The sequence below is a fragment of the Pan troglodytes genome, chromosome 4, assembly GCF_028858775.2.
Source record: "Pan troglodytes isolate AG18354 chromosome 4, NHGRI_mPanTro3-v2.0_pri, whole genome shotgun sequence".
Taxonomy (NCBI): Eukaryota; Metazoa; Chordata; class Mammalia; order Primates; family Hominidae; genus Pan; species Pan troglodytes.
Window position 1 is genome coordinate 36,042,407 of NC_072402.2, and position 72,089 is coordinate 36,114,495.

The window sequence follows — 72,089 nt, forward strand, 5'->3', positions numbered from 1 at the left end:
TCATTCAAGGTCACATTCCTTTCCTGGAACGGCTTGCAGCCAATATCTGGTCTCATCCCAGCTCTGAAGGACCAGCTCAGCTTCAATGCCCCGTATCAGTTTGGTTGAGACCTTGTTGTGACTGTACTGCAGCTTAACTTTTCCATCTTCCCAGTTCTGCTTCCTTCCTTTCCTCCAGTGGGTGATAATTCATGGAGCACCCCATAGTGAACTTCCTGTACACTAATCTCCATCTCAGAGTCTGTTTCCTGGGGGACCCACCCAGCAACACAAATTTAAAAGAAAGCTATTTGCTGGCCTCTCTGCCTACCTTTCTACAGATTGGGACAGAGTGAGGGTAGTGGTGAGTGAGCTTTGACCATGTGGATGAGGAGAATGTCTTAAAGGGTGGGGAGCAACAAGATAGAAAGTACTTGGGTCAAAGTACCTTATTTAGATGGCCTCATGGATCAAACTTTCCACAAACTCTGAACCACTGACCACTGCATACTTCTACCCTGGTAGGTGAGAGAATTATCAACTTTGATCTCATTTGAGCCACTCTATTTTTTTGATCTCTAACTTAGAGCAGCTTAGCATATACTTTGGAGTTGGGGAAAGTGTAGTCTGCTCCAATCAGATAATTTAGGACCTTGTAGACTGCAGTAAGGATTCTGGACTTTGTCTTAAGGGTAATGGGTTTTTGCTGTATCTCTAGGTGTTGTGTATTATGTTTATCCAAGAATGAACTGTAGATCAGAACTGAGTTGCTTTGTCAGTGCAGTGGTCCAATCATGGTTCATTGCAGCCTTCAACTTCTGGGCTCAAGCAATCCTCCTGCTTTAGCCTCTTGAGTAGCTGGGACTACAGGCACATCCAGCTAATTTTTTTAGGGGGTAGGGTGTGGGTAGAGACAGGGTCTCACTATGTTGCCTGGGCTGGTCTTGAACTCCTGGCTTCAAGCAATCCTCTTGCTTCCCCCTCCCAAAGTGCTGGGATTACAGGCTTGAGCCACCAAGTCTGGCTGCTTTAACATAACTTTTTTTTGAAAAGCAATATAGCTAGGACACTTGGCCCCTAAATTTAGTGAGAATGATTCAAAAGAATTTTTTTTGCATTATCCTGAGAAAAATACAAAATTGTAGATGTCAATTAATAAAGGCAGAATAAGAAGTTCATGTATTCTCTTTGGAAACTTGTTTGAATCACTGTTTTTTTGAGTTTTTCTTCATTGGAAGTAGATTTGATTTTTCACTCCAATCTGGCAATCACAAAGAATTTGAGTGGAAAATAGGATTATGCTGAAAATTCCTTGGAGGAAGGAATGCTTAGTGACTCTCACTATACAACCGAAGAGCAGTAATTAGAGCCACAAAGACTCTAAAGGTTAATTCCTTAAAAACTTCCCCATAATATGCATAACCACATTAGTTTCTTGGTTTAGACAGCAAAATAAATTCATATGTTTTCTTGGGTAAAATAGAAGGAACAACACTTTAGCAAAATTCCCTGTCAAATTATTTTCTGAAAAATCAAACAGTAAACAGTTTTCCTATTCTGATTCTCAGTGCATCTCTTGGCAATTTGTTTTTTGGACACACACATATAATTATTCAGCTAGGTGGTCTAGGTTGGAATTTCAGTTATTGCTATCCAAATAAAACACTCCTTTTCCAGAAATCAGCAGACTCTGTACTAACCGTTCTTTCAAAGCCTTGGATGAAGTCTATATTGGGAACCTGAGCCGTGTCATGAGTACTTTCTACTGCCTTTTTCTCTCAAAGCTGCTGGAGCAAACAGAAGCTTCTGTCATAGAGCCTCAGACTGCAAAATAATCCCACGTCTACCAGCTCTCTAGTTCCTCAGCCATTTCCATTGGTGCTTCTCCCATGATATTTTAAAATAAAGGCTACATAAAATACGGCTTTCCTCTTCTTTCTTCAAGATCAGGACAAGTTAGTTTTCTACTAAGATATTAATACATACACTGTACTTATAAATAAGCTTCTTCCCTCAGAACAGGGGTCCTCACCCAGGGATGATTTTGTGACCCCCTCCCCACCAGACATCGGACAATGTCTAGACATTTTTGGTTGTCACAACCAGGGTATGCTACTGGCATCTGGTGGTAGAGACGAGGGGTGCTGTTAAGCATTGAACAGTGTACGAGAGCCCCTCACAACAAAGAATTAACTGCCCCCAAATCAATAGTGCCAATGTTGAGAAACCCTGCCTCAGTGAGATTTGAAATTGTATTGAGGTATTTTCCAAATTAATTGGCTATCATATGTACTTTGGATCTTATTCAGGGGCAGTGTTTGGAAGCAAATTTTGTCCTTTAGATTATAGTTGCCATACTTAACAAATAAAAATGTGGGAAGCCAGTGAGTCGAGATCATGCCACTGCACTCCAGCCTGGGCGACAGAGTGAGACTCCAACTCAAAACAAAATTTAAAAAAAAAAAAAATGTGGGAAGCCCGGTTAAGCTTGAAATTTTTACTTATAAGAAAAAATTACCTGTTATTCATATGAAATTCAAATTTAAGTGGGCATCATCTTATATTTTATCTGGCAACTCTGTCTTAGATGGAGACATTTGCCTTAGTTTCTCACTGGTAGACCCACATTTATATCTTAATTTAAACCACTGATTGTAGCTGGAAACTGCTTACTATTTTTCTATGTTAATATAGTACATAAACAAAGTATCTTTCAGAAAGACAGTATTACTATAAACACAGCCTTAAAGTATCATTAGTTTCTTCTTTGAAAATTATACCAATTTGATTTTCATTGACACCGACAGGATGTGTTAATAAACTTTTTAATGCTTTTATGCTCTGCTAGAAGTTGTCCACATTTATTCCAGACCTGGGCCCAGTTTGTTGTAAGATCTTACCCCAAATACACAAATCAGGGTCTTTCATTCTCTTTTCTTGTAGGAGCATCTACTGCCTTAATTACTCTCAAAACCAACTAATTACTATTTGAGAAGAATCTGAATAATCGATATTCATAAAATCCAACATGCCATCCACATCAGTAGAAGAAAAGTGACAATAACACCCCAAACAATGATATTTCAGAGCACTGTGTGTTATGTGCACGAGCCCAGGGCTAGGGGTCACAAGCCCGGCATTTTGGTTGAGGTTCTGCCACTGGCTTATACCTAGTCTCTCAATGATTCTCTGGGCTACAGTTTTATTCACAATTTCCACCCCCGAGGCAGATGGACCCCAAGAAGTACATCACTTGACAGAGCGCGAGCCTCGAGGTAGAACTTGAGTGAGAAACAGGATCTGAGTAGTAGCCACGTTCTGCAGACAGGACACACATGGTGGACGGTAGTGGGGACGCCTGCTTCTTAGAGGACTGGCCACGAACACCAGCCACCTAGCTTCATGGGGCAGACGAATTCCAGGAGGCACAGTGATGCCCCTGCACAAAGCACCACTGTGCTGGCTTTGGGCAACACAAAGGCTGCCCTTTGAAAGCCCGCAGACCACAGATAGGCATGGCTGGGACAAGTAGGAGCTGACACAAAATATCAGAGTTGGAAAAAATTACTACCATAAAAGTAATTTAGTTCTTTTAACCATGCTATTGTATATGTCTGTGAAATTCATATGAAAAAAATAAACTTAATTACTCCCTGTTAGTATCTAGTCACATTATGGTCAAGTCTGGGTCTGCACGTTTATGGGCTATGGAATTATGAATGAGGATGAACACTCCTAAGCTTTATCCCATTGTTCACTGGGCATCATCGACTCTTCCTTCTCTCTGCTCCTTCTGAGACTTTATCTCCTTGGTCTCATATTCTTGAGTGTAAGCTCCACAGGGGAAGGAATTTTTGTCCACTTTGTTCATTTATGCACCCCAGGCATCTAGAAGAGTGCCTGGCACACAGTTGGTGCTCAATACGTGTTTATTAAATGAATGAACAGCATACCCCTTTATTCTTTTTAAAAATTCCTTTTTATTTGTATAAATATATGGCGTATAAGTGTAATTTTGTTACATGCATAGATTGCATATTGGTGAAGTCAGGGCTTTTAGAGTATCCATCACTCAAATAACACACATTGTACCCATTAAGTAATCCTTCATCATCCACCCTGCCCCCTTTATTCTAAACCAGCTCTTGCAATGGCAGTGAGACTCCGTTTTGGGCCATTCCCTCTTCAGACATTTTAACTCCTGTGGGACTGCCAGCAGGGTGATGTTGAGGTCCAGTGTGGAGAAGTGTCCAATCTGACAGTGAGTGGCAAGACAACCAAAGGGAAGAGGCCTAGTTCCAAAAAGAACTAGAGCAGAGGTGTATTAGTCCATTTCACGCTGCTGATGGGCAATTTACAAAACAAAGAGGTTTAATTGGACTTACAGTTCCACATGGCTGGGGAAGCCTCACAATCATGGCAGAAGGCAAAAAGGAGCAAGTCTCCTCTTACATGGATGGCAGCAGGCAAAGAGAGAATGAAGACACAAAAGCGGAAATCCCTGATAAAACTATCAGATCTTGTGAAACTTATTCACTACCATGAGAACAGTACAGGGGAAAGCACCCCCATGATTCAATTATCTCCCGCCAGGTCCCTCCCACAACATGTGGGAATTATGGGAGTACAATTCAAATGAGATTTGGGTGGGGACACAAAGCCAAACCATATCAAGAGGGAAGCTGACCAACCTGGAGGAAGGAAACCTCCATATTTTATAACTATGAGGGTAAAAGAGTTTCCCAATTCCTTTTCTGGAAATCTTTACTTTTCAGGAAAACTATAACACATGCTTTAGTTTAAAAACAATGCCACAGGCCGGGCATGGTGGTTCACGTTTGTAATCCCAGCACTTTGGGAGGCTGAGGCAAGTGGATCACGAGGTCAAGAGATCGAGACCATCCTGGCCAACATGGTGAAACCCCATGTCTACTAAAGATACAAAAATTAGCTGGGCATGATGGCACACGCCTGTAGTCCCAGCTGCTTGGGAGGCTGAGGCAGGAGAATTGTTTGAACCTGAGAGGCAGAGGTTGCAGTGAGCCGAGATCGTGCCACTGCACTCCAGCCTGGGCGACAGAGTGAGACTCCGTCTCAAAAAAAAAAAAAAAAAAGCCACAAACAAAACATACTGTGTACCGTGTTCCAGGTTATAAACCGTGTTCCAGGTTATAAACATCTCTAACATATGTCATTTCTCCAGAGTCTCACGGTGCTCTGCCAGCCAGGCAGAAGAGGGATCAGGTTCCCCTTTATATAAAACAGGACACCAAGACTCAGGGAAGTTAAGTGAACTGCTCAGGCCAATATATAGCAGAGCCTGGACCCCAGTTCTCTAGAATTCACATCTAGTGCTCATTCCTCCGTGCACACTCTTTTTACAAAGTTTAAGATGCTTTGTTGTTTGGGTACATTAAAATACATTAGAAATGAATTAACTTATTCACAAACTTGTCAGGTCTTGTAAATTAAATTTGAAGTACACTTAATTCAGATAACTGCAAATTTGCTAATTAAATTAACCTTTAACTATGCTTATTTGTATTACACATGGAAATAACAAGCGGCTAAACCTTGAGAAATCCATGATCTATTTCTTTTTGCAAATGTATGAAAAGCTGGAGAATATTAGCGTAAAAGGAAGACATCTACAATGTTTTCTGAATTTTCTGTTTAGTAGCATTAAGGCACTAAAATAAATATTAACAAAAGGAGCTAAGAACAATAAGGAAAACCCACCCTGTCCCAAGACATATCAAGGGCAACTTTTCCGTGTGAACTTTGTTTAATTACTGTCATTTTCTGAGCTCTTATTATTATTCTAAATTTTTGTTTTTGGTTTTGTTTTGGTTTTTTTTGGCTGGGCGTGGTGGTTCATGCCTATAATCCCAAGACTTTGGGAGGCCAAGGAGGGTGGATCACCTGAGGTCAAAAGTTTGAGACCAGCCTGGGTAACATGGCGAAACCCCTTCTCTACTAAAAATACAAAAATTAGCCGGGTGTGGTGGTAGGTGCCTGTAATCCCAGCTATTCAGGAGGCTGAGGCAGGAGAATCACTTGAACCCGGGAGGCGGAGGTTGCAGTGAGCCAAGATCACGCCACTGCACTCCACCCTGGGTGACAGAGCGTGACTCTGTCTCAAAAAATAAAATAAAAATAAAAAATAAATAAATTGTTTTTTATTCTTTCACTTGCCATGTGTAATTGAAAAGTGAAAGTTACACATGGTAAGTGAAACAATAAAAAACAATTTAAAATTTAGAATAATAACAGCTAAATAATACAAAAAGTTGTGGCTTTGCTCTAGTGGATAAACACTTCTCTAACCTTTTATCTGTTTGCTTGCTTCTAGTCTTTCCTGAATTTCTAAATCAAACCCATAGGCCACAGTGGCAGGAGACTATAGCAGATGAGAAGCAACAAGGGGCCACCCTAGTGTCCTGCAAAGGTCTGAGTCTGCGGGACCCAGATCTGCATCTCCAGAATGAACACACAGAGATGTTCCAGGTCACCAACACATGGGAGCACCTACCTGGAAGGCAGAATCCTGACTTCCCTAGGCCAGTCCAATGTGGTGCTGGTCCCACTCACAGATTCTGAACAATATCATTTACACACATTCATCATCCTTCTAACATGGATAATCTAAAATTTTCCCATTTTCTCCATTTTGCGGGAGAAAACCAAAACCCTAAATCAACCCTGAATGACACTTGAAAAACCTGGCTTCCAGTTTCAGCTCAGTCATGGTGGCTGGGGTTCCCTGCGAAAGCTACTGTCAAATGTGGAAACTGAGGAATCTGACTAGGAGATTTTCAGAACCCTTTTGGCTGTAACGCTTAGTTCCCTTTATCTTCACCTCTCTGGCCCTGAATCATGCAGGTCACATTAGCAACATTCCAAGTATGAATGACCCTCCCTACTACTTACTACCAGATCCTCGCTGTGCTCAGCTACACTTTTAATTTTAAAGAAACAGACTTGTAGAAAAATGTTTAAAACTCAGGATACATGAAGAGCTTCTCCAGAACCTCTCAACAAGCGGCTTTTGATGATAAATACCAGATGCTATAGAGGACGATTAACTATGCAGACAACTTGCATGTAAATTATACAGTAACATAAGAAGGGGGTCTTCAGAGATATGGGATTTCATTTTGAATTTAGCGAAGGCATCCGCTTCTGTCCCCAAAGGGGAGTAGTTTAGAGCTGCTTTAGGTTCATTCATACATATATACTCATCGTTTTTGTTCTTTTCTTCTTGAGGGAATTGCAGCTGCTCTTTTTTTCTTTTTTCTACTGGAAGAACTGCTTTATGTTGGCTGGAGCTGTTTTGTGGCTGGGTCGTAGAGATGAGAATACCATGGCAGCTGCTTGAGCCATTTGGTGAGAAACAGGTAGAGAGCTACTCAATCAGGGTAAGAATTGATAAGGCAAACAGCATGATGTGACCTCTAACCTAACCCTTCCAAAAGCTCACCAGGTTCAAAACCATTCCTTCCCTTTTTCTCTCTCTCCCTACTTACTTCTCTTCCTCTCATCCTCTGCCCCTCCGATCTCTTTCTTGCGCCCTCTCATTTCCCTAAATATTGCCCGAATCTCCAATTCACTTTTAAAAGTTTATGAAATGTTTGTAGTATTTAGGCATTTATAAAGGTATAAGGAATAACTCCAGAAACATTAGTTCCTACTACTAAACTAAAGTTTGCAGTATTCAAACTGCAAATTACTGAAGCCTCTCCTATATCCCTCTCTTAATAATATCGATTCCCCTACCCTTTCTCCATCCCAGGAGTTAACCACAATATTCTACTTGCCACCCACTCACCTGTAACAGATCATAACATGGAATTTTAAGAAAACACACTTGTTCTTAGTGAAAAATGTATATTCCCTGTTCTGTTAAGAATCAGGGAATTTAGTTAAAATTTTAAAGAGAAAGACAACATGTTTTTTTTTTTTCAAATGATCTTTCATTAACATAACAGTTCCTCTACCTACCTCCTGCTGTAAGGGGTATGCACTAATTAAGTTTCCCAGCACCATCAGTGCTATTTTGTTCAGAAGTCTTTTTCTGATTCTGTGTAAATTTTAGACTCTTTTATTTTGTTCTTAGGTTTTCCTTTTTTTTTCCCCCTTCTGGAGTTTCCTCAGCTGTCCAGTGTTTCTCTACTATCTCCAATTACAGGACTCACCACAATGCCATTTACTGCTTGGACAATTTCTTCTTGAATATGAAATGCTCTCTCTCCCTGCACTCTGCACCAAGTGATTACAGTTGACTTTCTCTGCACCCTTTCTATTTAAAAGATTTGATGAAAAAGCATGAACATCGTTCACATTAGGATAGAGCATGGGGTCACTGGGAGGGGACTTCCCAGCTTTTCCGAGGCAGCATGACTGTTATACAAGGCAAAGGTCTTTGGTCTCCTGTTTCTTTTTGGGACATGCTAATGGGTTAGGGGCAGGAGAGTCATCCTTAGTGACTGGGTCTCCCCTGACATCCATTGAGGATATGTCAGTCTCCAATGCTAGGGCTAGGAGAAACCTCTGTTTTCATTAGGCCCAGCAGATGTGTCTTGGTAGAGGTGCCCTTGAGATAGTGTGGCCTCAGATTCACATCTTTGTCAGGCAGCTACTGAAGGTAGTGGCTGGATACCAAAGAACAAAACGCCTGTTGTAGGGTACCCACCGGTGTAACCCCAGTATTAGATGCTGGTCAGTTTGTCATTTCACTATTAATGATAGTTAACAAAAGCAGAGTGCATGGTATGGTATAAAATATGGGACTAGAAAATGTCTAATCATTGGACTCAAAGTTCAAATTGAAAATAGAGATACTACACTGGCTTTTTCCAAATAATGCTTTTAATTATCTTCCAAATTAGTATTGTTTTTCTTCTTATAACTTATTTACATCTTTGGTAAATGGTTAATTTGAAGAATGTCTATGAAGTAAATATGGTTTAATGTAAAAATCATGGCTTTGGAGATGAACAGAACTGGGCAAAAATCCTCATGTAATCACTTTTTGAAACAAGATATTTACCCTTGGTGCCTCCAACTCCAAATTCCTTTGTGTGGGTAAATAGGCCTCTGACTGTGCCTGCAGTCTTACTTCTCATCATTATCTACCGCTCACTTTACCCTCCTGAAATGTTGAATTATACATAGTTCTCAGACCACAATATACTATTGCTCTATTCCTTGTTTTTACTTCAGCTGTTTTCTGTCTGGAACACCTCCCCTGGTACACCTCCTCCAGGAGTGCTTTACTGACACTGTTTCATCCCCAAGCCCTCTGCAGATGGGTGAATAATTCCTCTTCTATAACCTCATGACACTTAATTAATCTCCAACAGCACTCACCACACAAGAGTGGACGTTACTGTGTTTATCTCCTCCATGTACGCCATTCAGTAACAAGAGCTACATCTGATTGATCTTGGTATCACTGGTGCCAGCATTTAGTAAACTCAATAAATATTAGTTGGATTGAAAGGGTTATATCTGCAAAACGAGTATAATATTATCCCTTCAGTTATTGTGAGGAAGAATTCAATAAATGCCACTGCTGGTTCTGTTACCCAAACTTCTCCTAAAATATTTCTAAAACACGGCAACAAATATGTAGTATGTGCAAAGAAAAGATATATTGACAGTCACCTCTAGATGTCGTTTTTGTACTCAAAACATTTTCTGGAGAAAAATATGTTCAACTGAGTTGTAATTATATTTGCCAATTTTAAGATATCATCTGGCTTATGAAATCCAAAGAAAGAGATGATGCTCATGGACCAGGTGAGAAGTTTTATTGAGAGTCAACTGGTCTAATTTTTGTAAGCTGTTGGTGATGTCCATAGGTAAAAGTTATCTCGAAGAATAAATCTAAAACTAAGCTGTTTTAAAAACAGGTCCAAATATATAATGAAGACATCTACATATAAAAAAAATCAGAGAAAGAAAATCTTTTCTTTAAAATAGAGACCCTCTGGGAATGTTTTCTTTGGCCTCAGGAAGCTTCTACCACAATTCCCGCCCGTAACCCTTCCTCCCCTCACCAGTGCACACACATACGCTCTCTTGGAAGCCTCTCTCCTGGATATTTACACTGAGTTACTGTTCCACACTGGAAATACACCTCTCTGGACTTGATTTGCTCACTCTCATCTTATCCTTTTGGTTTTCAGCGCTATGATTAACCTTGAATGAAAGTTGAAGGTCACTTAATTATCCATACCAACAAATGGAGAAAAAGGCATATAAATTATGCTTATTCATGACAGCCTTATTGTCCCATCCCTAGGATAGAAATGAGAGCTGGGGAATGGAAGGCTGTGGTGGCAATAACAGAAGGCATGACATATTAGGAAGCCAAAAGATGGAAATGCCTTGTAGTCAAGGGGCAGCAAAAGGAGGAAGACTCCAGTTACTGAGTAGATGTGGGAGAAGAAAATGCAATGGAAAGAGAGGACACAGACACCTGAGGAAACCACCATAAGGAGGGGTAGACTTTGTGGTCAAAAGCAAAGGGTAACTTTGAGACATTTGAAACTGAAGAAGCAATAAAAGTTCTGTTCTTGTAATAGTTGAATATGTTTTGTGTCCATCAACTATAAGCATCTATTATGTGCCAACTAAATGCTGTGGGGGATATAAGAGTTAGTTCCTGCATTTGAAGTAAAAATGAGTATGCAGCTTTATGCAGGTGTAATCAAATGGTGTAAGTACAGTAATGTAAATTAATAATAATTCATAAGTATTTACATACTGAGACATTTTATCAAGAAGTTAATATACCATTCTCCCATATACCTACTCAGTATACTTCTTGGGTTGATTTTAATGTTGTTGCCTCAGCACCTTGATGAATAGGGGAAGCAAGACAGTTCCAAAAGCTATGAACAATACCCAACTGTAAACACCATTTCAAACTCATTGGACCCTTTTCTTTCTTCTTCCTGTCACTTCCATTACTCAAAATGTACGCTAATTTCTTTTAGTTTGCTAAGATGGCATTTAAAGCACTGATGTGAGTAATGACTGACATTTCAAGAGGAAGTTCCATAAATTGAGGTATCAGACCAGATATATCTCATTTTACACAACTGACATGATTGTGGATTGAGAGAAGTTTTATATATGGACTATTTTTAAATGCTAGGAGAGTTTGCTGTTTAAAGCGATTTATGTATAAAGCAAAGAATCCTCCAATAATGAATCTTTCCTCAGGCAAATTTTAAAATGGCGGCATTTCACAAGGCAGGATTTATTTGTTCTTCATTATTGATGGCAGCCTATTAATCTGGAAAAGTAATATAACTCCCTATAAACAATACACATAATGACTTAAGTTCTGAAAATAAGATCATTTTATACACTCATTTTTAAACATTTCAGAAAATGGGATCATATCCATAACTTTTTCAATTACTACCATAAAAAAAGGAGGCATGTGAATTTACTATTTTTGCTCCCTAGTAGACTTGGCTAATCCAATGGAGGAAATATGAATAAATACATCTATTTTTTCCTGTTTGGTGTAAACAAATAAAGCTTGATATAATTATTCCTCACAGGGATAGTATAAGAAATGGATAAGCTATAAACGGTTAATGGGTTTAGAATTATAGTAATTCTTATTATGCCATAGCCCTTAATTTTAGTAATATGGCTGTAAGAACTATTGATCCAGCAAATATATATATATTCAAACAAAGTGTTTTAATATATTGCTTTTTTTTCTTAAAGAAAACTTTGAAATGTTATCTTTAGCCAAACAGAGAATGCTGGATTGTTTGTAGATTATATTAAGGATTCTAGTGATTTCCAAGGTTGACTGAATCCCAGGGGTGTAGTGGGGTTACCCAGTCCTAAGATGATTTCCTGGAGAGCATCTTTACTCCTGGCTGTCCATCCTTATTCATTGTTACTGATTCTAGAGAGCCATGTGGCCACTGAACATAGCTCAGCATCACCTCTGGGAAAACATTTAAATGGCATGGTCTTGCTGATGAAAAGATGTCCGAAATACAAAGTTCCATGAAGGCAGATGGTCCACATTTTTAGCTGCCATCTGGTTGAATGCTCTGGATATTTCATGTGCCCATTTTTTGCATCACATGCCATTACATTACCTTTAATTCTTTTTAAAAACATCTAATTCCAATTAAGTATAGATTCACAGGAAGTTGTAAAATAAATGTACAGGGATGTTTCCCCCCAATTGTAACATCTACTGTAACTATTGTACGATATTAAAACCAGGAAAATGACATTGGTACAAACCACAGAGTTCATTCAGATTTCACCAATTTTGGGTCTGGGTCTACGTCTGTCTTGCTATGTCTCTTTTTCCTTATAAGGTCACCTTTATTAGGCTGTTATCACATTGCTACAAAGGAATACCTGAAACTGGGTAATTTATGAAGAAAAGAGGTTTAATTGACTCACAACTCCACAGGCTCTACAGGAAACATGGCTGAGGGGGTCTCAGAAAACTTACAATCATGGTGGAAGGCGAAGGGAAAGCAGGCACGTCCCACACAGCTGGAGCAGGAGGAAGAGAGAGAAAGGGGAGATGCGACACATGTTCAAACAACCAGGACTCATGAGAACTCATTATTATGAGAATAGCAAGGAGGGAATCCCTCCTTGATCCAATCACCTCCCATCAGGCCCCTCCTCCAACAGTGCGGATTACAATTTGACATGTGATTTGGGCAGGGACACAAATCCAAACCACATCAGTTACCAATCATTGGATCTGCAGTCTATCCTAATCCAGTATGATTGGGTGGTTTTCTTGTTGTAAGTTTTAAGAGTTATTTGTATGTTTTGGACCCAAGTCCTTTAACAGATATGTTTTGCAAATTTTTTTCTCCCAGTCTGTGGCTTCTTGTCATTCTCTTAATAGGAAATGTTGTATTTTTATTATCAATTGCATATATTTCTTTTCTGTTGACACTTCCTCTCTGACCCACTGATTACATAGAAGTATGTTAATTTCCAAGTTTTTGGAGTTTTTACTGTTGTCTTTCTGTTATTGACTTCTAGTTTAATTCCAGCACAGTCAAGTAATATATTCTGCATTATTTCATTAAAAACTTTTGTTGAGGTTTGCTTTATGACTTGTAATAGCCTACTTTGGTGAATGTTATATAGGCTCTTAAAAATAATGTATGTTCTGCTGTCACTGGGTGGAGCATTCCATAAATGTCTATTAGATCCTGTTGTTTAATTCATCTATATCTTTGCTTATTTTTTGTCCAGTAGTTCTATCAATTGTTGAGTGTCGGGTATAACTATAGCTTATATGTTATAGTTAAAATTATGGATTTGTCTATTTCTTCTTTCACCTCTATCAGTTTTTGCTTCATGTATTTTGAAGCACTGTTGTTTGGTGCACACATTTGGGATTAATATGTTGTCTTGTGGACTGATCCATTTATCATTATGTAATGTCCTTCATATATATATATATATATATATATATACACACACACACACACACATACACATACACGCATACTACTTTTTTTTTCCTGATCAATGTTTGCATGGTATAACTTTTCCATCCTTTTAGGTTCCATCTACCAATGTCATGTTTGAAGGAAGTTTCTGATAGACAGCATACATTTAGTTTAGTTTTTTTATGTACTCTGCCAATTTCTGTCTTTTAATTGGTGTATTGAGATCAACTTTACATTTAGAATAAGTCTTGGTATTTTAGGAGTTAAGCCTGCCATTTTGTTACCTGTTTTCTGTTTATTCTCAACTTCTCATCTGTCTGACTACCTCCCCACCTCCAACCTATCACTCCCCTGCTGGCCCCTTGCTTTCTTGCGGGTTACTTGGACTTAAAAACAAAACAAAACAAAAAAAACTATTTTGATTTATTTAGTATTTTTGAGTATATCACTTGTATAGTTCTCTTAGTGGCTACTGTCAGTATTACAATATACATATTTAACATCACAGTCTATTGGTATATTAGGTTTTACCACTTTGAGTGAAGTGTAGAAATAAGGCTTCCATTATTTCCATTATTTACTTCCATTATAAGGTCCTTATTTCCACCTAGGACCCTTTACAAACCTCATTTTTTAAGTATAATTGTCCTATTTCCTCAACATAAATTGAGCACAATGTCAGATTATAATATTCTCATTTTGGTTTCATTTAATTCTTTTTCATACAAAAGACAGCAGGTTTACTATGCTGGAGGAGCAAAATGAATCCCTATCAGTATATATTACTGTCTGATCACCTTCACATAGCTACCAAATACATGAACTTGGCTTTTTATGCTTCTGGGTAACAAAGTACCTTTAGAGGAAGCCACACAACTGTACAAATTTAGCTAGACGTCAGGACGGCTGAGCCCCCATCATGCTGAAGCTTCTTTCATCTTCTTTCAATTCCTGGGGCAACTCCTAGGGTACCATCCCTCTTCTATCATCCTCAGGACCAACTTTTAAGTGGTACTAAAATCCGGATTTCCAAATAAAACTTTTAAGATAATTGGTAAAATACAAATTGATCTTGTTACATTCTGGGGCCAACTTCATTTCCATTTAAAAAAACTGAATGAATATTTAAAGAATATCTGTTTAAAGAGGCACCTAATCATTAGCCTGCCCATGGCTCTCCCTTGATTTATCGCCTTAATACTAATTTACATTTGACCTTTACGACTGTCAGCAATGCTCCTATTTACTTTTTACTAACCCCTGATATAGTCTCTAAATTATTCTGTCTTTTTTGTGTGTGTGTGTGTGTGACAGAGTCACTCTGTTGCCCAGGCTGGAGTGCAGTGGTACGATCTTAGCTCACTGCAACCTCTGCCACCTGGGTTCAAGCGACTGTCTTGCCTCAGCCTCCTGAGTAGCTGGGATTACAGGTGTGCGCCACCACATCCAGCTAATTTTTTTTTTTTTTTTTTTTTTTAGTAGAGATTGTGTTTTACCATGTTGGCCAGGCTGGTCTGGAACTCCTGACCTCAAGTGATCCTCAAGTGGTCTGCCTGCCTTGGCCTCCCAAAGTTCTGGGATTACAGGTGTGAGCCACTGTGCCCAGCTGTCTTTTTAAAGCCCCAGTCTCTTTCTCTCAGGCACTTTTATTTGTTTTCTAATGTAATAGGGAAATTTGAAGGTAACTGATTTATCTACTCAGCATCCCATAGTTCCCCTTGAAACTTCCTCCAGTGTCAGAAAGAGAGCATGTCTCTCATTTTCAATGCCTGCCGGCCCCGCTGCTCAAGCTCCTGATCTCAGCCTCAACTCTTAGGGCAATTCCTAGGATCCCATCCTTCTTCTCTCCAGCATCTTTAGACTTTTACTCATAATAGCCAATTTTGTCCTCATATGTGTGTAGATTCACCATGTCATCTCTTTCAAAAACTTTGAGTCTTTCAGTCCTGTCCCATTTCTCTTCTTCCTTTATCAGTCATATTCCTCATGCTCTTAGACCTGTCCTTATCGTTTATACGCTTTTCTCCAATAATCCCTTGCCACTGGATTTCTAACAACCTCCTCTATCAAAAATGCTCAGCAGAAGGGTGCCAAGTGACCTTCCTCCAATAATATTCAGCAGCATTTTCCACCACACTTTTACTTTATTTAATACAGTTTATGGGTTTATAAAATGCTTCTTCTTATAATGTCCATGTAACAATAGCTGTCTACCTCCCATCCTTGACTATGTAAATCCACTAATATTGTATTTGGACTTTTACTTGTCTTTACTTTCTCAAAACTATAAATTCCCATGCCTTCCAATTCTGGTTCTCAAGTTAGTCAACCAATACTCTCCCTGAGCAGTCTCCAGCTTATAACTAAACCCAGCATTCGTTTACTCATCTTCAGATTCCTTGCCATAGTCAGTCCTGTTTCTATGCCTTCACTTATATAGCACAGCCCACATGCAATGCCTTACTCTGTGCCAATCTAAATGCAACGTACCCACCCTTCGAGATCAGCTATCATCTTCTTTCATTAGGCCTTTGCCAAGCATTGCAGTACATTCAAGCCTTTGTCTAAAACCATATTAGACTTGTCTTCTTGACAAAATGGTACTTCCTAATAGTCTCTAGTTAGTTCAAATATGTGGGCCTTGTTTTATCAACTGTGCCTCTAAAAGCTTGAACATAAGTTTTTGCACAATCACGGCTCACTGCAATCTTCTCCTCCTGGGCTCAAGCCATCCTCCCGCCTCAGCCTCCCAAGTAGCTGAGACTATAGGCACACACCATCATGCCCAGCTATAATTTTTGTGTTTCTGTTGAGACAAGGTTTCATCATGTTGTCCAAGCTTGTCTTGAACCCCTGAGTTCAAGTGATCCTCCTCCCAAAGTGCTAGGATTACAGGCGAACATAAATTTTTATTCCCTGACAGCCTTGCAGTGTGCTAGGCATACAGAAGCTGCTTAATGAATTAGTTTAATGGTGTAATACTAAACAAATATTATTTACATAAATAATAACAATAATATCATGGCATTGATATCTCCACCTTGGGTGAAACTGGGCTTTTTAATGGACTACACAGGAGGCTACATGAGGCAGTATGACACAGTGGTTAAGAGTATAAACTCTGAAGCCAAAACTGCCTGGGTTCAAATCTTGGTTCTACCACCTACTGGCTATATGGGTACTGATATTTTCTTCTATTTTCAAGGAGGGACACAAAGACGTTAGTTAACCTTAGGAAGGTACCTGTGTCATGAAATCATTATGGAGATAAAGCAAGTTATGTTAGATACTTGAAACAACTTCTGGCATGTAGAAATTGCTCCATAAATGTCAGAAATTATTAAATGTTCATTACACATAAAATGATAGCATCTCAGAGATAAAAGAACTTTTGCTTTATAAATGAATGAGCAGAGGTATCAATGTAAAATGATTGGCCCAAGCGCATATGGCTAATCAGAGGCCAAGTCAAGAACTCAGCTCTCCTGATTTCTATTCAGTGTTTGTTCTTTCCCCTCCTTAAGGATTTTATATCTGAACACAAATTACAGAATCTTCAAGTTCAAAGGGATATTTAAGACTTCACAATTTAATTTTCCCATAAGGGACCATATACTGTACCATCACTTGTCACAAACCTTTCATCTTTCCCAACAGCACCATTTCCCAGATTCTTAATCACCCAGACAAAAAGAGCCTAACAAACCTTGCACTGTGGCTCCCAAGTTAAGAAACACACGAAGGATGGGTATGGATGCCAAGGTCAGGTTGCCTGAGTTCAGATGACTATCACCAGATGAAACCATTCTTAATGATCATCTTTTGAAAAATAAGATTTCTTTTTTGGGGAAAACACTGTCTGGGATACTCATTATAAAGCTGTGATTCAGGCCATCCCACACAAACATGGATGTTTTGCAGATAGCATTCTTCCCGGTAGGAATCTGAAGTTATGATTTAGATGAACTCTGAACAATACTCTAAAACAGCCAGGAAAAGGCACAGGAGCCAACTAACCATACCAGGCATAATTTCTGAAGGTTTCAATTTTCTGTGTGGTTCTCTAGAACAGTATTCAGCCTGTTTGTGCAATCAGCTATGTTAGAGTTTTTAAATTCAATCTAACAGATATAGACTCTCAAGAGGAACTGCAGCAATAAAAGATTGCTATTATCTATGCACTAATAAACCTGTGTGTAAGGATTCTTTCATCAGATGCAATGACATGCTATTCTGTCTCAATTCAACACTAAGGGAAGAGATTTAATTTCTCTTCAATGCAAATGAAATCACTGTATGTAGTAGCAGCAGTACGGAAGAAGGCCAAACTGAGTAACTGTGTTATGTGTCCACTAAGAATGTTCATTCACTCCTCTCAGTCCTGCTACAAACAAGGCTCAGGAAATCCACATTCTTTCTGTATGATTGTTTTAAATGCCTGATTGTAGTATATGGACCCTCAGCTTTATGGTTTAGGATTTTCTTTCCCCCTGCCTTGCCTTTGTCAGTCTATGGTTTGACATTTCTAACCCTCAAAACAGGGAGGTTCCATTACAATCTGAAAGTTGAATTACTTTACTTTCTTTATACTGAAGACTCAACAGATAGTCTCCACTGATCACACAGAGGATGCACTGTCCCTCCTTTGTGTTTCTGTAGTATTTTGCTTATATTTCTAACCCTACTCGTGATTATCTGACTGGTTACACCTTGGTATGTGTATATCTCCTTTGTGCACTGTAAACTCCCAAGGACAGAATTCATGTTTTATATATTTCTGTATTGTTCCAGAACCTTATGATGTCTAAGACATAGGAGCTGCTCAATAAATGTTTCGACAGTTTTAATGGTACATATGTTATGCATTTTCCAATTATACAGTTATTATTAATGAATTCTCATTTCTGACATAACTCTTTTTCATTTCTTAGAGCTCTTGGTTTTGAAACATGTAAAAAAGACTTTAGCAGGCTGGCACTGTAATTTGAATGATTATGTAAACAGTAAGGGAGTGCCTAGCAAATATTTGTTGAATAGTAATTTTACGAAAATTTGCAGAGGTTTCTTTTGAGTTTTAGTTAAGAAGATCCGACCATCTCAGTGGGATAGAGGAAAGAACTCAGAGGCATGACTGGGAGGGTGTCCCAGAAAGACTACTGTGCCTTCTAGAAAAAAGACCCAGCACCCAAGTTCTAACTCTGAGACCCAGTCTTAAGTTTGGATCATAGCATTTCCAAGACCAAATTTCCTCTTTAATAGTTTTTCTGAGAATCTGTCAGGTTTAACGTCAAGAAACATTTAGTCTGTGCTCATTAGGCCCACAGACATGACTAGCTACATGATTTGAGGGGCCCAGTCCAAAATAAAAATGCAGAGCCCCTTGTTCAAAACTTAAGAATTTCAAGACAGTGACGGAAGAGCATCAGCCAAATGAGGAGGCTTTTTAAGCACAGAGCCTTGTGTGGCTGCATAGGTCCCAAACCTATGAAGCTAGCCCTCTTCTGTGAAAGGCAAAAGGTCTGTAGCTAGGGAGAGAAGCTACAATTCAAGTATGCACAAGGGGCTACAAGAACCCAGAGCTCCTAACTTTGTAAAAACATCACAGGGAAGGTGAGTTAAGCTCATTTTTGAGGGAGCAGTTGCATAGGGAAGAAAGATATTCCAGATTGAAGGACCAGCACTGAAGGTGGGCACAATTTACCTGACGTTCAGAAACACTGTAACTTTTAAGCAGGGTTGTGCCAGTGAACATGAGGGTGAGAACAGATTGAGGCTGGAAAGGCAGGCAGAGGCCACATACATGGGAGAAGGGGTTGAACAATTACTGAGTGCCTCCTGTGTGCCAAGTTCTTTCTCTACGACATTGTAAATACCACAATCTTGTAAATACTGGGTCATCCCTGTTTTACAAACAGGTTAATTTAGGCATCACACAGATTTAATGTTCAAAGGGTTTGGAACACTCTAGGGATCTAATAAATATTAATATTTGAAGAATTACTGGTGGGTCTGACTTAAGGCACACAACTCTTACCCTTTAAGCCAAGCTGCTCCTAAGAGTTCTTCTTAATCCCTCCAGTCGTTGTTTCTCTCATCTCTCAAGAGCCCCCAAATTACCCTTCCCTCCCTTAGCCACGCCCCCGCGTTTCACGTGCCGGAAATTAGGAGGAAAAGTACTTCCGGGATAGTAAAGGTCGGCCCGCGCAAGATGGCGGCCCCCTTGGAACTCAGTTGCTGGGGAGGCGGCTGGGGGCTCCCATCGGTTCACAGCGAGTCCCTGGTGGTGATGGTGAGGCCGCCTCGCGGACCAGGGCGCAGGAGGAAGGGGCGGGGCCGGAGGCGCGAGGCTGACTTGCCCCAGTTTCCCGCTGCGCTGCGGGGTCCAGGAGGGCCGAGCCGCTGCACGCTGCATTGCCCTGGGCTCCCTCCCACCGACGAGTCCCAACCTGGCCGATACCCCGGCCGAAGGCCGGCGGCGACGTCAAGGCTTCTCCGCTTGGCTCCGAGTTTTGTCCGCCTCACAAAGCTGTCTGGGCGGTGGAGTGAAACCCCGAAGCAAGGGGCGCGCCCTCCCTACTCTGCATCCCCAGGACCTTTTGGGGAGCAAAGTCCTCGAAAGCCGGGTGGCTGGCGCCCGCGTCCCTACTTGAGATCACGGGGAGGGATGCGGCCTCAGTATCAGTCGCCTTCTGCCTTTGGGGGATGGGGCTGTGAAGTAAAGCTGCTCTGCAGCTTTGCATTACGCACTTGGTCTAAAATGTTTGATTGCAAACTCTGTTTCAGGCTTATGCCAAATTTTCTGGTGCACCCTTGAAAGTCAATGTGATAGATAACACCTGGAGAGGTTCAAGAGGTATAGTGTAAACCTTTACACTCCCCTTTCTGCACTCTTTTTTTTCTTCTTCCATTTAAAGCTGTGAGGTATATAGCTATAATATTGAGGATTTAGTTTCTTACCGTGACCTTGGCTCTGTGTTGTTTATGGTTTGATCATTCTGAGTAATACCTCAAAGTGCAAGCGAAATCACTGGAAATTATGAGAAACGAAAATGTTCTTTAGAACCGCTCTTTGTGAAACAGCAAAAAAACCAAGACAAGCTTACTCATTTTTTCCCCTCTAAATGTGCAACTGCTATAGTTTTTAGGATATTGGAATCTCTCAGAGGAAATCACACTGTGTCCTTGTATGTAAACTGTTTTTTGATTATAGGCGATGTACCAATTTTGACAACTGAAGACGACATGGTTTCTCAGCCAGCAAAAATACTAAACTTTTTAAGAAAACAGGTGGGTGGTTCACTTTGAAGAAGTAGATTGGTAGATTGTTGATCCCTGCATGTTGGGCTTTATTTTATTTATTTATTTTTTTGCCAACTCATTAGACAATTGGAGATACCTGGGACAAGATGTAAAAATAGATTTGAGAATCACTGCTCTAAAGCATGAGTTCTGTGATTTGAAAGTCATATGAAGCAGTAGTCAGTTTATATTTTAATAAACTTTGCTTGAATTTTATTGAAATTTGTATGTAAGTAGATTTAATTTAGCCATTTTCACTGTTAAACTTATTGATAGGATTGTGTATTTTGTCACATAGTTGGTACACATTTTGTGCTGGGCATGACACCTGAGCTCTCACCAACTAGCAACTATATTATTTTTAAAAAGCTCTTACAGCAGTTTTATGGAATAATGTATCTAAATGTTTTAACAGTAGAGAATTATGTATCCAAAATGTTTAAACATGTAAAGATTTATATGAATGGGTAAGTTATTTGTTTTGCCAATACTGTACTTAAAAAAATTGTGTCAATAACATTTTGAACTTTTATAAATTGGAAGGTTTTTTCTTTTTTCTTGGGGAAGGTTTTTTCTTTTTTCTTGGGGAGAAACACAGCCAATTGGAACTGTTTCCTTCTTATTAAAAATAATAGTTGCTTTTATTAAGTTTGTACTACATGCCATGCACTGAACTAGGTCATTAACAAGCATGAAAATAATAGTAGTTAATATTGTAACATTTATTGACCATATTGTGTATGTGATACTAAGAACTTTATGTGCATTAAGCAGTAGGTTTCACTGGATTTGTATTTCTCTTTCTCCCATTTTAACACCACGTTTGCTATTTGTAAGGAAAAATATGAATCCTGATTTGATTAGTTTTACTGTCTTTGGGCTGCTCTTTGACTTCTGAGATTCTTTGGTTTTATTTTTTTTTAATAGAAATATAATGCTGATTATGAACTCTCAGCAAAACAAGGGGCAGATACATTGGCTTATATTGCTCTCCTCGAAGAGAAGCTTCTCCCTGCAGTGGTGAGTGTTCTTAAATATTACAGTATTTTAGTAGCCTAGTTGCAAATGTACATAGTCTGTTTAGAAAAAAACCAATGAGAAAAGTCTTAAGAGAAAATTTTACTTATATGTTAATCTTAATTCCTTCATATTACTGTGAAACTGGATTCTGTTAGGCATTCAACTAGTATGTGAAACAACAAAGTAAAATAAAATGTCATGTCGGAAATTCTTTGTGGGAGATGGATCTTTTTGCTCCATGTTTAGAATTGGGTGTAATTCATTCATTCAGCAAATGTTTATTGAACACCTGCTATGTGTCAGGCCTTGTTCTGGGTGTTTGGAAGATAGCAGTCAACAAAACTCACACATTTAAAATAATCTTGTTTTATCCTGAGTCATTCTAACTGGAAAATTTGTATGAAGACACTTCATATAAAGATATTTATGAAAAACTCTCATGTTGATTGAGTGATCTTTCATTTAATAAAAGAACATCCTTGTAGTGTTTTTTCTCTTCTTTTGCAGCTTCACACATTCTGGGTTGAGAGTGACAATTACTTTACTGTGACAAAGCCATGGTTTGCTTCACAAATTCCTTTTCCTTTGAGTTTGATCCTGCCTGGAAGAATGTCTAAGGGAGCACTGAACAGGATTCTCCTAACCAGAGGACAGCCTCCCCTCTACCACCTCCGAGAAGTGGAAGCACAGGTATAGTATGGATTATTCTTCAAGCAAGGGCCCTAGAGAGAAAGGACAAGATAAAATGCAGACTTGAGTTTACCTAGAGATGCCTTCCTCAAAAGTAGTTTTAGAATATCTTTTCTACTTTTGAGATATAATTTCATCCTTATTAGATATACAGAGATGCCAAGGAGTGCCTAAATCTTCTGTCAAACAGATTGGGAACATCTCAGTTTTTCTTTGGAGATACGTGAGTATTCCCTTAAAAATCATTTTGGTATTTTGTGCACATATATTCAGTGAGCAGCTATTTAAAGCAAGTCCTCTTATCTCCCCTAAAGATGAGTTTTTTACTTAAAAAAAAACAAGATTTAGGCCGGTGTGGTGGCTCATACCTGTAATCACAGCACTTTGGGAGGCCGAGTTGGGCGGATCACCTGAGGCCAGAAGTTCAAGACCAGCCTGCCCAACGTGGCGAAACCGCATCTCTACTAAAAATACAAAAAATTAGCTGGGTGTGGTGGTGGGCACCTGTAATCCCAGCTACTTGGGAGGCTGAGGCAGGAGAATCGCTTGAACCTGGGAGGTGGAGGTTGCAGTGAGCTGAGATCACGCCACTGCACTCCAGCCTGGGTGACAAGAGTGAAACTCCATGTCAAAAAACCAAAACAAACAAGAAAAAAATTTAATGGGCTTTTATTATAGGAAACTTTTTCTACCAGTGATAATCTAACATTGACTTAATAGGCTGCATATGTGAATTTAAAACATCTCAGACTGTTCCCACTCTGCCTCCAGTCTATTTAACATTTGTGAGTAAAAATGAATCTATAAAGACAATTTCATTTTCTTCTAGAGTCTGAGCTACTCATGAGTAAAACCTTGGTTGCATCATTATTGTAAACTAAAATGGATAGTAAACCTTTTAAGAGACTATACTGTGTAATTCAGAATTGAGAATTTTGAAAAAAAAAATTAAACACCATCCCAAGTTAGTATTTTCTTATGTGCTTAAAAAAAATCCTTAATTTAATTTTTTTTTTTTTTTTGAGATGGAGTCTTGCTCTTGTTGCCCAGGCTAGAGTGCAGTGGCATGATCTTGGCTCATTGCAACCTCTGCCTCCTGGGTTCAAGCAATTCTCCTGCCTCAACCTCCCAAGTAGCTGGGTTTACAGGTGCCCGCCACCACGCCCGACTTTTTTTGTATCTTTAGTAGAGACAGGGTTTCACCATGTTGGCCAGGCTTATCTCGAACTCCTGACCTCAAGTGATCTGCCCCCCATTGATCTCCCAAAGTACTGGGATTACAGGCATGAGCCACCGCACCCGGTCTTCAGTTAATATTGTCTTATGTGCTTTAAAAATCCTTAATTTATTTCTAGGCCTTCTACCTTGGATGCCTATGTTTTTGGTTTTCTTGCACCTCTTTACAAAGTACGGTTTCCTAAAGTTCAGCTACAAGAACATCTGAAACAGCTCTCCAACCTCTGTCGCTTTTGTGATGACATCCTGAGCAGTTATTTTAGGCTTAGTCTTGGAGGTAAGCTGGCTCTTTTTCAGCTAATGTTTGTTTGCATATTCTCCTATGTATGTATAAGCAAAATCCACTACTTATTTTAATTTTAGAAGTTTGTGTATTGTCTTTAAATAGTGGTTTATAGCACTTCAAGGATTTGTGTTTTTCCGACTTCATTTTTATTCTCATGTTAGTTCTTATTTAAATAGATAAATAGATATTTGCCTTTTATCTATTCCTCTGGATTTTTACATTTCTTGCTTCTTGTTCTTTAAATATTACCCCTTTGAAGTGGGTCATTTTCTTCTAAAAGGTTAAAACCACAGGTATTAAGTCTTTGCTGAAAAACAGTATTTATCCTAATGCAAATGGACAATTACTTTAAATTATTTTTACCTGCTGCTTCTAGCATTTTCCTGCATGAACAGAAATCAGCAGCAGATTGATTTTGGTGAGGTACACTGCCATGATTCCACTACTTGAAAACTGATTGCATCAGAATGGAAGTATAGTAAATAGAGGGCACCTGTTACTTAGGATGTGCTTCATTGAGAGAGTGGGGCCTTGTGCTTAAGTTATTCAGATACTAAATTTCTATTGGGAGGGTTGGCTGAAATTGTCCTTTTAAGAAACAGGTTCTAAAGATAGCTGGCTTAGGTGGACAGTTTATTATTTTTTGGTGGGTTATGTATTCTGTATACAGGAAGGGGTTAGTAGTTTGGGAGTCATGAAATTAAGTAATGTTCAACCGTGTTAACTTGGGAGCCGTGGTTAGCAAACCTGATTATTTGACAGATAAAAAATCTTGGGTCCTATTCCAGACTTACTAAATTAGAATCTTTTAGGCATCAATCCTAGGAATTTGTATTTTTAAGTTCTTCTGAATACTTTGGATGTCTGGTGGGCAACTTTTTGGGAGTTACTGCCTTAGAAAACTATCCAGATAGTTGTGACCAAAGACCTATTTGAAATGGGTGTGAGAAAGGAATAGCTTAAACTTGAGAAGGAAATGAGGACTACTGTGCTTTAAAAAAAAAAAAAAAAAAAAAAAACTAATTATTGTGGCCACTTGCAGAACACTTGGTTAGCAGTGTCTACTTAGAGGATAAATTTTTGTCCATTTTGCTCAGGGTTTAGTTTTGGAGCATTCGAATCCCTGTCTTCGCCTTTATACCCAGAATGGTTTTCGTCTTTGCCTTTTTTGGGGAGGGTGGGGCACTGGACAGGGTGGGTAGACTCAAAATTCTTTCAATCTAAATAGCTTTAAAGGCTTTAAAAATTTCCTGTCTTTCTCTGATTTCTGTCCTGGCTTCTTAGGCATCTCTCCAGCTGGACAAGAAACGGTAGATGCAAATCTGCAGAAACTCACACAACTTGTAAATAAGGAATCCAACTTGATTGAAAAGGTCAAGTCTACTTCAATCATTTTATCATAGTTCAGTATTTTCCTTTTGGTAGCTAATATTGTCATTTGGGTCACACATTAACTGTACCCTTTTAGTTTTTTTTATAGAGTTTGTTTTTCAGAAAACTGTTTAAATATACTTTCACTAAAGTTGTATGTAACATAGTGTTTTGAAGCCAATAGTGGCCTGATTGGGGAAAGATAAGAGTATTGGGTTTACTTTTGCCACACAGTTAGTACCCTTTAAGCTAGGAAATCCAAAAGATTTGCTTTAAAAAAAAACAAAGCGGCCGGGTGCGGTGGGTCACTCCTGTAATCCCAGCACTTTGGGAGGCCGAGGCGGGCAGATCATGAGGTCAGGAGATCGAGACCATCCTGGCTTATACGGTGAAACCCTGTCTCTACTAAAAATACAAAAAATTAGCCGGGCGTGGTGGCGGGCGCCTGTAGTCCCAGCTACTCAGGAGGCTGAGGCAGGAGACTGGCATGAACCCGGGAGGCGGAGCTTGCAGTGAGCTGAGATCGTGCCACTGCACTCCAGCCTGGGCGACGGAGCGAGACTCCATCAGAAAAAACACAAAAAAAACCAAAGCAAAACACTTCTTGCTTGTGTGTCTGCCTCTCTGTCTCTTAATGTTTCTTAAGATTGTAAGCACTGGGCTTATCCTTTCTTATTAACAGCACCGTGTTCTTTTCTTCTTTCCACATGAAAGTTTTATTTTTTCTCCTTGTTCTTCTCTGCTCTAGATATAGTTTATAGTTTTTTCACCAGTGTAGATATTTTGCCACTTGGGGTGTTCTTTTCATGAGAGAAACATTGAGGAACTGGGTAGGGGAGGGAACCAACAAAGGAAATTTCAAGTGTGATTCTAGTAGGAAAAATACGAAGAGGTTACATATTTTTTCCCCAGTAACTGATAAGCTTGCTTTTTTTTTTTTTCCTGATATAAATAGTAATACTTACTATTTTACAAACTCATAGGGCAGTGAGGCCTGATGACACTGGCTGACAGTTTTTGAGGTCCACCACTGTGTTATTTGAGCTTGATATGGGTTACCTCATTTAGAACTGATCCAGTGTTTGGAAAACCACTGGATTACATTTAAAGAATTTATCTTTCTTTTTGCCTAATGTACTAGCTTCCTTTGGTCTACATACTCTCAGTTTTAAAAAGCTGGTCTTTTTTGATTGGAATACAGGTCATTTTCATTGAGGTAAAGAAGTATAGTTGAAAGAATAATAGTTTTGGAATCAGAAGACCTGGGTTCAAGTTTCAGCTCTCATACTAGCTTGTGACGTGGGGCAAATCACTTAACCTTACAGAGTCTCATTTTGCTCATCTGTACAACAGAGAAGGTCTGTGTCTGCCTTTTCTTCATAGCGTATCGGGAAGATCAAATAAGATACTGTACGTGAACATGGTTTGCAAACTGGAGCTTAGTGTAACGGTACTGCTTTTACACTTACTATCAGAAGACCTCTTTAAGTTATGGTTGAGTTCAGTAGAATATTTATTTTGTGGAATTAACTATAATTCTGTGAAGGTATCAGGAATGAGCCACGTTGCTTTTTACAGAAACTGAGTCAGCTGGTATTTGAGGTATGACATTTAGAATTCTTGAGATTATTTGTAAGAAAAAGGTTTCTCTAGCAGCCCAGGAAACATATGGTTCTGTACTCTTCTAGGCTATAGTTTGGATGAGGAGGCCACAGTCCACATAAGCGGTGCCACAGCATTAGTCAGATGTATCTTTTGTACTTTCTACAGATGGATGACAATCTTCGCCAAAGCCCTCAGCTTCCTCCTCGGAAACTGCCAACACTTAAATTGACTCCAGCAGAAGAAGAAAATAATTCCTTCCAACGGCTTTCACCCTGACAGTAGTCATGGTTTGTGGCCAAAGTCAAACGATTGTTGCAGTAATCTCTTACACCAAGTGTGTGAAGGCAAAAAGAAGATACCATAATAGGTATTAAGGAAGACTCTAAACCAAAAGGAACTTTCTATGCCATCTATTTTTACTATTATTATTAGGAAGCTTGTATTCTAGCTTGGCACTGCATTTTTAATAACATCAAAGAGAATGCTAAATGAACTTGGTTGGGGGGCGGGGAAGAAAAACATCGTACTGTATACAAAGAGCTGCCTTAATCATGGCAGATTTTTGCCTTTGGTTCACATGTTGCTGGCCAAAAGCTACAATTCTGTTCTGAATGTGCACTCCTAATTTATTTGAGTTAATTTATTCAATTTATTAACTTAGTTTTCTTAGACCAGGCTGAATACCTAATATGTGGCTTTTTGGCTGAGGCTTTTTACTTCTGTTTAGAAATTTGATGCCTATTTTAGGAACCAGAAAAAGATAAATTGCTTCAGTAGAAGAGACCATATTTAACTTTAAAAAGTGAGGAGGAATGTGCTTTTTAATTATGCTCTCATAAGTCTAATCTTTTGGGGGTTTAGTAGCACATAGATAAATATTAAAGGTGGTTACGTATAATAACATCTGATAATACTCATTTCAGTATAACATTGGTCTTTGCTGATGTGTTCGATATAGGTTAGGAAGAGTTCTTTTAGTTTACTTGGGGAAATGTGGCAGTTTTAGACCTATGTCTTTGTAGTACATCTTCAGTTGTCTTTCTTGTATTAATTCCAGAAGAAGTGAATGTACTGGTTATCGTTACTATGCTAGGCTGTAAAATTCTTACTGAAATTGCCCACTTGTTAGACACTACTCAGGAGGAGCCCATGGCCAGGGTAGTAGAAATACTGTGCATCTGGTCCAAGTTTTCTATGCTTGGCTCAGTCTAATATTCTTTCATAAGATGCATATCATGTAGTCAAAAGCTTTCTGACAACCAATTATTTTTCATATGTTTCACTTATAGTCGAAGAATACAAAGGAACAATCAGAAATAGCAGCTTTTAACGAATATTTTCTATTTATTGGTTGCTGAACTGTTAAGGGATTTGCTGTGTGGTAATTTTACTTATAATAGAAACTTGCTTATTTTAGTGGTTGAGGTGCTTCTGTTGTCCTAAAACCACTTCTGAGGTTTTTAAAATGTAGAACCATGTTTTTGATTAGTGTCTTAAAAGATTACTGTGGTGCTCAGCAAATCTTATCAAGTCGTGCAGGAACCCATATGTTAAGAAAATGAGCTTTGTAGTCAAAAGACTCATCTAATTTGAGCTGAGTGGAGCTCAGCTGTGTTTGACCCACATCCTCCCAATTTGTTCTGTATTTAGGTAGTTATTTATACAAGAGTCTTTAAGTCATTGTAAATACTTTTTCTTGAAAGTTTTAACTAAGTGAGAAATAAGGTAGTCTTCAAAATCTTGGTAATCTGTTTGGATGAGGGAAAGTACCTCATGAGTTGCACATTACTTCTACAACAGGGTGTGTGTGTGTGTGTGTGTGTGTGTGTGTGTGTGTGTCAGTCAGTCATCTTCAAAGGCAGATTATTAGATTCCAGCAATCTGAAATCTATTATTCCAGCAGTCTGAAACCTAAATCATGACTGTGAGACTTTATTGTCCTCTAGGATGGATGTATATTGGAGAAGGGTGGTTAGCACATTCATCAGACATCTGCTTATGCTGTGGTCAAGGCCAGTCATTTTTAATTATGATTTATATCAGACCCTCCAAAAAGTATTTGAAATATATTACAGTTATAACGTACAAGTACATTACATGTATATTACAAGTATATTACATGTAAAACAGGATAATTTAAAAATTTTAAATTTTAAAGAATTAAAAATTTTAAAAATTTAAATTAAAAAAATTAAAAATTTATAGAACCATATCAACACTGACAGATTCTAAAATTAAGTAGTAAATTTAACTCCAAGTTTCTCCATGGGCAAAGTCAAAAGATAATGCTAGGTTATGTCAATTTTTCTTTTCAACAAAACTGCTAATGTCTATTAGGAAGAAAAATGTGTTTAAAGTTTTACAGGAACGTGGAGCTCATGTTCTTCTGATATGTAGACTTTGATAAAGAAGCATACTGTAATGTTTTATGAACTGAAATTTTAATCAAAAGAGGTCATTTTAGAATAACAAGTATTAGTCTTTTTTAGTAGAGGGAATGACTGTCAATATGATTTATTTGTTTTTGTGTCATCCCTACTTCGAACTGCCGTTAGCCTTCCATTCTCACTATAGTCTATAATGCTTCCAGATCACCTTTTCTAAGATGCAACATGTGATTTTAGTGAGAGTTTATATGTTGGGTTACTTAGTTGAGCTATTTATGTATAAGTAAATGAGATGACAGGAAGCTGTAACTGAGCACAAAGTACTTTAGGGAGCAGCCACACATACAGGAAGCTCTTAGAAAAGAACTTTTTTTTTTTTTTGAGACAGAGTTTCACTCTTGTTGCCCAGGCTGGAGTGCAGTAGCGCAGTCTCGGCTCACTGCAACCTCTACCTCCTGGGTTCAAGCAAGTCTCCTGTCTCAGCCTCCCAAGTAGCTGGGATTACAGGCATGTGCCACCATGCCCAGCTAATTTTGTATTTTTTTTAGTAGAGATGGGGTTTCACCATGTTGGTCAGGCTGGTCTTGAACTCCTGACCTCAAGTGATTCACCTGCCTCGGCCTCCCAAAGTGCTGGGATTACAGGCGTGAGCCACTGCACCCGGCCAAAAAGAACATTTTGTCAATCTGAACAGAGCACAGAACATTTTTTCAGACTGAACAGACTGTTGGACCAGCCTGTCATGATACGTTTTGGATAAAGTTTGAGTTCATTGGGATAAATGGTCCACAATCTTAAACAGAATACTGTGAGCCAATGCCTTTTGGAAGTAATGGTGGAGGATAATATGATTAAAGGGAACATGCTTGTGTTTATTTTTGTTGGTAGTATATGATTAGAAAAACTAGATAATTCCCATAAGATGAAGATCTTCCATGAACAAACTACCATCAATCATCCATCAGATTGATTTTTTTTTTTTTAAAGTAACACTAAAGAAGCTGTAAAGAACATTGAAGGTGGTCATTCCTTCAAAACTGTGTTTTGACCTCACAAAAGGTGGGCATTAACAAACCAAATTTCAACTTAAGTCTGTTTGTATTATATTGGGGGTGCTGCGAGACTGGAGATTTTATAAAAGCAAGAATTTTTATTTCCATTTATAATTTCTATTCAATATTGCTAGATATATTAACATGAAGGAATGGGGAAACTTATTTCAATCAAAGCTAAAATTTTCAGAAGTCTGTAAAAATGGAAAAACACCATTGAAAGAGGCAGAAATAGGTAATGGGGATAGTATCTTAGAAAACCTGTTGGTTAAGGCAGCTGCATGTGATAAAAGTGGTATTTGAACTTGGTAGTGTTTCCTTAGAACCTCCTCCAAAAATATGCATTTACCAGGCTTTTACAATTTTTTTGACAGTTTTTCATCAACTGTCAAAAACTTCAACCCTTTTAAAACCTAGATATAAATGCTTACATGTAAAGAAAGGAAGCTAAGCAGTGGGTACCTGGGATCTCTCTGAACTATTTTTATAACTTCTTGTGAGTCTAAGTATTTCAAAATAAAAGTGGTTTTAAAGTAAATTCATAGATTAAATGTATCATTATCTATATATAAACCATGATTTAAAACTTTAATTTTCTAAACATAGTATTCAACTTAGTTGAATAAATATATGATAGAAGTTAAATACAATTTTTATTTCATTCTTAAGAAAAACTCATGTTTGTAACAAATGATATCTAAAGATCTATTTTGCCTTACCAGAAAAGAAAAAAAAACCCTAAAACCAAAAACTCCTTTCCCTAGGATGTCAAAAATGCTGTGATTTAAAATATCTAATTATATTTTTTTCTTTCTATGGTAGTGGGGTTTACTTCTGAGGATAAAATATTTTGAAAAAGCTCTGTCCCTTGACATGGTAGTTCTCCCGTGCCTTGTACTTGTTCTCTCTCCATATGCACAGTGTGACAAGATGCTCACCTTTAATGAAGAAGGTGTAGCTTTTCGTTTTAAGCTGTAATTGTCTTTGTCTTGATTTGGCTATTTTTATAACTGAAATCCTGAGCAACAGAGATAATTTGGGTGGTAATGATCATCTTTTGTATATGTTCTTGATGTTAAGAAATATTTTTTGCTGCCATTCAGCTTTGTGGAATTTATGTTTACTTTTCAATATTTTCATATTTCTTAACCAGATTTTAAAGAAATTTGTTGTTAGTTACGTGAAATCAAAGGTCAGGTCAGTAATCCCATTATTCTCAAGCTTGAAGTTTTGTTGGATGTTCAAAATGCTAATTTTTGCAGAGATATAAGGATAAATTAGTTTTAGTTTGTGTTCTTAAGGGTTTGCAAAATAATTTGGCTCCCAAACTCTTGTTGGGGTGTAGTGTTTGCTAGGAGCCCAGGTTACCTGCCCTGGACTTAAATTGTGATTGAAGTGGAGAGGTACTCTAGGAATTTAAAAAGACACAAAATTATTTTTTTCCAGACTAGTGTGCCATGGATTTCTGATAAGAATTAACATTCTTGAACAAAGGTATCAGAAAGGGTAACTCGAGTTGAAGGTTTGTGAATAGAAAGGGAAATGTGATAGAAGATTATTCAGAACAAAATAAATAGACAAAATAACAAAAGACAGGAAAATAAGTCTCTTTGTATCCTTATTAATCATTTGAAATTATGCTATAATATTTTTTAAAACTCACCTGTTTGGTTCTGGGTGAAGCAGTTCCTGAAGGAGTGTTTTGTCAGAATATATTGTTAGGTGAATAGAGGGTTCTGTGACCAAGTAAGTTTGGGAAATAGTGGGTTAGACAAAGTTGAGTTACTGTTGGCCTTTCAGACCTTTGATACGCTAATGTGCATTTTAAATCTCCAAGAAGCACCTCTATTTTATACATCATTTCCCTAATTTATTTTAATATGGATTTCTTGTTTTTGTTTTCTTGAGACGGAGTCTTGGTCTTGTCACCCAGGCTGGAGTGCAGTGGCACGATCTCGGCTCACTACAACCTCCGCCTCCCAGGTTCAAGCAATTCTCCTGCCTCAGCCTCCCAATTTACTGGGATTACAGGCACCTGCCACCACGCCCAGCTAATTTTTGTATTTTTAGTAGAGATGGGGTTTCACCATGTTGACCAGGCTGATTTTGAACTCCTGACCTCAGGTGATTCTGCCCGCCTCACCCTCCCAAAGTGCTGGAATTATAGGTATGAGCCACTGTCCCCGGCCAGATTTTTTTAAAAGTAGGCATCTTGTGGGATTTATGTTCTGAGAGATACACCTAAGGAAATGCTGCCCTACAGTGTTTTTGCTAGTTCATACTCATTACAAAGGTTTCTTATTGTTGGGTGCCCCTCTAGCCAGTGGTAGTAAAATGGGAAGAGACAGGTCAAGACTCCCTTGGACCACGGCATTGAGAGAGGGATGGCTGTCGGCATAGATATGTTGGTTATTTAGGCATTTGTGAGGGAGGCCCCTGGCTCTTCCAGCCTGTTTCCTTAGAATCCTAGTTGGCCGGGAACAGCTGTACAAGGGTCTGAACTGGTGGTTTCAGCAGACTACCCAGTTCCTAAGCATCCATGAGACAGAGGGAACCAACTTGTATTTCCAGAACAATTTTCCAAACCTTTTCTGGCTGTACTTTAAAAGTGCCAAAAAGGCAATGGGTGTTTATGACACTAAAGTCACGTACAAGCTAGTATGATACATACATCATAGAAAGCTTATAGTTGCTCAGTGACAAAGCAAAGGAAGTTTAATATTTTCCAGTTTTGTTCATTACCGAAGACAGTCTAAGGTTCATAGTTTTCACTAAATTCTAAGCAGATTCTATATCCTAAAACATTTAAACCTCACTAGACCTGCAATTTTGAGAGGGTTAGCTAAATATGTTTGATATCACTTCAGAGTCTAAAACCAGATTACTAATCATGTGTAAGGAGGCATTTTGTGTGTCTTTGCAATGTATACAATTGCATTATTTGGAACACCATTTTGAATGTGTATTTGAGAGAAAGCTCGCCTGTGGGTTTTGAGTTGTGGTGTAATGGTGAACATGTAGCCACATGAAAGGCCTTTGGATCTTTGTTCTGATTCTTCAGTCGTCTTTTTGCAAATTCAGAGAAATGTCTTTTAATCATTTCGTTTACATATCCCAGATCCTTGGAAATCATGAAAAATAACTTGCCAGAGTTTGCATCAGCCCTCAATAAGTCATGAACCATAGAGAAGGTCATGGGGCCATTTATTCTTTGGACCATTGGCTACTTCTGAAGTGCTGGCTTCCTTCTCTCTAGGAGGAGTCGTGTATTCAGGCTTTTAAGTTAAATGCATAAAAATGAGTTTTACTTCTCTTCTGACTTGATTTTTAATTTTATGAAATGGGAAATAATGTTTTTCCATTTTTCTGTTCATTTTGAAGTGGGAATTTGAGGTGTTTGTAATGTCATGTTACTGTTCTGAAAGATTGACAGTAAAGAAGACAAGAAATTTATGTATGTAGTATGCATATTAGTTTTGTCCCACCAAGCCTATCTTTGAATGGCAAACATTTTAAAAACATCTGTTCTAGTTGCACAACTACTCTAGCTTCTTTATAAAGTAAACAATCTTTAAGCAATGTTGGCCATAATTTCAATATTCTAGCCTTGCCGAGTGTGAATATATTTTACTCAGAGACTATGTATAAATACACTAAAGTGGTGATGGTGATCAATATTGTAAAGAATTTATTCTGATAAATGAGAAACTGGATATAATCTCAAAATAGCTATTTTCTCAATAAAAATCTCAAATCTCCTGACTGCTTATTAATTCTCGATTTAACGTTATTTATTCTTTGAGGTAAATCTTTTCATCGCAAAGAATTTTTTGCTGGTTGAATGTAGTTGTTCAGGGCTGGGACTGAGCTATAGACATAGCGGGTTTTTAAAAAATGTCCATTCTTTTTTTTTTTTTTTTTTTGAGACAGAGTTTTGCTCTTATCACCCAGGCTGGAGTGCAATGGTGTGAACTCGGCTCATTGCAACCTTCGCCACCTGGGTTCAAGCAATTCTCCTGCCTTAGCCTCCCAAGTAGCTGGGATTACAGGCACCTGCCACCTTACCCGGCTAATTATTTTTATTTTTTTTGGTTTTTTTTTTTTTTTTTTTTTTTTAGTAGAGACGGGGTTTCACCATGTTGGCCAGGCTGGTCTTGAACTCCTGACCTCAGGTGATCCACCCGTCTCGGTCTCCCAGAGTGCTGGGATTACAGGTGAGCCACCGTGCCTGGCCAGAAAATGTCCATTCTTTCTGTTATGTGTTGAGACCACTTGTGCTCTGGCCACTCCAGGCTAAGGGAGGTTAGCGGCCTGTTCTCTAGGCCACTGGTTTGTGTAGGACCTCAGATGCTCACACAACTTTGCAGAGTTATAGTTCTCTCATCCGTTCAGCTCTGTAAGTTTCTTGTAAATTATACCTTTTGCTCACCCAGATAGTACAGTGATAGTCCATTGTAATTGAATGGAAGATTTAACTGAGAAAAATAATGTAATTTTAGTTGGAGGGAAGATATTCAGGTTTTTTTACTGCTTCGTTTATGGGACAAAGTATATGGTCCTAGAGAACCCTGTTATTTACAGCTGTAAGTTAAATAAGGGCAAGTTCCCTGAGAGAATGGGTGTCTTTGCTAGTAGATTTTTTTTAAATTGAGGTGTAATTTACATATAGTAAAATGCATAGGCCTTCCAAGTAGAACTGTGTAGGTATGTAAGTACTTTTCTCACATGAGAAGCAAGCTACATCTTTGTCGATACTCCTTTCCCCAAAGAACACAAATCTTAATTACTTACGCACTTTGGGTTCCAGGTGAAAGCCCTTGGATGGATTGAGGTGGTGAGTAATGATCACTTGCTTGCTGCAAGAGAACAGAAAAGAGGAGTTGCTGTTGTGGAATAATGGAATTATTTGCGGAAAGACAACTATTTAGAGTCACAAAGCTGCAAACCATATGACAAAGAGTTTCAGAAATTTTGGTTCTTAATTGCTCATCTCAGAGGTTTGACTGTCATCTGAGACTATCTGGGGAACTCAGAAACTCCTGGATGTCCATACTGATCTCCTTCAGTGGATGGTAGGCTACAACACAAGGTGCTCTCTTTCCTTTGCTGCAGATAGCAGCTATTGGTGAGAAAACTCTTAAGTTTTGCCATGTTGGGATCTTGTCTTCAGTGAGTCTCCATAGCAGAAAGATCACTAAGTGCTGCACATTATGTTTGAGACAAATGTAAGAATGAAAAGCAAATGGTGGTGAAGAAATGTCAGGTTTTATCTTACTTAAGATCATCCTGTAGTTAGGTTCCTAGCTGTAGAACAAAGGAGAAACTGGTCTCTTCTTGACCAGACAAGGGCTTCAGGAGAAAGAATGAGAAACCATGGTCCCTCTCCAGGTATATGAGTCAGCCTCCTGGAATGCTTTAGACATTTGTGACTAAGAAATGAAGACAGCTGTGCCTCATCAAAGACATTTCTAATTTCCAGTGCAGCCAACTCAAGGCTCCAAAACTTGTGCTTTTCCAAGTGGAAGAGAAGCTATTATATTTATCCTGCGTTTTGAGTGAGTGGAAAGAACAGGGGAACTTTAACATGTATAAATACAATTAGGATTGGTTCCCCAGATCCTAGTTTGGAGAAGGTAGTCCGCTCACGAATTCACATTTTGAAGAAGCTAAGAAATCTTTCAGTGTAGAAGAAAGCATGACACTTTGCAAATATCACAATTAAGACCAAACAAACAGATTTCAGCTTTAAATGCAGGAAGCACACTGACTTATTTGAAGACTGTCATATTGTGCCCCTTCTGATATGTGTTGTCCCGGTTTTCTCCATGAGGGGGGAAATTGCGTTTTTCATCTAATGAACATGATTTACATTTTGCATTGCATATGACATCCAATTCACAGGGTTGACTACTGCTAAAATGGTTTAGAAAACGGTGGGGAGTGTATATAGCAGATGTAGAAATTAAGAGAAAAAAGACCAAAAAGAAAGGAAAAAATAACACACACAGCCTAATGGAAATTTAAGCAAATTTAATCCAATTTTTGGATTAAAATTTTGGAGCCTTGCAAATCACATTCATGCCAAGATTGACATCTGTCACTCAGTAATGACTGCTGTGTGGAAGCCTGGAGATGCCCACGTGTCTAATCACATTCCAGCCACCTAATCTCTCAGGGAGGAGGCTGCTGTGGAGGTCTTGAGTACCTATGATTTCCAGGCACTCATTTATTTGGGGAGAATATAAAGAGAAGGTTACAAAGACTGCCCTCAAGGAACTAACAATAAGAGAGAGATGCACATAATTTAAATGCAGTATGACTGATTTGCATCCATGTAGTTTTTCTCTTCTGTCCTGAAGAGATAGTTTAGAGATACCTTCCCAAAACATAGAAGGTAAAAGGAAATGCAGACGCAGTTTTCAGTTCAGACCTTGGAAGATCCTGCGGTAGAGGTGCACAGCTTGGGAACATGTGGAATCAGTGATTAGTTTCATTGGTTAGTTCATTTACAGTTGGGGAAGCTGAATCAAATTTAAAAGGGATCAAAAATCAAGTGCTTAAAAGAGAGGCAATTGAATACAGGAACTGGTTGTACAGATGAAAGGAACACCCCTCCACCCCATTCCCCACCACTAAATCCCTGCCTTTGTGGGCTTATGACAAGGGCAGCAAGGAGCCCAGTGTGGCTGGAATGGAGCCAGAGAGCCAGGGAGTAGAGAAAGATGAGGTCAGAGGGTTAGCTGTGGCCGATCATAGGGTGGTTCTCAATTGCCCACCCTTGGGATGTGTTTGGAAATGTGTGGTGGCAGTTCTGTTGTCACAGTGAAGCCTTGAAGGCATTTAAGCTGGCTAGGGCTAACAAAGCCCTGCTCAACAAAGAATTGTTCAAACCCAAATACCAATGTTTGCTGTTGAGAGATGCTGAAGACCTCGTAAGCCCTCATCAGATTTCACAGAACAAAAGCAGATGATGAAAATCGGGATGACCTGCCAGCAAGCGGGCTTTGAGAAAAGAAAGAGTTGCTTAACGCAGAAGGAGTGCCAGCTTAGAGATTTTAGAACAGCAAACCATTTTGGTGGGAGAAATTAATCTCGTGATAAAAAGCCTAGAAACTAGAAAGGTCATCAAGGGATTACTCTAGTTAGGATATAATTGGGGTTATGGAGCTGAATGAGTAGGTTGTAGAAAGAAAATGGATTTCAGACTTAGAAAGCGAGACTTAAAGTAATATACCCGATGGGTGGTTCTGAGCAAGTTACTTGACTCTTAGTCTGCATTGCTGTTTATTGCAATACAGTTGCATAACTAGATCTGAATGTATGAACATTTTTATGTTTGGGTTTTTTAAATAATTGAAATGTAGAAGATACCAATTGAAAGAACTCTGTCCTATCTTTTATGAATAACCCCTGTTAACATATTATCCATTCTTCCAGTCTTTTGTTTTCTCCACACTCACATACACACAATCATGTATATATTGTCATCCAATAGTATCTACTATTCTGTAATATGCCTTTTTCATTTAATATTTGGTAAATCTTTCTAGGTCATTACATATTCTATATGACTTTTAGTGGCTATGTGCAATTTCATTGGATGGATGTTACATCGTTTATTTCATTCCCTTGCGATGGACACTAAGGTGAGTTCCTCTTATAATGGTCCTTGTTACATATTATACAGTTTCTCAGGAGGATTTTGCCCCTTTATGTTCCCTGCAGCCCTATGCAAGAGAGCCTGTATTACTGCAACCCCACCAGCGTAGAGTATTATTTTTCTCTTTACCACCTTGATAGGTAAAAAAGTAGCATTTTATTTACTTAATAAACCAGTTACTTAATAAGTGTATGGTTGAGTATTTTTTCCATATGTCTATCGTCCATTTGTATTTCTTCTGTAAATTGTCTATTTGTATTCTGCATCACAGGCAAATTAATTAACTTCTCTGAACTCCTGTTTTCTCAGCTATTAGATGGGGTTTCTGTGGGGTGTAAAAGGGATTATATACATTGCAGGTCCAGAATATGGCAGGTACTCAAAAGTACTACTTCCCTTTAGTTTTTTCTTGGATTAACAGCTCCAGAGAATGGAGACTCTTTTCTTTATTGTACCCCAGCACTGAGCACAGTGCTTGGCACATAGAAGGGACACAAAAAGTTTTAAGGAAGGAAGAATAGTGAGATTTGGAAATATTTTGAGCATATCAGGAAAAGGGGTGAGAGAAGTTGAAGCCAAGATCCAATGAATCACCAGTGAGAAAACTGGTGTGTTCCTCAGATGCTTACTAATATTGATGTGAAAGAATTTGAATCTTATTCAAAAACTCTACTAGGAAAAAATTTCTTACAGACAGATGTAGCTAAAGGGTAATAAACACCTATATTCAAGGCTGTAACCAGCCTTGAGAAGTTGGGTAATTATTACTTTGTAAGCAAAGTATTTTAAGTATACTAGGAAAAGTCACTAGTAAAGGGATTAATATAATTAAGTTTTTGTAGGGTGAATAATTTTTTTTTTTTTTTTTTTTTTTTGAGACAGGGTCTTGCTCTGTCACCCAGGCTAGAGTGCAGCGGCAAAATCTCAGCTCACTGTAACCTCCACCAGCCGGGTTCAAACGATTCTCATTGCCTCAGCCTCCTGAGTAGCTGGGACCACAGGCGTGGGCCACCACACCCGGCTACTTTTTGTATTTTTAGTAAAGATGGGGTTTCACCATGTTGGCCGGGCTGGTCTGGAACTCCTGGCCTCAAATGACCCACCCTCCTCGGCCTCCCAAAGTTCTGGGATTACAGGCATGAGCCACAGCGCCCAGCCTGTGAATAACTTAATTTCAAAAAATGATGAATCCCGATTTTCACATATTAGATATGCCTAGACTGGGAGTACATGTGCAATAACAATATAATATAAAAATGATAATAAGTTAAACTAACCCAGAGAAATGGTGCCTCAAATGGAGAGGAGAGGATTGCTGTCAGGTCTTGTTTCATTCAACATGTCCTATGATCATGAGGGAGAAGGAGTCAGTGGTTTGTTAATGAGATTTGCAGATGGCTTTAAATTGAGAGGTATTGTAAACAGCGGGAATGACTGAGAAATGATACAAGAGGATCTGGAAAGGTTAGGAACATGGACAGGAAATCAAATGATTCAGCCTGGAGTAATGCAAGCCAATCTGACATCTGGGGCCAAATACGAAGAAATACAGATATGCCATGAAAGAAGCAAATATGGAAAATAGTCATCTCAAAGGAGGTTGGGAGGGTGGGTACTAGAGGAAAACGAGAGACATGGGAAGAAGGATGTCAAATGCCCACTATGTGCCTAGTATTTATCATGTTGATTTCTTTTTGACCAAGGTTAATTCAGTGCTGGGAAAGAAATTAGTTTTTTGAGGATTAATTATGCACAAGAGCTTGGGTACTTAGTGAAATAAAAACTCAACCTGCCTCTAGTTGATCCTAATGAGTGTTCTCAGTGTTGATCCTAATGAGTGTTCTCAGTGTAGAGTGAGAGTGTAGAGTGTTCTCAGTGTAGAAAGCATTATGGAAGTGGCCCAGGGTCTCCAGAAGAGCTCCAGGGGAGATAGTGCTTGCCACATATCTGCCTGGGCATTTCTCATTCCATGGGTATTTCTTAGAATTCTTGGAGAAGCCTCCACCCGGCTATCCTAGGTGCCAGCAGCACGATGGGGGGCTCACAAAACCTTTGGTGAGTTAGCCCAGTTGTCCACCTTAGGCAAAAATAAGGTGTGTGCCCCATGATCTGTTCCTTCCATTCGTGTCCCTCTTTTTCGCTCCTCTGGGACATTCATGTTAGCCTCTAGTAACATAGAGCTCCCAATCCAGCCCTTTGCTTGGGTTTCCCACTATACCGTATCCTTCTCTCTTGCTATAAAGTTCTGGCAATCGTTTCTATTTCCTCTAGATGTCAATGAGCTAAATCTGGCTTAACAGCAGCATTGGCTTAATTTACAATCTGCAATATTTCTTTTTTTTTTTTTTTTTTTTTTTTGGGAATGAGAAAATAACTTTATTTCATTGTGGGGAGCGGGCCGATGTCCAGCCTCAGAACTTCTGGAACTGCTTCTTGGTGCCGGCAGCCTTGGTGACCTTGAGCACGTTGAAGCGCACTGTCTTGCTCAGAGGCCGGCACTCGCCCACTGTGACGATGTCACCGATCTGGACGTCCCTGAAGCAGGGGGACAGGTGTACAGACATGTTCTTGTGGCGCTTCTCGAAGCGGTTGTACTTGCGGATGTAGTGCAGATAGTCTCGGCGGATGACAATGGTCCTCTGCATCTTCATCTTGGTCACCACGCCAGAGAGGATCCGCCCTCGAATGGACACATTACCAGTGAAGGGGCATTTCTTGTCAATGTAGGTGCCCTCAATAGCCTCCTTGGGTGTCTTGAAGCCCAGACCGATGTTCTTGTAGTACCGCGGGAGCTTCTCCTTGCCAGTTTCTCCCAGCAGGACCCTCTTCTTGTTTTGAAAGATGGTCGGCTGCTTTTGGTAGGCACGCTCAGTCTGAATGTCCGCCATCTTCCCGGCCGCCTGAAAAAAAGCCAATCTGCAATATTTCTTAAAATGGAGTCACTAGTTCTTGTTTTTTTTAGTTTTAAGGCCTTGAGAAATTGGATCACAGTTCGGATTTCATGGGGATAAGGAGAAAGAGGACCAAATTACTTTAGGGAGGATAAACCCTGAACAGACACTATTGACTGTATCCATTCCCTGTCCTGAGGAGAGGACCAGAGCACTGGGATGAAAAATGTGTTGAAGGAGTGAGCTAGAAAGGAAATGGATCAAAGACATCTCACTTGTAGTTCGTTCAAACTTGTAAGATATGTTAATGGCTCAGATTGGAAACCTGAAGCTGAATGTATCACCTGTCCAATAATATTTGCCTTATACTAGGAGCCCCTTGTGATTGAAGCCTAAAACAATCTATCCATTAATTCAATAAGCATCTACTGAGTGCCTCCTATGTTCCAGGCACTGTTCTTGGTGCTCAGGATACAGCAGTGAACAAAACAAAGACCTCTGCCTTTGTGATTCTTACACTCCAGCAGGGATGACAGCTGATAGTGAACCTAATAAATAAGCAGATTGCATCACATAATAGGAAGTGATATGTGCTATGGAAAAAGAAAAAAGTAAAGCAGGGCAAGGAGGCTGGGACCACTGGGGCTGGGGCAAGTGACAGTATGAAATATGGCAGGATAAGTGGCATTGGGAAGATGGCATTTGAACAAAGCCATGAAAGAAGGGTGGGGCTGGCCTCTAGTATCCAACAGCATTCAAGGCAGAGGGCACACATAGAGCTTGTCTGGCATGTCTCAGAAACAGCAAGGAGGCCGGTGGTCAGGAGCAGAGTGAGCAGGGGAGAGCACGAGATGAGGTTGAAACTCAGGGGAGGGAGCAGACCAGGTAGGAGCTTGAAGGCATTTTTAAGGCTTTGGCTTTTACCCTGTGTCATTGCAGTTTTTGAGTAAAGAAGTGATGCCACTGATTACTTTTTAAGAAGGATTACTTGAGCTATGGTTCTGGCACTAGACAAGGGTGTATAAGCAGGAAGAGAAGCTGGGAGTATATTGCAGTGACTTTGAGCCAAGAGTTGGTGGATCAGGATGGTAGCAGTGGAAAGGTAGGAAGAGAATGGATTCTGGGTGTACCTTGCAGACACTATCAACAAGATTAGATGTAGATTGTGAGAGAAAGAGAGAAAGATGACTTCAAGATTTTTGGCATGAGCACTGGCTTAATCAAGTTGCTATCAACTGAGATAAGGAAGGCTATGAGTAGAACAGTTTTTGAAGGGAGATGAGGAGTTCCATTTTTGACACATTGAGTTTGAGATGTCTATTGAACATCCAAGTGGAGATGCTGAGTAAGGCTGGAGACCAGGAGGTACTAACTGAAGAGTTGTTAGGGTAAAGGTGTTATTTAATACCATGAGATGGGATGAGACGATTAAGGGTTTAAGTTATAGAGAAGAGGACTAGGAACTGAGCCCTGGGGTATTCTGAACACTAAGAGACCATGGAGAACACCAGCAAGGAAGCTAAGCCCAGTGAGGTAGGAAAAAATGGAAATAATGTGTTATTCTTGATGCCAAATGAAGAATGTGTGTCAAGGAAGAGGTAGTGATTTGCTGCACTGAATGCAGTTGATGGATCATGTTAAATGAGGACTGATGCCTGACCATTGGATTAGCAAAATGGAGGTCATTGGTGACCTTGACAAGCAGTTTTGATGGAATGGTGGAGGCATAAGTCTGATAGGAATAGGTTCAAGAGAGACTAGGAAGAAAGAAATTGGGAAGAGAGAGAAGAAAAAAATGATGAATATGATAATTATAAACAGCATAAGAAGTCTGGGGAAGATACCTAGAGGTAAAAATGCCTCCCCTGGGTCCTCCGGCTCACATCAAGGAGGCAGCCACTTATTTATTTATGTATAGCTGGAAAGCAAATTAATGTGCAGCAGCAGTGTTAAGCTAGGTCACTGGGAAATCTTCCCCATTAACAGAAATCCACATGAGGTTTAACAGGGTTTGTTGAGGGACTTCTAATTTATTACAAAAATATTGCTGTTTGAAACATGGGCTTTCTCTCACAATCATGAGCTAAATTATTTTAATAAATAGGGTCTAGCATATTAATACTTCTATACTTAGTTAAGCCAGGTGATGTGGAGACCAAATCAATCACTGGAGTATTTTCTTCTTTGTGGAGGATTTTAGCTTCTGTGGTTTAGGTAATAGATTTTTTTTTCTACCCAGGCCTGGGACCTAGAGTGCATATGAAGTAAGTCGCATCTTTATTTTCCACTTGAGCTAATTAATGACTGCATGCATTCATCAGGAGACAGGATGAGAACATATTTGAAAATTAAAGGGTTATCCCTACAGAAGACATTGAGGGTGCTGCATGGAGCATAAGGATGGATTAGGAAAAATGTAATATTTTAAGGGCACAGAATAGTCTGAACAAAAGCAGAGGCCATGGCGTCATCCTCTCTCTTACCTTCTCTAACTAGTCAATCACCTCATCCTATCTGTTTCTTGCTGTGGTCATTACTTAAATTGGAACCGTTGGCCTCCCCCACAGTCCTGGTTTGTCTTTTCTTTGCCTTTGTCTTGCCTTTTCTTTCCTGGGTTACTGTTACAGATGCACCATTGGCCTCTCAGCTTCTGGATTTGCTCCTTTTCAATGCATTTTCTACCTTGTTCAACAAAGATCTTTCTCAAATACGAAATAATCGTGCTTCACTGTTGCTTAACACTTTGAATGGCTCCTTATTGTTATCAAGTTTAAACTCCTATGACAGCTTATAAGACATTTCATCACCTGGTTCTAGTTTATGCCCCACCTTCTGTCTTCGCCATTGAAGATCCAGCCATGAAACTACTCATATCTCCAAATTCTCCAGACTTTCTTTTAAATCTTTGGATCAGAGATTCCAATGAGGGATAGGAGAAGCCACAAAATCAATGTAACAGGGCTAAACAGAAAATTAGAGTTTTAAGCTCCATTAAAATAGAAATACAAGGATGTCCTTTGTTTTAATATTCCTTATATTCAAATTATGCCAGATGTTTCTATTTCCACTTGTCTAATGCATGTGTATAACAGCACTGCACATAAACCAGTAGTTGGCCCCTCATTCTCCACTTGGCTTTCGGAACTTTCATGGTCAGTCCTTGGCCCTGTATTCACACTTTGCTCACTGTACACACTCTTCCTTGCTTGTCTTTTCCATTCCCTGGGCTTCAAATGTTGCCTGTATTTGGAAGTCTTACAGATTGACATCTCCAGCCCAGGGATCTCTTCTGAGATCAGACTCCTGCCCAAAGAGAGATGTCCAAGAGGTCTGAGCAATCTCAAGCCTATATCTAAGGCTAAACTGTGATCTTCAGTCCATCAAAGTCTCTTTTTCTGCTAGTCTTTCCCATCTCAATAAATGTCACCTGTATCGCTCCATTGCTCAAGCCAGAAGCATGGAAACTTACCTCTCTTTTTCAGTTTGTAAGTAAACTGACATGCAGGCAATGTTTGAAATGTTTTACGCATGTTAACTTGTTTAATCCTCATAACAAATCTTCAAGGTAGCTACTATTATTATCACCCACTTTTTAGATGAGGAAACCAAGGCACAGTGAGGTTAAGTAATTTGCCCAAGGTCACACAACTTACTAATGGAACTGGGATTTAAACTCAGACAATCTAGCTTCAGAGTTCATGTGCTTAACCTCTACCCCAACTGTTATTCTTAGCACCTTTAATTCACCCTACACAGAAACAATCAAAGTGCAATCAGTTCTGGCTCCCCAAATCTCCTGAATTCATCAACAGTCATAGGCGTCATAGTCTTTTGCTGCAAGTATCATAATAACTCCACAGGGATCTCCAGTTCCGTCCTTGTCCTCCCCCAACTCTCCAATCCCAGGCATTCTTCCCAGAGAAGCCAGATCTTAGCTTTGATGTAATTTTTTCCCCCGATTGGGAATCCTTCCTTGGCTCTCATAACTGAATCACATCCCCCCAGTTATTTTCCGCAGAGCATCCTATTGTCTTCTTTCATATTAAGTTTTCTAATTTAAAATGCTACATCTGTGTTTTACATTTTTTAAAGTAAGCACCATGACAGCAGGGATTTTATTCTATTTTCTGCTATCTACCGAGTCCCTAGCACAGAGCTTCGCACATAGTAGGTACTTAGTAATATTTGTGAACAGTTGGATGAATGAGTCCCTAATAATAAGTAAAAAGTGACTGTATAATTTTTATTTTATGTATTAAAATGAAGGTAGAGTGATACCTTTTTATAATGAACTAATGAAAGGAGGCTCATGAATTAATGAAAAATATATAACATATGACTTTTAAAAACTACAATGCAGTTTTACTGTTTCAATGAAGAACATTGTATAATTTGGTTATGCATGCCACCCATTGCTACTAACCCCACACTCCTTTCTAAGAGATTCCATCCATACTCTCATACCCCTAGCTCAGCTCATTGGACCAGGGATGGAAACTGACCCAAGCTGGGCAAATTAGATTCTCCCTGTTCAGAATTTAGAATCAGGAAACTGAGAAACAGATCTTTAAAGTAACTGCATTCATCTATCTGTCAAATGTTTTTTGAGAATCTAGAATGAGCTGATTATTGGAGATATGATGAGGAAGATATATCTCTCCTTGAAGGTTTTTACAATCATCTGAGAAAACTGATGAATAAAGCTGCTTCTGAAATTCAGAGTGTTGAGTGCTGTGATATAGGTAATATAGGATGTAAGTACTATAGAAGCACATAGGAGAGGTCCCTTATTCAATCTTGGGAAGGCTGAGAAGCTTCCCAGGGGAGGTGATATCTTAGATGGAAGAAAGCTTTATAGATCCAGGGGAGAGTGGAGGTGAGGGGGATGGCATTCTAAGCAGATGGAACAGAAAATGCAAACAGTGCATTCAGTCTGGTGTGCAAGGGTTATGCTGAGGGTGGAATGTGGTCTCCATCATGAAGGCCCTTGTCAGCCTAAGCGAAGTGTGGGCTTTATCTTGAGGGCAATGAGAGTCCTGAACAATTTGTTGTTGTTGTTGTTGTTGTTGTTGAGACAGAGTCTCACTCTGTCGCCTAGGTTGGAGTGCAATGGCGCAATCTCGGCTCACTGCAACCTCCACCTCCTGGGTTCAAGCAATTCTCCTGCCTTAGCTTCCCAAGTGGCTGGGATTACAGGCACCCACCAGCATGCCCAGCTAATTTTTTTTTTTTTTTTTTGTATTTTTAGTAGAGACGGGGTTTCACCATGTTGGCCAGGCTGGTCTCGAACTCCTGACCTCAGGTGATCCACCTGTCTCAGCTTCCCAAAGTGCTGAGATTACAGGCATGAGCCATCATGCCCGGCCCTGAACAAGTTTTTTTAGCAGAGGAGTGACACGTTAAGATTTGCATTCTAGAAAAATTTCTGTGGTCTTAGCAGGAGAAAGGTTTTAGAAGCAGATGGATCAGTTAAAAGATTGCTATAGAAATTTGGACAAGAAAGGATGATGGCAGGAATAAGTTGACAACAGTGGGAAGAGACAGGGTGGATGTTTAAAGTGATATTTAGGATGATGATGGGAAGGGAGAGAGGAATTAAGCATAAATTCCAGGTTTAAGGCTTAGACTAGCAATAGATAGTGGAGTCACCCACTAAGACAGGATACACATGAGGGAGCTCAAGGAAGAGATTGAGGCTGGAGACATAAACATGAGCATTATCTGCATATAATTAATTCAAACCTTTGGGTGAGTTTGTGGAGTGAGAAAAGAAGAGGTTTATGGACGGAACCCTAAGTAACTCCACCTTTGAGTGAGTTTGTGGAGTGAGAAAAGAAGAGGTTTATGGACGGAACCCTAAGTAACTCCACCTTTGAAGTAGCTGGGTGAGGAAGAAAAGCCCACAAAAGAGCTTGAGGAGATGTGTCCAGGGAGCCCATTGGAAATACAAGGAAGAGTGAAGTCACAGAAACCAATGGATGAAAGCTTTTCTAGAAAGTTCTAAACAGTGTCAGTGCTCTCACAAAAGGACCTAAACAAGCACAACTCCAAATGTAATTAACTGCTTGTGCATATCTAACAAACATGAATATTTCTCTTAAGTAAGCATTATTCTCAGTAATCTTATTCACAGCCTCGATTTGCTTGTCTCAAGAATGCTTTGAAAATTCTCTAAGAGTGAAGTCTGAATTCGTGAAGGTTTTCCAAATTTGGTTTTCAAATGTTATTACATGTCGGTTCGTGAAGTGCATTTGAATGTCAGAGTTGAGAATGTGGAAAAAAGTAGACATAAGGAAACTTATTTTAAAAATGTTTTTCAACTTTAAGGAAAGCATCTAACAACCCACTACGTTTAGCATTTCGTGTGTGTTTATGACCTGTCAAAAACTGCCAGAAATTTACTTGTGAGCAAGAAGTAAAAGATGTTGCCTGTTTGTTATCTTTCAGAGCGTCCAAATTCTGAAAGCCACTTTGCAACCCAAAAAGAACTTTCCTTCATCAGTGGACATATGTCAAAGAAGAGAAACATTAGTAATAGGATCCAGGCCATGTAATGTTCATTAAACAATTAGATGCTGGTGCCAGTGTGTAATCACTTTTTTCCATTTTATTTTCAACAGTTTGAGTGTTCCTAAGAGGCTTGCATGGGATTGAATCTGGTACTTTCATCAGAATTTTAGTGTATTTTCAGTATTGGTAACATCTCCTCTCTCCTACTTACACTTTGCAACAGACTCTCCTGGGTCTGATTTGTGCTCCTTCTTCTGAATGCTTAGTCAATTTAATATACACAGTGGAAATATTCTGAAAAAAAAATGCTAGGTTTCCAGCAAAGTCATTTTAAAGATGAGGTGTTGTTTAAAAACAAAGCCATACCATCTATCACAATTACAAGGCAGGAAATACAATGCTCTACAATGTTTAATTAGAGCTTTTCTTAAGGACTCTTGTTTTCTCAGCCTTCCAAGCACCATAAACTTCTCTGAAGATGATTTTGTGGCATCCCTCTGAAGTTTAAAGTCCTGGAAAAACTGAACAATGTTTACCGAATGCTTTTCATTTAAAACTGTTTTGTTGAATCATTATTGAAATGGAAAAGAAAGTGTAATACGAAGCATTCATGGTCAAGGCTACCTATTCCTGGGTCCAGGACAGAAGGCCTGAGTCTAGCCAAATGCCCAGGATGGAGCACGAGCACAGGCTCTCTTCTCCCTTTCCGGGTGAACACAAGGGGTACAAGGGCAGGTGACAGAGGGCATGAATCCCAGTCCACAAACACAAGGTTTACGAGTTTTGTTTTCTGTAACAACTTAATTTATAATGCCAAGCTCTTATTTCTTCTGGCTGGCAGAAAAAATAAAAAATAAACAAAAAATGCATAACCTCAGTTTTCCCAGGAGTCCCTTGCCCATGGTTATTAATGCCAGAGTTTCTGGAGCTTACGCAGTGCCAAGGCCTCTGGGGTGAGGCCCACCTGGTCCTCGCTTCTCTGTCTACAGATCCCTGAGACAGCCTTGCCCTTGCCTGGCCGGCCTGACCCCTCAGGCCTAGTCACTCTGTGCTGTGGCTCCCGGGTCCCCAAGCATCTCTGCTGAGGCTGCCTTTGAGTCATGCTGACATCACTCTCCCAGGAAGCAGTGCTTGGTTCTGTGCTCCTGGAGCCCCATCTGTCTCTCTGTCACCTCTGCCTTCACCTCCTGTTAACCAAATGGGATTTCTTTCTAGTTTGGGGAAATTGCTTCTTTCCTTCCATGTTTCCTCAGGACAATCTGTCTTTTGTTTTTTGTTTTTGTTTTTTTTTCCATCGAATCCTCTTCTGCTAAGGGCTTAGGCTTTTGTTTCCAAAGCTTAGAAGCAAAGTCTTTGCTTTGTGCCTTGCTGCAAACCTCCTGTGAGGCCTGAGCACAGAGTCAGCTATTATCTGCTTGAATGGGAGGTGGGGGGTGGGGGCCGGTGCAGGAGGGCAAGAGAAAAAACAGGGATCAAATGGATAAAATCACAATAGCTAGCTAGCTCAAAATATTATCCAGCCAGCACTCCACACACGTACACCTCCCCTGACTACCCCTGGAATTTGGACACCCAGTGTCTGTGAGGAAATGCCACCTCGCTCCCTCGAGCCACATTTCCTGATTCTGTGGTTCCCGGAGTCTGTGGTTTTCATATACAGACATGTCCACCATGGAGCCCTGGGAGAGAAACTTCCCTTTAACTGAGAAAGGAGAAGGAGCCCTGGAGAGTCACTCAGTAGCAGGACCAAAAAAAGAGCCACACATCTGAGCACAGCACTCCACCATGTGAACCATTCTGATCCAGCACCCCCGGGGCTTACATGCACTGGATGGGAGGAGTATAGGGAGAAACAGAACAAATTGTAACCCCAGAGTGGGCCCAAGGAAGGCCGCTGCCGGCCTGCACCTTCCCACCTCCACCATCCACACACAAAATGAAACACACAAAAGGGCAGGGTACAGAAGGTTGAGTTCTTTCCCCTCCAGCCAGAGAGAGACCTGGGATGAGCAGGGACATCAAGGGCTTGTAAGTAGCTGGAGAAGGGAGGAGAGATGGCCCAAGGTCAACTAGAGGTCACAGGCGGTGTAGCGCCATCCCAGAGCTTTATCAGATTGACAGGCGCTCTGGAGCGGGAGCTCCGGAGAGCATCATCTAGGTGATCAGGAGGCCAGCAGAGCGGGCTAGGGAAGGGCAAGCAGTGGCATGAGTTATGTGTGCTGCAACCTCCTGCCACTGCCACTGGGGTATTCCCAGAGATACAGAAGAAAGGCTGAGGGAAGAAGTTCTGTCATTGTGTAGGTGGGGAACGGGCTAGAGAGGTGGCTCTTATTTTAGCAGAATTAGGGGCAAACTGCTAAAGAACCTTAACAAAGATCTGTAAGCTAAACGGAGCCAGGGCAGTTACAGAGCTCCCCATCCACATCCATATCTCCACATCCGTATTTTAATCCACATGCCATAGTGGAATACGATGAGCCTTTTACCAAGGTGAACCCAGGTTTAAATTCCACATCTGACATTTCCTAGTTAAGAAGTTTCTTTGGCAAATTGCACGATCTTGCTATGCCTCTTTTCTCTCATCTGTAAATGAGCATGATAATTTTTATAAAGTATCTAGTATATTACCTGCCACATAAGAAGCATCAAAGAAATCAGAATTGCTGTTGCTGTTATTAGTTTATCACTATTATCATCTGATTCCTTGATTTCACAAAGATCAGGGAAGGAACGTAGTGCAAAAAACCTCTTTTGAGTTTTGCTTTTAAGAGCCTACATTGCACCAGATAAGAGAAGAGAGAATATGATCAAATGTACAATGGATGACTTCTGCGAGACCTTGGACAAGTGGTCATTCTTTGTTCACTCATCAAAGTCACACACTTAGGTTGCCATAATTTCTCTGGGGGTATTAGGACAGTCTGCAAAAATGGTGGCATTTGCTGAACTTAAGCAGTGAACAGCTGTGCTGGGCTAGAAATAGCTTTTCAAACGATGAATTCCTTTGCCAAGTCAAAGGCACAGCTCACAGTGAGCTTGGAACCACAGAAACATATAATAGAGAGGTCTCCTTTTGGGGGTGACACCCAGCAATCTTTCACCTTCAAAACAGGGAGATGGCCAATTTCTAGAGCACATTCTTTGGCCTGTTTTGGAACAAAGACACAAGGAAAGATTCAAGGAAAAGAGAAGCCTTCATAATTTATTAAGGTGACACAGGTTCATCAAATCAAAATCCCAGCAGGAACTGTAAGTTATGAAACTTACAAAGCTTCTGGCTCCTACCTCCTCCGTTGCCTGTTGTCAAGGGCATTTGTGGACATAATAGCCAAATATCTGTCCCCAAAACCCAGGCCAGCTAAGGAAAGCAATACATTTGGTGGAAAAGCCATAAAAATAAAGACATCCTAGTAAAGTGGTTGGACTATTCTTGCTGCATTTTGACCAGAAAAGGGAGCTATGGAAAGATCCTGTCACTGTCTGTGATCTACTCACCATAAAATCATAAATCATAGACAATGGCAATGCAAGGACCTCAAAGGTATAGCTCTTCTCCTCTCTCTTGCACAAAGGCTTTAAGCTAATGTGTGGCAGCTTCAGAACTAGAACCAGGGCTCTTAACTCCTAGCCAGAACCCTTACCACAACTTAGGCAGATGTCCCAGAGGTGGCAAGAGCACACATTTTCACAAAGTGCTCTAAGCTCATTAATGAAAAGTTGCCATTTAAACATCAATCAATATTTGCATCTGGGGATTAGGAATGAGGATAACAATGCACGGTGAGGCCAAAGAGACCAGGAGGCCAAAGGAATCTAGGCTGCCTCCAACTTCTGATCAGACTGAGCTCACAATTCATCTCCAAGTCATTTTCTTGGAAATTACATTACACTTCCATGCAGAAATGATGGTATAAGTGGTGGTTCAAATTCCAAGGTCAGTTTAGAGAAGCTTATTTAACATACAACTTTGCCTGAAGTACCTGACTATTTCTGATATCCCAATTGCAACAAACCACCATTTGTAACTCTTTCATTCAAAAAAAGACAAATTCCAGGCCCCGAAGGCACTCAGATGGCAGCAACAAAGCTTATTCCTCAAGTGGTCACAGTTTCCCTTGCAGTTTTCTGGATTCCAGGGTCTCGGAATCAGGGGAATGAGTGGGAACTCTGGGACCTTGCTAATGATCTACTCTGCTGCCTCTAAACCCAGCCCTTGGATTGCACTGGTCACTGGCAATGGTCTCACTGGTCCAAAGTGAAATACAACATGTAAGTCTAGTTCAGAAAGTTTTTCATAAAGCAAAGTGTATTCCATTTAAAGAACCACCCTTGATTCTGGAGATACTTTTCTCACTTTCTGGTGTTGATAAAATAAAAACTTCAGCTGAATTAAATGTAAAGAAGTTTAATTGAGCAATGAATGATTCATGAATCGGGCAGCCCCCAAAATCACAGCGGATTCACAGAGACTCCAGCACAGCTGTGTGTTGGAAGAAGATTTATAGACAAAAAAGGGGAAATGACGTCCAGAAATCGGAAGTGAGGTACAGAATGACTGCATTGGTTACAGCTCAGCGTTTGCCTTATTTGAATACAGTTTGAACACTCAGCAGTGTATGAATGGTTGAAGTATGGCTGCTGGGATTGGCCAACGCTTAGCTATGGTTACAGGCCCATACTCTTGAGTTAGGTTTTCAATCTTGTCTACCTACTAAGCTAGGTTGCAGTTCGTCCACGAGGACTCAAATATAGAAGTATGGAGTCCTTCTCAGGCCATATTTAGTTCACTTTAACAGTGCTGAATTGTCTTTTTGGAAAAGATTGTAGTAAATGCTATTTGTTTTCTTGGTATTCTTTCTTGGAAAAAATAACATAGTGGCAATCCTATATGGCTGGTCCACAGAACTGCATTCCAAAATTTTGAGAATGCCAGTTCTGAGAACCACTGCTCAACACCTGCCCATTTCTCTGATGAGTGGGGGAAGGGAATTTGCTGTAGTGTTCATTCCTTGGGGCTTTGTAAGAGGTGAAAGGGAACAGAGGAAGCAGATGGGAATTGGATGTCCCTAGTTGTTTTAGTTCAGGCTGCTGTAACAGAACACCACAGACTGGGTGGCTTAAACAACAGAAATTTCTTTCTCACGGTGTTGGAGGCTGGGAAGTCCAAGAGCAACGTGTTGGCAGATCTGGTGTCTGGTGAGGACCCACTTCTTGGTTGACAGAGGCTGTCTTTGTATCCTCACATGGTGAAGAGCAGAGGGATCTCTCAGGGATCCCTTTTGTGAGAGCACTAATCCCATTCATGAGGACTCCACCCTCACGACCTAATTAACTCCCAAAGGTTCAACTTGCTAATACCATTGCACTGGGGGTTAGGATTTCAACATAGGAATTTGGGGGGGACACAAACATTCATTCTGTGACACTCGTCTTTTTAGCATTGGTGTATGGAAGCATATGGCTCACTTATGAATTAAATGTCCCAAAAGAGGAAGTGATTGGAATTGTTAACTTTCTCTAATGATTTAGAAGACAAATTCTGGGTGAGCCGAGAATACCCCTCTTAGAGTTTATTAATTGGTTCTAATAAGATATATAGGCTATTTCAGGTAGAGACTAATAATTCTGTTGGGAACTACTATCTCCTGAGGTATGGGTAGAGGTTGTGGGGGTCAACCAAGCAAATCAAAACTAGCAACCAATTTACAAGGAAATGTTCAATCTCCTTAACAATATGTTCTTTAAAATAATGCTTAACTATAAATTTGCATTAAAAATGCAAATGTTTTTGAGACAGATTTGGGTAGATCTTATTTAGCACTCTTGTTTGTGTTATTCTGGTCTTGAGAGTAAAAAATAAAAGAAATAAAACGAGCCCATGTTCGCCTTCTGTTAGTCACCACCTCCTTTGTGTGCTCCTGGAAATCTCTTGTAAACACCTTCAGTCCCGGTTCTCTCATGGGTGCTGCCTTCATCCAGGCCCTCCTCTCCCCCAGTCAAAGCATGGTTTTCAGACTTCTTTTTAAAAAATTACAGAATACTTTATTCAAAGAAAATCTATAAGAAACTCCAGATTATAAATAAAAGAGAGCTGCTTTAGTTGGAGCAGGGCTGGGGGCTGGATCCCTGCTGGCTCACCCCCTGCCTCCCTCATTCATTCATTCATTCATTCATTCGATACATATTAACTGAAGCCCTAGCCTATCAACTTAGCTTCCTGATTGGGTCTCCTGGCTCCAGTTACATGTCTTTATAATCTACTATCCATTATGATAATAGAAATAATTTTTTAAGACTCAGCTCTGATCTGATCACTACCCTTTTCAGGAACATCCAATTGTCTCCTCGTCGTCTTCTGATTGATATTCTCCCTCCTTAGGCCCTTCAAAGTTTGGATCCAGCCTGCATTTCCCACCTCCCCTTCTGGTGCCACAATCTGTCTCCCCGAGACTTCCCCCAACACACCATAGACATTCATGTCCGCTTGCTTTTGATCATGCTGCTGTCTGCCTGGACTGCCCTACTTCCTCCTTTCCACTGTGCTAGTTTATTGTTTTTGTGTGTGTGGCTATTCCTTCCTCAGTGAAGCCTCCCCTGGCTACCAAAGTCCCTCTCCCTCAAACTCTGTATCGATTGTTAGATGCCATGTGTCTGGCTACCCAGCTGTTGCTCAAAGTTGGCCTCATATTTTTACTCATCTTGATATCTCCAGGATCTAATATCAATGTGTGGTTGATTTGGAGTAGCAAATTGGTTGTATTTCACAGGCCAATTCCTATGAATAGGTAGTAGTTGCCTGGAATGCTATCTTGAGAAAGACCCTGTCTGACCTAGACTCAGTGGGAAAGTCACTGATTGACTAGCAGTGTTGGCCACAGGAGCGTGGGAGTGAAGACGTGCTTTGCTATGCATCTGTCCTCCTGGCAGCAAATGCACAATAATGTTTTGCTGGTGAATACATGAGTGAATATATTTCTTTAAAATTATGAGATTTAGGCTTTAGTAGTTCAGACAACCTTTTGTTTCAGTTTAGTGAGCTTTTGCTGGTTCAATTTCCATAAGTGACATGAGTATTTCACCTTGAGCTCAAATAGATGTTCTGGCAAATGTGGGTGCATCTCGAGCTGGGATGCAGCCCTGGGGGGCATCACTTTGTATGAGGCAGTTTGCAGGAGGGCTTCTGATGGTGGCCCCTGGGCAGGTTGGAGAGCTGATGTGGGATGCGGGAGAGAGAGAATGGAAAAGGGGCTGTACAATGGTGACCCTATGGTGTCAGCCATATCTTACGTGCCGAAGGAGATGTTTTTATGAAAGGGTCAGTGAGACGTGAGCGTGCAAGTGGCGTTACTTTAGTACAAGAAGTAGAGTGAGACACAGAGTCAGGGAATGGGCTAATCACTGCTCAGTACTGTGAAGGGCCCAGGCTGGGTGTGTCTGGGCATGTGTATCCCCTGAAGAGTCAGCAGGGAACCACTATGCCCATGGGGCCTGGCGGGATGTGTATGACTGTGCACCCCTGGCAGAGTGGGGCCATGGCTGAGATGCTACCCAGGGAGAGATGGTGGGTGCCTGGCAGGCATGGTAGTCATGCCAGGAGTAGAAAAGGACTTGTTTGGGAGCATGAGTGAGTCACCTCTGGGGAATGTCAGTACCGGTTGTGGGACACTAATTTGGGGCAAGTCAGGAATGGATAAAAGCCTGTGTAATCCAAGTTAGTACTAGTGCTTTGACACCCTTTATTCCTACATTCTGATGAGATCTTAGGCATGACTTGGGTCAAATGGTTTAAGGAAAACAGTTCCCGAGGAAGACATTTATTTAGAAGAAGTTGTCAGGGCTACAGCATGCATATCCCTCTATTGCCTTTTGCAGTGAATTGAACTGACGTCATACAGTAAATGTTGTGTATCAGGGAATTTTGACTAGAGTAAATAATTAGGGAATCAGATTTAAGTAACACAGAGAACTGAAGCCCTGGCTGGTTCATCACCCTGAGGCCTTTGCTGTGGAGTCAGCAGATGGATGTTTTTCGGGCAGTTTGCTCCCGTGCTCAGTTTGCAGTATGGGGAGGGGGTGAGGATGAGAGGATCGTCTCACAGTGGTGATTTCTGGAATGGCATATTGTTTGGGGTTCCTTGGAGGAAAAGAGCGGCCTATGTGCAAATCTTAAGTCAGATGTGGCCCCCGGCATCTGCCATGTCACCCGGCTAAGAATTGTTTGACATTTGCAGTAATGAAGCCTTCATCCTGGATAGAACAGGACTAGTTTTGTCCAACTGGCGAGATAACCTTGTATTTAAAATGGTAAAGCCCCGATTCTTGGGGTCCTCCCTGACTTTAGGACCCACATAATCAGGGCCCTCCTAGCCACCCAGTGGGGCAGTGCACAGGCTTCCTCCATTAGTTTGTCATAGGCAGAAATTCAGCTCCTCTCAGGTTGTTAAATGCAGATCACAAACCATCTGTTCCTCGTGTTTTCCCAGGTTGCAAACTTAATCCAGGGAAGATGGAATGTTTTGCAAACTCTGCAGCTATTAGTTTCCCTTCTGATCACACTTCAAGGTTGTGGGATGTTTTTCAAATGGTAAACTCTCCTTAAGCTGGAGTCATTGAAAATGTATGCTATCAGCAGTGTTCAGAGGAAACGTATTTCAACTGACCAAGCAAAAAGGCCTCTGGAAATCTCTTTGCCTCTGCTCTGTGATCCCATTGTCCTATTCTCCCTTCACAAAGAAAGAATTTAACCTTCAAGAAGGATAGTCTGGAAATGATCTCTGTCTCTTATCAACGACTTCACCAGATGCTGTCCTTGCCCCCTCCACTTGTTCAACGGCAGGGGATGCATTTTTTACGTGCATCTCAGGGTGCCAAGGAGGGTCCAGGACACTTTTGGTGTAAATAGAGAAGAGGCAGGGCCTGTCCCCCTCATTCCAGGCGGGGAGAGCTGCTTCAGGATGCTCTGATCGTTGGTCTTCTTTACATAGATGCCTCTTGACACTCTAGGAGAGGTACCTGAAGGCTCTCTGGGGCTGTGTTAGGAAGGAAATTGATCACGAAGTCCCTGATGACTAGGGAGGCTGAACTGTTTGTATATGTACTGGCCATTTGGGCATTACCTTCTTCATGTTGCTTGTTAAGATCTTGCCTGTTTTTCTATTGTTTGTTTTTCAGATAGCTCATCTTGAACAGGGCTGGACAACCATAGCCTGCTGGTTGGCTGCCTATTTGGGTAAATAATACTTTATTGGAACATGCCCATTAGCTTACGTATTGTCTGTGGCTTCTTTCTCTGGTGCTAGGGCAGGGTCAAGTATTGCGACAGAGGCTGTATGGTCTAAAATATTTACCATCTGGCTCTTTACAGAAAAAGTTTGCTGTCCCCTGCCTCAATGGTCCAACTCTTTCTAGTGATAAAACAACATAACTTACATCCACAAGAAGATAGCACTTCATACACCCAGCAGATTGTCATAGAGCATAAAGTGAGAAGAGAGAAACACCCAGACATACCAACAGAGAGACACACACAAGCACATTCCCTGCAGGATTGTTTGTCAGAATTTAAAAAGTGGGCAATTTTCACTAGGAAAATATGCTACAAATTTTTCTATATACATACACTGGAATACTTTTTTAAGATTTAACATGGTTATAAGCTTTCAAAACAAAGTTGAGCAAAAAAAAAAAAAAGCAAGCTGCAGAGTGATACATACAATAATAGCACACTGTTTATATAAAATTTGAAAATATGCAAACTTAATCCACTATATTGAGATTAAGGATACACAATGAGCTAGACCACACTACAAAGACTGGTCCAGGCTGGCTCTGGAGGGCTGGCTGGGATGACTCCCACATTGGTTTACTGCTGGACCCGTGTGGAGGTGAGAGTGGGGAGTCATCTTGCTCGGACCTCCCTCGCTCCTCAGGGACGCATGCCCGAAGCTCTGTGGTCTCAACAGCCCTCATGGAGTGAAGAAATCCCTGACAGTAGGATCTCTTACCTGTGGGCCCACTGGCTTTCATACATTGACTGGGGGCCAATGTATTGTCATACAGGGATTTCTTGCTACACCACAGTTGTAAACACCCACATTTTATTTATTTGCCGAAGCACTGTAACTGCCCAATGGGTTCACCTTGCCCGCTGCCTACATAGAGCTAATTTATCAAGACAGGTGAATTGCAATGGAGAAAGAGTAATTCACACAGAGCCGGCTGTGTAGGGGACCGGAATTTTATTATTACTCAAATCAGTCTTCCCAAGCATTCAGGGATCAGAGTTTTTAAAGACAATTTGGTGGATGGGGCTTAGGAAGTGCTGATTGTTCAGGTTAGGGGGTCGAAGTTAGGTTTTCTTAATGTCTTCTGTTCCTAGGTGCTATGGCAGCACTGATTGGGCCAGATTACCGATCTGGTTGGTGTCAGCTGATCCATCGAGTACCGGGTCTGCAAAATTTCTCAAGCACTGATCTTAGGCTTTACAATAGTGATGTTATCCCCAGGAGCAATTTGGGGAGGTTCAAACTCTTGGAGCCAGAGGCTGCATGACCCCTAAATTGTAATTTCTAATCTTGTAGCTAATTTGTTAGTCCTGCAAAGGCAGACTGGTCCCCAGGCAAGAAGGGGGTCTTTTCAGGATAGGGCTATTATCAGCTTTGTTTCAGAGCCAAACCATGAACTGAATTTCTCCCCAAAGTTAGTTCGGCCTATGCCCAGGAATGAAGAAGGACAGCTTGAAGGTTAGAAGCAAGATGGAGTCGGTTAGGATTGATTTCTTTCACTGCCAATATTTCCTCAGTTATAATTTTGCAGAGGCAGTTTCAGTATCAGTCCTCTTCAAGATTCTGGTTCAATAGGCTTGACCATGTGTAAGATAATATATGTACAATATGTAAATAAATATTAAATTCAGAAGAGTAGTTATCTCTGGGAGGAAGAGAAAAGAAGGAGATCAAGAAGGCATCCCAGAGGGCAATAATTGTACCTATAATGTTTTATTTCTTTAAAACATATGATGCAAATGTGACAAAATGTTACGATTTAAGTTGAGAGCAGGCAATGAGTAAGTCTATAGGGCAGAAGGAAGCTGGTGGGTAGAGGAGAACCAGGGTTTCTTGGTGGAAAATGAGAAACATCTATTTGGGGGAGAAGAGAATGGTGGGAGCTAGCACTCAATCTAGGTTGATATGTCTACTGCTCACTATTTGACAAATATTTGTTGAATGGAAAAATTCAACACGTTTTTATGGAGCATTAAATGCCAGACACTACAGGTGGGACACAGGGATGATACAGATCTTTTGTTTGTGTCTTCAAGGTACTTACGACCCCCTGAAAGAGAGTTTATGCCAACAACAGATGACCATGCAAAGTAGAATGGGAACACTAGCACAAATGCAAGCATTAGCAAAGTACTGTGGGGAGCACCAGGGGAGAGACCACACACATGGGAGGAGGAGGATGGGATCAGAAGATTCTTTTAGCAAGAAGTGTGGACTCAGCTCATGAGACAGGAAAGACTCTCTAAAGGAGGAGATAAGGAAAGGGTTCAACCCAGGGAATCCTGAGGGGGTTGAGCTAAGCACAGCCTGGGTGAAAAGGACATGGTGTGCTGAGGGAGGACAGAAAGCAGAGCTGGAGGGGTGGAGAGAGACAGAGAGAGAGAGAGAGAGAGAGAGCAGCATCACAGAATGGAAATTAAGGCCAGATGGAAGGGGTTAAGAAGGCTCTGTTTACCTTTTGAGCTTTGACTTCCTTCCACAGACATGGGAAGCCTCTAATTGCTGGAGAGGTTGGGGAGTGCAGTGTGATCGGCCCTGCCAATCACCTGCCAACATGGGAGTGTGGAGGGAATAAGAAAGAATGGGAGGCAGGGAGGCCTGGGAGAAGGCTGTTGAAACATGTCCAGGTGACAAATGGTGCATGCCTCTGCTCAGAGGATGGCTCTGGAAATGGAGAGGTGGGGACAAAAATGAGGACCCACAGAGGTAAGAGGAGTGGGGTGTCACCATCACCCTGAAGGCCTCGCTCCTGGGAGGGGCCAGCCATCATGGCGGCTGGACTTCCACACAGCAATCAATGGCAGAGGTGGAAGCCCAGGTTTGTTTCTGTGTCTCTAGGCAATAAGGCAGCATTTTCCCCTGTGCCATGACCCCTCACATCTTCCCTCAGAGTCTGGTGCAGAGCTATTTTCTCAAGAAGCGCTTAGCAACCCAGGTTCAAAGAGCAGCAGGAAGGAAATGGATTACATCAGAGACACTGAAGATTCTCCTTAGCTTTCAGCACTTGAGATGAAGAGACAAACTTCCAGAGCTATGAGGCCACCATCACCCAGTGACAGTGGGGCAGAGCTCCTCTGTCTGAACCTTGCCTTGAATGCCAAAGACACACGAGCAGCCTGGTGAAGCAGGAAGACCCCCAGAGAGACAGAGAGACTGGGTGGGTTGAGCTCTTTCTAGCTCTGTTCTCTTCTGCTGTGTGATTCTAGGCAAGACCTAATCTGGCCCTCCAGTTTTCTCATGGAGTGAAAGGGTGGAATCAGAGAAATCCTTTGTTAAGATGCATTGGTTGGCCAGGCACAGTGGCTCACACCTGTAATCCCAGCACTTTGGGAGGGTGAGGTGGGCGGATCATGAGGTCAGGGGTTCGAGACCAGCCTGACCAACACGGTGAAACCCCAGCTCTACTAAAAATACAAAAATTAGCCAGGCGTGGTGACATATGCCTGTAGTCTCAATTACTCAGGAGACTGAGGCAGGAGAATTGCTTGAACACGGGAGGCAGAGATTGCAGCGAGCCCAGATAGTGCCATTGCACTCCAGCCTGGGTGACAGAGTGAGACTCCGTCTCAAAAAAAAAAAAAAAAAAAAAAGAGAAGAAAAAATGCATTGGTTGCAAGCAACAAAAATGGACATTTATAAACTTAAGCCAAAAAAAAACAAAAAACAAAAAACAAAACAAAACCAAAAACAAGAGGTCAATGATAGATTCCTATAATATCTAGTACTTCACAGAATTGAAGGGAAGACTGGAGAACTGGGTTTGAAGAAGGACCAGAACCAGGACAGCATCAGGGTCCAGTTGACAGGATTTATCATCAGTGGTCTGTTGGGGGACAGTGGTGGGCCCCTCTGGAAGGAATGAGCTCTCATTGCCTCCCCATTCCTCATTTTCCTCATTAACATTCCCAATCTAACTGGTCTAGCCCGCATCACATGCCACCCCTTGGGGAAGGTAGATAAGGGCTCACAGGTTGACATTTTTTCCCAGCCACGCATAATGGGAAGAAAGGTGGTTCCCTAAGAAAACTGGGTGTTGCAACCCCAGGAAGATAAAATGTATGCTGACTGGCCAAAGTGCTTTTTGAGTTGGAGGTTTCTATGGAGCACTAAAGTCCAGTAACCTCTAGCATGCAGTGGGCCGTGGGCCATGGATGGAACCTCATAATTGTGGACCATAGACCCTTCCCTCTCTCCAGTTGGGTGGAAGGGTGGTGGGTAGTGAGGGGTGAACAGGAGAGGGGCTAGAGGAGGAATGGCCACAGCTTGAGGGATTCTGGGGGAATCTTTCTCGCCTCTACTGAGGGCACCTTCCTTGAATCAAGGGCTGCAGTCTCCTCGGAGGCATTGTGAAATTGCTCGCTGGATCTTTTTTCTTCCAAGGTCAGAGAATTAGAGGTCATTCCAAAAACTTTCCATGGAGTCCCTGCATCTGACAGCCTATACGAAGCTTGATGGGGAAAGGGGCCAAGGAGCTAATATTTTCAGAGGACTCTGGGGGAGGATCCCCCAGAAAAAGTCTTCAAATTCTTGGGAAAAAAAAGTTTTAACAAAATAACTAAAATTGGAGCCTATGACACATTGACAATTGGAAGCTGAGTTCTTTTGAGGACAAGCATGAAATCAAGAATTATTCACAGTTCTGAAGGGAAGAGTCTTTGTGGGCTTCCAAAGAAGCTTCAAGCTCAGGACTGAAATGCGGGCTCTGGTGCCAGGCACAGCTGAGGACATGCAGAGGGTCATTTTAATCACCACATGCCATTGATCCAGGCCTACAATTCCAAGGTTAGGCAGGGCAACATCATAACCTGAGTCCCACCCAACATTGTTTCTGAGGGATTCAAAAGACAGAGACTATTCAGGGCTGCTCAAACCTGGGAACAGACTCAAGCTAAGGCCTAAATTAGGAAATATGGTGGAGGAAACAGGTAGCAGGGTAGTGACTCCCAGTGTAGCTAGGAAGAAGGGGAGCAAGGATGGGGCTGAAGAACTTCAATGCACCCACCCTGACCCATCTACTCACCAGCAGAGGCCAAATGTGAAGCTACCATGGGATGTCACCATAGTGAAAAGGGATCCTGCAGGTTCTCTTCATCAGGTAAGGGGTAGATCTTCTTTACCCTCAATCAATAATTTTTTTTTTTTTTGAGATGGAGTCTCACTCTGTCACCAGGCTGGAGTGTGGTGGCACGATCTCAGATCACTGCAACCTCCGCCTCCTGGGTTCAAGCAATTCTCCTGCCTCAGCCTCCCAAGTAGCTGGGACTACAGTCACGCATCACCACGCCCAGCTAATTTTTGTATTTTTAGTAGAGATGGGGTTTCACCACGTTAGCCAGGATGGTCTCGATCTCTTGACCTCGTGATCCGCCCACCTCGGCCTCCCAAAGTGTTGGGATTACAGGCATGAGCCACCGCACCCGGCCAATAATTCTTATGCACATCTTCACCCAACACATCGTTCAACTTGGTGAAGAGACACTACATCTTGACCCAATACCCAAGGATGTCTTTGGACATGTCTAGGATCAGTCAGGATGAGAAGAGAGAACCCAATAGATGGGACTTGAAACTTGGTCCAGAGGAAAGAAGTGGAAAGAAGACAGGAGGTGGGGTTAATGCTGTGGAAACAGTGAATAAACCCCGTAATAAACCAAGTGACAGCTTGGCTGGCTGAGCACAAGAGCCCCATACTGCTAATCATACACCTACATTAACTCTGCTAAGTCCATATATTTATGCGAACATCTTTTGTAGACTGGTAGACTTCCTATAAGCCTTTTCCATCTTGCTGTTTTTCTGGTCTTTAGTTACAATGGCCTTATGTCATTTCATCTGTATTAATGTCCATGCCATTCATTTCTATCTGGGCCACTAGATTAGAAGCTCTTTGAGGTAGAGGATGCTGTCTCATTCATCCCGGCATCCCCAGAATCTGGCATCATTCTCTCCATACTGTCAGACCTCAGTCATTGTGGCTGTCTTTGATAGAAAGCAGCATGGACATGGGGCTCCTACAAAAGGCACTATCTTCTCCACCCGTGCTGAGTTAGAACCTAGGAAAGTTAGAACCTGGCATGCAGTGACGCTATCTCGGCTCACTGCAGCTTGAACCTCCACCTCCCAGGTTCAATCAGTTCTTGTTGTCTCAGCCACCTGAGTAGCTGGGATTACAGGCATGCACTACCATGCCCAGCTAGTTTTTGTATGTTTAGTAGGGATAGGGTTTCACCATATTGGCCAGGCTGGTCTTGAAATCCTGGCCTCAAGTGATCCACCTACCTCGGCCTCCCAAAGTGCTGGGATTACAGGCATGAGCCACTGTGCCCAGCCCAGCTAATTTTTTAAATATTTTGTAGAGATGAGGTCTTGCTATGTTGACCAGGCTGGTGTCAAACTCCTGGCCTCAGTGATCCTCCTGTCTTGGCCTCCCAAGAGGCTGGGATTACAGGGGTGAGTCACTGCACCCAGCACATCCTTGCTAATCTTGAGTGCACATGCAGTGAAGTCCTGAGGAGACTGGGTAGGCCACTGTCCTAGACATATCCCTTAAGTGTCCTTAAGCCAACTCCAGTGACCAGCACCAATTCTTCCCTTGCTAGGGCATTATGCAAAACCAATTCTTGTTGGAAATAAGTAGGCCTTTGGCTGGGTTTGGAATTATTTATGGTTGCAGACATTTATTGTTGTAAGGTCTCAGTTGTCTTTTGACCACATGATGCAAACTATAGCCAACTCCTTACATGGTCCTCAATTGTGCAGGCTTCAGAAATGGAGCTCTATCTGAGCACCGTGACTCAGTTCCATGACTATCAAATGGTCCTCTGTCCTTCTAAGGAGGAGAGAGAAGCGTCTGCCCTAAACGTAGGCTTGTCAAGCAGCTCCAGAGCCTGCCTCAATTCTGGACATCTCAGCAACTGCCCCCCCTCCCTCCTAAACTACTGCACACGTTTATCTCTTGTTGACAAGCATCTGGCCAGAAAAGGCTCAGTAGTTATCAATGGGAATGAGGAAAAGCACTTTTCCATCCAAGCATTTCAAATTCAGCTGCTTTTGGACTATTGGCAAAGAAGCTTGGGATAACTTTGAGAACAAGTCCAGGAGGTTCAGCCCATGCCCTGAGTCACCATAAAGCTGTCCTCTTCCCCTCCAGGAGACGGTGCTGAAGATTGGCCTTTTGCTGACTGGCAATACGAACTGGACATTTTAATGGGGGTAAAATGTAGTTTTGAGGAATAAATATTTCTTCCTCTTTATGAAAAAAGGAATGACATTTATTCTTGTCTAGAAGATAGATTTTCACCTTCATCCCTAATCCTGTGAATTCTCAGGCAGCTTCTTCCTGGCTGGAGCCTAATTAGGGATACAGTTGAAGACAGGCTTTGCTTGCACCCTGACTTGGTTGAGCCCTGGGGCTGGTCATTCGGCTCGTAGGGCTGTGCAGAGACAGGCATTAGCTGATGGGCTGTGCTTGAGCAGTCATGGAAAGTGTGTACACCCAAATGTCTATGGCGATTCTCTCTAGGAGGTGGCTTGCTGAGGGATATTTAATTCTTTTTTACATTTTTCCGTGTCAACTGAATTTTTGGACAATAAGCATGGATTATTTAACAATCAGAAAAATTATACAGTCATTTTTAGGAAAGCCCAGCGAGGCAGGGCCCTTTTGTGTTTTCCAAATACATCCTGTTTAAGGTAGCTCACTCCCCCTCCTGTTCCTTCATTCCCTCAGTGAACCCCCTGGGCCTCAGGTCCCACCCCTCTACAGAGTGCTCCTGATGACCCACGCTGGTATTCTTCCCTCTCATCAAGCTCAGCAATGCCCTCGGACCACAACCAGCCCATATTCTTGTATCAATCTCTTTATAATTTTTATAACTGATTTTAGTATTCTTGAATAATTTATGTCCAAACACTCCAGTGACAACGTGAATAAATTCTCCTTGGAAAAGTAAAATCACCCCTAGTCTTCTCTCTTCCTTCCCAGAGTTAAATCACTATTACCGGTTGGTGTGTTTCTTTCCAGATATTTTTGTTATGCACTTACTCATATGCACTCATAGATACTATATAGTGTTTACTTTTGCTTTCTTTTCTGTTTTCATTAATAGTGTCATATTTTCAGGCTCTGCAATCTTCCTTCTTTGCTCAATAATGTATCTTGAAGACCTATCCATTCAGTGTCTTTTTCTTTTTAATGTGGCACAGTATTCTAAAGCATATTCAGTAATTCCCTGTTGTTGGATATCTTGATTGTTTCCTGTCTTTTATTGTTACAAGCTGTGAACATCTTGGGCATGCCTCCTTGTGGATAAGGATGAGTATATTTTGGGAATAGTTACTGACAAGTGAAACTGCTGGGTCAAGTGCTATGCAAAATTTTTAATTTTGTTTTAGACACTACCAGATTGGTCTCCAAAGTGGCTATACTAACATACATTTCCACTGGGATTGTGTGAGCATACCCGTTTCCTCACACCCTGGCCATATCAAAATAGTATCAAATGTTTAAATTATTGCCAATCTGATGGGTATACATATGATTGTTTTAATTTTTTCCATGAATATCAGTGAGACTCAGCATGGTTTCTTAAGTTTATTTGTATTTTCTCTTATGTAAATTGCCTATTCATATTTTTCTTGATTTTTCTTTTTTTGGAGGGGAGGTTTAGGAGCCATTACCTTATGTTCTAGGTAATAATCCATAGTCATTTATATGCATTGCTAAAATTTTCCCACAGGCTTTGCCTTGTTTTTTAACTTTGTGAATAATGTATTTTCTGGTACAGAAGTGTGTGTGTGTGTGTGTGTGTATGTGTGTGTTTTAATGGAGCCAAATTTATTCATCATTTCCTGTATGTATTCATTTCTATTTGCAGATTTGTGTATTTTTGTCTTTTTTTCTCAACCTTCCATATCTGCTATACCTCACTAATCTTGTTTTTGTCTTTTAAGAGACAGGGTCTTGCTCTGTGGCCCAGGCTGGAGTATAGTGATAACTCACAGCTCTTTGTAACCTTAAACTCCTGGGCTCAAGCAATCCTCATACTTCAGCTTCCAGAGTAGCTAGGACTACAGGCATGTACCACCATGCCTGGCTAATTCTTTATTTTTATTTTATTATATTTTATTTTATTTATTTAGAGACAGCGTCTCACTCTGTCGCCCAGGCTGGAGTGCAGTGGCACAATCTTGACTCACTGCAACCTCCACCTCCTGGGTTCAAGTGATTCTCCTGCCTCAGCCTCCCAAGTAACTGGGATTACAGGTGTCTACCACCATACCCAGCTAATTTTTGTATTTTTAGTAGAGATAGGGTTTCACCATATTGGCCAGGCTGGTCTTGAACCCCTGGCCTTAAGTGATCCGCCTACCTCAGCCTCCCAAAGTGCTGGGATTACAGGCATGAGCCACTGTGCCCAGCCCAGCTAATTTTTTAAATATTTTGTAGAGATGAGGTCTTGCTATGTTGACCAGGCTGGTGTCAAACTCCTGGCCTCAGCGATCCTCCTGTCTTGAACTCCCAAAGGGTTGGGATTACAGGGGTGAGTCACCGCACCCAGCACGTCCTTGCTAATCTTGGAGTGCACATGCAGTGAGGTCCTGAGCAGACTGGGTAGCCCACTGTCCTAGACATGTCCCTTAAACGTCTTTAAGCCAACTCCAGTGACCAGCACCAATTCTTCCCTTGCTAGGGCATTATGCAAAACCAATTCTTGTTGGAAATAAGTAGGGCTTTGGCTGGGTTTGGAATTATTTATGGTTGTAGACATTTATTATTGTAAGGTCTTAGTTCTCTCTCTCTTTTTTTTTTTTTAAGGCAGAGTCTCACTCTGTCACCCAAGCTGGGGTGCAGTGGCTCAATCTCGGCTCACTGCAGCCTCTGCCACCTGAGTTTAACTGATTCTCGTGCCTCAGCCTCCTGAGTAGCTGGAACTGCAGGCACATGCCACCATGCTCGGCTAATTTTTTTGTATTTCTAGTAGAGACGGGGTTTCACCATGTTGCCCAGGCAGGTCTCTAATTCCTGGCCTCAAGCGATTCACCCACCTTGGCCTCCCAGAGTGCTGGGATTACAGGCTTGAGCCACTGCGCCCGGCCAGGTCTTAGATACCTTTAACTGTCCATTCTAGAAAAAAAACTTTACTATTATTAATCAAGCACATATGGAGTCCAGGGATAGGACAGAAAAAGAGCTCTTTACTTCCCATTGAGTCAGTCAGTCAACAAATCTTTGTTAAGTGCCTACCATGTGTCAGATACTTGGCTCTGAGTTAGAATTAAAGCAAAGATCCCTGTCCTTGTGGAACAGACATTCTAGCTACAGATCTCTCTCATTTGTCTCAGTGAATTGGCATCGAATCTCTCCTGGACAGACACCTGGGAACCCCTGGTCGCCCTGTCTTACTTCTATCTGTGGTCTGTGGGCCAAGGTCCTGGTCTCTATTGTCCAAGGTCCTGGTTCTCAGGGATCACATCTTCGGAGATGTTACTGAGATTGTTTATATTTTCCCTCGATGGATCAGAATATTGAGAGCAGCTTTAGCTTCTTCAGGTGCCTCCAAGCAAAACAACTAAAGGCAAACCAACCTTTCCATTAATTACTAGTCTCCCTGTTTCCACTCTCTCCCCCTTCAATTACTCTTAACACGGCAGCAAGCAAGAAAGCCTTTTTTTTTTTTTTTTTAAAGACATTCTGAGACATGGAGTCTTGCTCTGTTGCCCAGGCTGGAGTGCAGTGGCACAATCTTGGCTCACAGCAACCTCCACCTCCTGGGTTCAAGCGATTCTCCTGCCTGAGCTTCCCAAGTAGCTGGGACTACAGGTGTGTACCACCACATCCAGCTAATTTTTGTATGTTTTAGTAGAGACGGGGTTTCACTATGTATTGGCCAGGCTGGTCTTGAACTCCTGACCTCAAGTGATCTGCCCACCTCGGCCTCCCAAAGTGCTGGGATTACAGGCGTGAGCCACCTCGCCCGGCCAAGAGAACCTTTTAAAATGTACGTCAGATCCTGTCACTCGGCCCAAAACCCTACCCAGCATAAGCCAGTGCCACCCAGTTTCCTCTCTGAACTCGCCACCTTTTCCTCTCGTCCATGTCCATGCTCTTCTAGCCACCATAGCCAACAAGCTGCTCTGTGAACATTCCAGTCACCATCCTTGGAGTCACGCCTCCAAGCCTGTGCACTTGCTATTCTCTCTGCCTGGAGTTCTTTCCTTCATGATAGCTGCATAATTTATTCCCTCCCTTCGTTTGACTTTGCTCAGCTGTCACCCTCTCAGTGACACAGTCCTAACAACAATTGTGGGTTGAATGTGTCCCCCTCACCCGCCAAAAGATGTGTCAAAGTCCTAATACCCAGTACCTATAAATATGAAAATAGGGTCTTTAGCCAGGAGCAGTGGCTCAGGCCTGTAATCCCAGCAGTTTGGGAGGCCAAGGTGGGCAGATCACCTGAGGTCAAGAGTTCAAGACCAGCCTGGCCCACATGATAAAATACCATCTCTACTAAAAATACCAAAATTAGCCAGAGATGGTGGTGCATACCTGTAATCCCACCTACTCGGGAGGCTGAGGCACTAACCCAGGAGGTGTAGGTTGCAGTGAGCCCAGATCGTGCCACTGCTCCAGTCTGGGTGACAGAGCAAGACTCTGTCTCAAAAAGAAAAAAAAAAAAAATAGGGTCTTTGGAGATGTAATTAAGTTGAAGTCATTGGATTAGAGTGAGCCCTAAATCTAATGACTGGTATCCTTCTAAAAAGGGGGAAATTTGGACACAGACACAAAGAGATGAAGGCCATGTGACAGTGGAGGCAGAGACTGGAGTTACTCTGTCAACAAGCCAAGAACATCTAGGGCTACTGCAACCTCCAGAAGCTAGAGGAGGCAGAGAAGGATTCTCCCCTAGAGGTTCTGGAGGGAGCATGGCCCTTGAACACTGTCATTTCTGACTTCTAGCTTCCAGAACTGTGAGAGAATACATTTCCGTGGTTTTAAGCCACCCTGTTGGTGGTACTTTAAGGCACCCCTTGGAAATGAATATACCATCTATGGAAAACAGGGAACCCCCAACCTCAGTGCTCTCTACCCCTTTCCTGATTTATTTTATTCACAACATTTATCATTTAAAACATACCATATAACATACCTTTTAATTTCTCTTTTGCCTATATTCCCCAATAGAATGGAAACTCCATAAGTTGGGAAGCTGAATCCCAAGTGCCTATAGCAGGGCTAGGCGTATGGCAGGCACTCAACACATATTGGCTGTGGATGAGGTTGCTTCTGTTTTAGCATCACTCTGGTGGATAGAATGTTAACAGCATCACTCGCTTTTCTCTGCCTTACCAGAAACCTCTTCTGTTATCTGGGTTTGGTAAAGAAAATGTGCCAGAGGGAAATGGAATAAATGCTCTGCTTCCTGGGAAGGGTCCTGGCAGGTGGAGAGAAGGCCCATCTTGACACAGTGCAAAATTGTCTCTCTTTATAGCCCATCTGATTCAGAGTATGAATTTTGGATGGATTTGTAGATATCAGAAAAAAGATATCCCAATGTGTGGAAACCTCCAGCTTAGTCGTTTGCACTAAGTCTTTAAACATGTCTTGATACTATTCTAAACTCTGACATGTGAAGATACATTGAAGCCACTATATTTTCAACATGAATTAATTGAGCCTTGAGGTTCTAACGGGGTGGACCAGCACTGCAATGGGCCAGGCATCTTGTCATGGCTCAGCCACCTACCAGGTGAGGGACTGCATTTGATTTTGCCTTTGCCTCTATGGGGGTTTCCTACTACTCCCCTATTTTCCACAAGCTTTTGGAATGTTCTGAAAAAACAAAAAGGTTAAAAAAAAAAAAAACAAGTTTTGGTTTTAAAACAAGTTTTGGTTTTGACTTTAATGTCCTCTAGCAGTATCTATCTATCTAACAACAGATACTTTGAGGTACAGTCATTCAAAGTAGTACTAAGCAGTGGTTATAGATTACTAGACCCTATATATACTGACATGGGAAGAGATAATAAAAAGTTCAAAAAAGTGTGTATTGTGTGACTCCATTTGTAGGGAAAACCAGCATCCCTGCGTGTGTGTGTGTGTGTGTGTGTGTGTGTGTGCACTTGCATAAAAACCACATACAAGGATAAATGCCAAACTGTAACAGTGTTGTTGTTGGAGTTTCTCATGGTTAGGGCAGGAGTGAATAATGAGAGATATTTTACTTATTATTGAGTACATTTCAATATTTTTCTATATTATTTGATGCTTACAGTAAAAACATACTATTCCATAGTTAGGAAAAACTAAAGATAATTTAAACATATTTTCTATAGCTTTGGATAAGTCACTTTTGTTTTTGGGAATGGCTGGAATAAATGTACCAAGGATCTAGAAGCAGCAACAGGTCCCTCTGGGTATTCCTGCCTGATCTTAGATCTACTCATTCTTATATTTTCAGTAGTTTCACAGAATCTGAATAAAAGGACTTATATAAAAGATATATTAAATCAACATTTTGTAGTGTTTTGTAGTTCACAAAGAGGTGTTTGTCTTTATTGTTTTATTATTTGATTTCCTTTTGTTAATGTTTTGAAATTATTTAATTTTCACAACAGTCTAGAGAGATAACTTCTAACATCTCCATTTTACGGATGTAAGGGAGAAAAAGTAATACCTTTTCTTCCCCCATTGCAAAGGTCATAGCTAACACTCCCATAATAAAAGTCAGATTAACAAGAGAAAAGCATAACAAACTTGTTTAAACAAAGTTTTACATGACACAGAAACTTCAGAAATGAAGACCCAAAGGTCCAGGGAAAACTGTACACTTAGGTTTGGTGGAAAACGGACAGTTGTATAGAAATATGATTGGACTAGAAGAGTATGATCTAACGGTAATAAGCTGGGGGAAACCTAACAAATCCTGTTTGTTCAGAATCTTCTTGGCCTCCCTATGTAGCAGACAGGCTATCCTCTGAGTATAAGGCAAGGCACTTATCATATAAGGGGCTTACCACCCTACTTTCAGGGAAGGTAGGTCAAAGAAGTCCTTTATGGCCTGCTCTCACACAGAACGGTGGGGGACTATCAGAGTGATCTTTCTGCCCCTGCTGTTTCTAAATTTCCAGGGTGCCATATTTTGGGGTAGCCTTTTGTGAGCCCCGACACACATAGGAAACAGGCTCTGAGGGGCTAAATCACTTGCTCAGGATTATGGCGTACCTGGGGTCGTCTGTCCTGCTAACAGTGAATCCACCCTCTTTGGAAACTGGATTGGGTCCATAGCAGCACTGTTTGTCCCATGTTGGGGCATCTTGGTGCAGGAGTGGAAACCTGGCCCAAGTGAAGCCAGTCAGATTTTTTTCCCCAGGAAACTGGATTTGAGACTGATAGTCACGATTCACATGCAGTTGGACCTATAATGCGTATGTCCTGGAGTTGTGAGGCCACCATCTCCTGCCTGCCTGCCTGCCACAAGGGCAGGACCTAGTGAAGAAGGCCCAGAGGGAGGTGGTGACCAAAAGCCAAGAGCATGCCCTGCTCTTTCCTGTCATTTCCTGATAAGCTTCCTTCCTGAGGCTCAGCTGTGGTCCTACTCTGTTTTTTTAGACAGAGTCTCACTCTGTCGCCCAGGCTGGAGTGCAGTAGTACCATGTTGGCTCCTGGGTTCAAGCAATTCTCCTGCCTCAGCCTCCCGAGTAGCTGGGACTACAGGCGCTCACCACCACGCCTGGCTAATTTTTGTATTTTTTAGAAGAGATAGGGTTTCACCATGTTGGCCAGGCTGGTCTTGAACTCCTGACCTCAGGTGATCTGCCCGCCTTGGCCTCCCAAAGTGCTGGGATTACAGGCATGAGGCACCACCCCGGCCTATGGTCCCACTCTTGGATCCCATGAGACACCCCCTTATCTTAACCTTGTTTGAGGTTGGCTGCACTTACTAGAAATCAAAGAGACCCAAGACCCTGAGCCAGGAAGTGACAGAACCTGAGACCAAATCCAAATGGCGCATTGCTCCATGAGGCCCCGTGCCCTCCACGCTGTTCTCTCCACCCCTGGAGTAGCGTCTCCACTCAACAATGCTGTCGCCCAGCCTCTAGGCACTCAAGGATTCTGCTGAGGGTGGTGGAAGGTGGAGAGGCAACCGTGCTGCTACAATAACACAGCTGTGGAAGACTGGCAACAGATGTGCTGCTTGATTCAGCTTTGTGTGTAAACACTTTGCAAATGTTGGTGTGTAGGGATGGGAAGGACACCTTTGTTTCACAAAAACAGCAATAGTAGGCTGCATCTCCTCTCCACATCTTGAGGGATCGCAGGGAGGTGTTTGTGGTTGTTATTGATG

At 41.1% G+C, this 72,089-nt stretch overlaps 2 protein-coding genes across 4 annotated transcripts; one reads left to right on the plus strand and one right to left on the minus strand.

Annotated features, from left to right (window-relative positions):
• The first annotated feature begins 19,626 nt into the window (after positions 1-19,626).
• On the plus strand, positions 19,627-34,155 carry MTX3 (metaxin 3). 3 transcript variants are annotated; one of them, XM_001137204.7, is made up of 9 exons: positions 19,627-19,740; positions 20,235-20,304; positions 20,662-20,738; positions 21,678-21,770; positions 22,278-22,460; positions 22,607-22,683; positions 23,816-23,973; positions 25,267-25,355; positions 27,124-34,155. In XM_001137204.7, exons 1-9 carry the CDS (start codon positions 19,660-19,662, stop codon positions 27,232-27,234), a joined length of 939 nt encoding a protein of 312 aa, XP_001137204.1. In that variant the 5' UTR covers positions 19,627-19,659; the 3' UTR covers positions 27,235-34,155. The 3 variants fall into 3 exon arrangements, with proteins under 3 accessions (XP_001137204.1, XP_001137276.2, XP_003310734.1); XM_001137276.7 differs by lacking the exon at positions 25,267-25,355; XM_003310686.7 differs by lacking the exon at positions 20,235-20,304 and having other exon boundaries at positions 19,635-19,740.
• Positions 34,156-40,420: 6,265 nt separating this feature from the next.
• Positions 40,421-46,121, minus strand: LOC129143954 (small ribosomal subunit protein uS17). Its single transcript, XM_054684255.2, has one exon. The coding sequence runs from the start codon at positions 40,943-40,945 to the stop codon at positions 40,469-40,471; it is 477 nt and encodes a 158-aa protein (XP_054540230.1). The 5' UTR covers positions 40,946-46,121; the 3' UTR covers positions 40,421-40,468.
• Positions 46,122-72,089: the final 25,968 nt, after the last annotated feature.

Excerpts from the sequence above, each read along its gene's own strand:
- LOC129143954 (XM_054684255.2), bottom strand. The coding sequence starts at position 40,945 with ATGGCGGACATTCAGACTGAGCGTGCCTACCAAAAGCAGCCGACCATC.
- MTX3 (XM_001137204.7), top strand. The coding sequence starts at position 19,660 with ATGGCGGCCCCCTTGGAACTCAGTTGCTGGGGAGGCGGCTGGGGGCTC. Across the intron at positions 22,684-23,815 it reads CAGTTTTTCTTTGGAGATAC|GCCTTCTACCTTGGATGCCT; the intron begins GTGAGTATTCCC and ends ATTTATTTCTAG. Across the intron at positions 25,356-27,123 it reads AATCCAACTTGATTGAAAAG|ATGGATGACAATCTTCGCCA; the intron begins GTCAAGTCTACT and ends TACTTTCTACAG.